This window comes from Protobothrops mucrosquamatus, unplaced genomic scaffold, assembly GCF_001527695.2.
Source record: "Protobothrops mucrosquamatus isolate PMUCROS unplaced genomic scaffold, P.Mucros_1.0 scaffold1126, whole genome shotgun sequence".
NCBI classification, from domain to species: Eukaryota; Metazoa; Chordata; class Lepidosauria; order Squamata; family Viperidae; genus Protobothrops; species Protobothrops mucrosquamatus.
Genome location: NW_015387344.1, coordinates 405,565 through 457,633, shown reverse-complemented (window position 1 = coordinate 457,633; position 52,069 = coordinate 405,565). Strand labels below are relative to the sequence as shown.

The 52,069-nt window shown below is 41.9% G+C and overlaps 1 protein-coding gene across 1 annotated transcript; it reads left to right on the top strand.

Annotated features, from left to right (window-relative positions):
• The first annotated feature begins 14,090 nt into the window (after positions 1-14,090).
• Positions 14,091-40,715, top strand: LOC107291418 (cytochrome P450 2B4-like). The gene is made up of 9 exons (XM_015820413.1): positions 14,091-14,258; positions 28,779-28,941; positions 29,790-29,939; positions 30,505-30,665; positions 31,909-32,085; positions 33,564-33,705; positions 36,888-37,075; positions 39,269-39,410; positions 40,537-40,715. The coding sequence occupies exons 1-9, from the start codon at positions 14,091-14,093 to the stop codon at positions 40,713-40,715; spliced, it is 1,470 nt and encodes a 489-aa protein (XP_015675899.1).
• The last annotated feature ends 11,354 nt before the right edge of the window (positions 40,716-52,069 follow it).

Here is a 52,069-nt window from a genome sequence, read left to right as displayed (position 1 = left end):
TAAGAAAGCTTGAGTCCTTCTTAAGGACTCATTTAGTTCATTCAGTGACTATTTGAAATTACAACATCACTGAAAAAAGTGACTTATGACCATGTGATCAAAATTTGGATGCTTGCCAACTGGTTCATATCTATGATGGTTGTAGTGTCCCAGCGATCATGTTTTGTGACTTCTGACAAGTAAAATCAATGGGGAAGCCAACAATTGGGTCAAGAAAGATTGTAAAATTCCCTTAACAACTGTCTTACTTAGCAACAGAAATTTTGGGCCCAATTGTGGTCATAGGTCGAGGACTACCTGTATATCCATGTCCCCTCTCAAGCACCTTTTCTGTTCTGGATCTGAATAGTTATGCATTGTTATCACTGTTCCTTTGATAGATTAGAGCAGGGGTGTCAAACTGCCATCCCGCGGGCTGGTTGCATCATGCGGAGGCCGCGCCCACCTCAACTCCAGCAATGCAAAAAAAAAATCGCGATACGTCGTGACATGTCACGTGATGCAGTGGGTTTGACACCCGTGGATTAGAGGTTCCCAACTGGAGGAGGAAATTTATGCTGGTAATATTTGTCTGCCAGACCAAAGGACTGATCTCTGTGGTAGTGCAGTGGTTAGAATGCAGTACTGCAGGCTAATTCTGCTGATTGCTGACTACTGTTTGACAGTTCGATCCTGACCAGCTCAAGGTTGACTCAGCCTTCCATCCTTCCAAGGTTGGAAAAATGAGGACCCAGATTGTTGGGGGCAACAGGCTGGCTCTGTACACCACTTAGAGAGGGCTGTAAAGCACTGTGAAGTGGTATATAAGTCTAATCATGCTATTGCTATTCTTATTAGAGTCATTGGACGACTAAGAGTTGCACAGAATTTGTGTATGGAAATATTAGTGAGGTGTTTTTTTTCCTATCTAGTCCCAATCACAAATTCTTGAACAATTGGGCTTTTTCGAATTAAGCTAATCTGTCAGTTCAAAATTGTACCTGGCATGCTCTTCTTGATTTCAGAGAATCCAAATTATAAAAACTTTGGAAAACTAGTCAAGAATGCATAATGATGTTTCTCAAAGGCTCTTCGTGAGTTGATTCAAGACAGCTTCTGGAAGTGAAATCTTTTGGAAAAGGTAAAGCTTTTTTCCTCCCAGTTTTTGTTGGTTGTTACTTCACTTTTTGCCCAACAAAAAAAAGAAATGGATATTACATTCTAAAATGTAAATCTTACTCCCCTAGCCTCCAAGACCACTACTACTATCATCCTCATCCTCCTCCTCATCCTCCTCCTCCTCCTCCTCCTCCTCCGATATCTTCTGCAAGTTTCATAGAGATATAAGAAGAGAGATAAGCCAACTCAGTTGGCTAAAGTCAGCAATTTCTCACAGGACTAAAGTATGTATGATGTCGTTGTGGCTTTTTTTCTGGTAGCACGTGGACACCTATTTGTCATCAGTGTGGGAAAGTGTAGAATTTTAGATTTAGGGATAACCCGCAATGCAATCTAAGTATTATTTCACCCTGCTGTGTTGTTTAAACATGTGGAAACATGACCTTATCTTACTATCAGATGAAATAGCACTTATGATGTTTGTTGTCTGCCTTCATCACTGTAGATGAAAAAAACACACAACTAAATCACTTCAAGGAATGACAAAGAGATAATATTTATATTATTAGCATTCAGCTGTTTCTGAAAGACCAGATGCAAGAGACCACTTGTGCTATAAATTTTAATATGGAGCAGAAGACAGGTTATCATAATAGCATGAATGTAGCCACCTGTAGCCTTGACCCCTGAATTTTTTGGCTTGATTGAGTTGCCAAAATCAGTTTTAATTACAAAATAAGTGTATGAAATTCTTATGTCTCTCTGTTTATCTTATTCGTTTATTTACATTTCCAGTGCAATAAAACAAATAGAATACATAAAGCGCAGATATACTAAACTTGAATATTAGTAGAGCAATGAAAGGGAAGTACAACAGATATTAAAACCATAACAATTTCTAAAAAACTGGCAAACATTTAGTTTCCCATGTTGGAGCCTGTAGAAGGAGGCTGGTCACCTCTTGATAATTTCTAATAATCAGATTTATGAGTGCCGAATACCATAAATTAGATTAGCAATATATGAAGACTGAATTGACTGACAAGTCCCCTTCTGACATGGGATGACTAGTCTATTTATTTATTGTCTAAGTAATAGATAGTGCATCTCTTTAAGGCAAGAAGAAAAACCTCTTATGAGGAACATGTAAGATGTTATAAAAATATCTAGGGGTTGTCCATTCTGAATCTGCATTTTGGAAATCTGCATGAAATGTTGAAAGTACATCAGATGGTTGAAGAAGAAAAAAGGGCTTTGGAAGAATATCTAAAGAACAGTGAAGAAGATGCAGTGAAGTTATTATACCAGGAAGGCTTATTGAGTACAGGAAAGATCAAACTGGCTTACAAGAATGATGAACAGAAAAGAGATACAGGATGACAAAATATTACATGGCCAGTAAATTAAAAAATAGCAGAATTTTTAAAAGATTTGTCCACGATGGGATGAGATCTCCTGCTTTGAGCAAGGGGTTGGACAGAAGTCCTCCAAGTCCCTTCCAGCTGTAGGATTCTATGATTCTAAGACCTGGCAAAGGCTAAGAGCAGGAAAGTTGAAGAAAGAGACCCAAGTGCTAATTCTGACTGCACAAGACAAAGCCTTAAGAACAAACACATGTAAAGCCAGAATTGAGAAGACAGCAACGGACAAGCAAGGACCACCTCATATCTGAAGAAGCAGTGGACCACGTGGTGTAGCTGCTGCAAGACGTTTGCACAGACTGACTAAAAGCAACGGGATGACAAAGTAGCAGCAATCGTGCATCGAAAGATCTGCAAGGTATACCATTTGTGTGTCCGAAAGAACTGGTGGGACCATAAAATAGGGAAAGTAATTGAAAATGAAAAAGTGCTCTGGGGCTTTAGAATTCGAACGGACAGGCAACTTGCCACATAATACTCAAAGCTTAACAATTGTCGATAAGAAAGACAAAAAATTCTGGATAGGGGATGTGGCAGTACCTGCGAGCAGCTGAGAGAAACAACTGGAGAAGATAACAAAATATAAAGACCGGCAAATAGAAGTAGAATGACTGGCAAAAGAAAACAAAGGTAGTAGCAACAGAAATAGGAGACTTGGGTGTAATCCCAAAACAACTGGAGTACCACTTGAACACTATCAACATTAACAAAATCACCACCAGTCAATTGCAAAAGGCAGCTTTTCTCGAAATAGCTTCCATTCTGCGACGTTACCTCTAACACCATAAAATGTCAACTTCTGCCTATCCTGATTTGGGGATTTACATGGGTTCTTGGGAAGGACTTGATAGGTGGACAAAAATGCCAAATCCAGTTAGAGCAGTGATGGCGAACCTTTTAGAGACCGAGTGCCCAAAAACTGGCTCCGCCCCTGCTCCACCCCCTGCCCTGCCCCTGCTCCACTCCTGCCCTGCCCCCACTCTGCCTCACCCTGCCTGCCCAAAGGGCCACTCACCGCCTCCAGGGCCCGCCGCAGATCGCCCAGGCAGCCCAGCAGCGCCATGGCGGCCACGCCCTCTGCCCACCCCCCCGCAACATCAACTGTGCGCGTTGGCGCGTGAGGGTAGAATCTTGTGTACGCTGCTTGGCTGCCATGTTTTTGGCTGCGGTGCTCCGTGTGGGCCACGCTCAGGGGAGACTCTCCTCCATGGAGGCTGCTAGTGAGGAGGGGGTCGCGGGTGGAGGCAAGGCTAGGGCAATGGCACGTGTGCCCATAGAGAGGGCTCTGAGTGCCGCCTCTGGCACCCGTGCCATAGGTTCGCCACCACTGAGTTAGAGCATCTGGCTGACAGTGCAGCAAAACCCAATAAGAATAATAGATTCTAGTTACAGGAAACAGGATTCCAATTTAATGTTAAAAAGACTTTCTAACAGTAAAGAGTAAAACATGTTACTCAGAGAGCTACTGGTAGTAGACTGCCCTTCCCTGGATATCTTCAGGTAGAGGGTCAGCAGCCATTGGTCTGAGAAGCATTAATGTTTGTTCCTTGCGTGAAGGCAGGGTTGAATTCAACTCAGTATGAACCCCAATATTAGTACTTTAATAACCGCTAGTTATTCGGATCCTGGATCTTGTCTCAGTGTCTTTATTAGATAGCTCACTTTTGCTAATGAGAAGTTGTTTAGTCAGGAATTGAATAGATAAAATATGAGCATGTAAATCCACAAATCAGTTTCTAAATATAACATAGACAAATGCTAACCTTTGAGTAAAAACTTGATGCTTTTTTCTATTTAAATTTGTACCAAAGAAAGTTTAGATGTCTTTTTTATTTTTCTTAATTTTTCTACTTTTCTTACTTTTTCTCTCCTTTTTCTTTTTGCACCTCTATTTTCCTTTTTTCTTGGAAGTTTTTTTTCTTTTTCAATTCTTTTTTGCTTGCTCAGAGTGTCTGGGATGTTACACATCCTCTTCACAACCTGTTTTCCTTGTTACCTTCTGGGAGGAGGCTCCGTGGTATCTGAAGTAGAACATACAGATTCAGTCACAGCTTTGTTCCATACAGTATTAACCAGTGGTGGGATTCAGCCGGTTCGCACCACTTTGGCAGAACCGGTAGCTAATTTTTTGTTGCCCAGGCCCAGAATGGACTTCCAGAAGCGGCATCCACGCAGAGAACCTGTTTTTCACATATTTGAATCCCACCACTGGTATTAACCTTGTGAACTCTAAAGCTTCCTCCTTCCGTTATGTATTCAAGATGGACAGTGATTAATATTTATATGTTACTTATATATAAGGGTGTGGGTCTATACATATGTTGTATATAGTATGTTTTAAATGTGTGTTATATATGTTTACACTTTGAGAGGAAGCAACTAAATTTCATTTTTAATGTGTGCCATTGTGCCCACAGAAAAAAAAATGACAATAAAGGTTATCGAATCTAATCTTATTTATCTTGCATTTTAAAAAAATATATACAGAATGTGAAACATGACCACGTCATGGATATTCTCACAAAAGGGCTGTCAAGTGCAGGGGGGGAAGTCTTAGCCCCCTAGTCATGAACCACCAATAAAAACAGCGATGAGTGCTTCCTGACACTTCATTTGGCATCTAGCGTTCTCTTTCCTTCCAGCCTATTTTTCCCCCTGGAGTGGGGAGAGGTTTCAAATAAATCTCTATTCTATAGTGATATTTGTGATATGTGAAAACCAGATAGATTTGCATAAATAAACACTATGCTAGACACTGATATTCAGGGGAGATCATTGAAATGAGATTTTGAGTGTTTTTTAAACCTTCAAGAGTATTCCATTTTAATTTTGGGAAACCTTTGAGGCAGGTTTGGGAATAATATATATAATTCCATCAAACAGGTTCAGCGAGTCTATTGTTCCTGACATATCAGGAACATATCAGCCATTTTGGATCTAATTCTCACTAACAGAGATGAAATGATAGAAGGTGTTGAAGCCACAAGAACCTTGGGAGGAAGTGATCATGCAGTATTGGAATTCAACATTATGGAAGCACGAGCAATAGAACACAGTCAAACTAGAGTCTTGGTCTTCAAGAGAGCTAATTTCAATAAACTTAGAGAGGGCTTGGGAAGGATTACAACGATGAGGATCCTCAAGGGGAAAACAACTCAAGAAGCTTGGGAAATTTTGAAAAGTGAGATAATAAAAGCCCAGTCCAGCACAATACCAACAAAGAGGAAAAATAACAGCTCTCAAAAGAAACCAGCATGGCTGCATAAAGAACTCTCTGATAAATTGAAAGATAAAAAGGACAAGTATAGAAAGTGGAAAGAGGGGCACATAACTAAATCAGAATATCAACAAATAGCCCAAGCCTGCAAAGATGAAGTGAGGAAAGCTAAGGCTCAAAATAAAGTAAGGCTTGCGACTAAAGTCAAAAATAACAAAAAAAGCTTCTTTCAACATGTAAAAAACAAGAAAAAAGTGAAGGAAATGATTGGTCCATTAGTGGGCGAAAGTGGCAAGAAGGTGACAAGCAACAGGGAGAAAGCAGAACTATTTAACTCATTTTTTGCATCTGTCTTTACAGAAACGTAAAAAACAGACCAACCTACCAAAAACAGTGCCATAAAAAACAGAATAGAAATGCAAGTTAAGATAGGCAAGAAAACGGTAAGTGAGCACCTGTCCAGCCTAGACAAGTTCAAATCACCAGGACCAGATGGATTACACCCCAGGGTTCTCAAGGAACTGGCAAATGTGATCTCAGAACCATTGAACTATATTTTTCAAAGATCCTGGAGCACTGGGGAACTACCGGAGGACTGGAAAAGAGCTGATGTAGTTCCCATCTTCAAAAAAGGAAAAAAAATGGATCCAGGAAATTACAGCCTATCAGCCTGACCTCAATACCTGGGAAGATTCTGGAAAAGATAATCAAACAACGAATCAGCGAACATCTAGAGGCAAACAAAGTCATTACTAAAAGCCAACATGGGTTTGTCAAAAGCAGATCATGCCAGACAAATCTTATTGCATTCTTTAACCAAGTGACAAAATTAGTGGATCAGAGGAATGCTGTGGATATAATTTACTTGGACTTCAGTAAGGCATTTGATAAAGTAGATCACAACCTACTACTTAATAAGATAGAAAAATGTGGGTTAGACAGCATCACCACCAGATGGATCCGTAGCTGGCTGACTGGCCGTACTCAGCGTGTGATCCTCAATGGAACCACATCTACATGGAGGGAAATGTGTAGTGGGATGCCCCAGGGCTCTGTTCTGGGCCCAGTGCTCTTCAACATCTTCATCAACTATTTGGACGAGGGGATAGATGGGGAAATCATCTAATTTGCAGATGACACCAAGCTGGCAGGAATAGCCAACACTCCAGAAGACAGGCTTAGGATACAGGAGGATCTTGACAGACCTGAACACTGGGCGCTATCTAACAAAATGAAATTCAAAGGTGAAAAAGTAAGGTTCTACATTTAGGCAAGAAAAACCAAATGTACAGGTATAGTATAGGGGGTACCTTCCTCAATAGTAGTAACTGAGAGGGACCTTGGAGTCCTAGTGGACAATCACTTAAATATGAGCCAGCCGTGTGCTGCAGCTGCCAAAAAGGCCAACACAGTGCTGGGCTGCATTAACAGAGGGATAGAATCAAGATCACGTGAAGTATTAATACCACTTTACAATGCCTTAGTAAGGCCACACGTGGAATACTGCATCCAGTTTTGGTCACCACAATGTAAAAAAGATGTTGAGACTCTAGAAAGAATACATAGAAGAGTAACAAAGATGATTAGGGGACTGGAGGCCAAAGCATATAAGGAAAGGCTGCTGGAATTGGGTATGTCTAGTTTAACAAAGAGAAGGACGATGGGGGACATAATAGCAGTGTTCCANTTATTATTATTATTATTATTATTATTATTATTATTATTATTATTATTATTATTATTATTATTATTATTATTATTATTATTGGAACTTTTTCCCCATTGTCGGCAATGGGGTGGGTGCAGTTTCCTTGTTTGACACCCCTGAGCTATAAGTTACCACTTTGTTGTTTGTATGTACACTGAGAGCTTATGCACCAGAGACAAATTCCTTGTGTGTCCAATCACATTTGGCCAATAATGAATATTCTATTCTGTTCTATTCTGTTCTGTTTTATTCCATTCCATTCCATTCCATTCTCTCCATCTCTGCCTGATATTTTTATTATTTTTATATTATTATTATTATTATTATTATTACTATTATTATTATTATTATTATTATTATTATTATTATTATTATTATTATTATTATTATTATTATTATTATTATTATTATTATTATTATTATTACAGGGGTATTATTATGTTCTTACCTTAAGGGCAAAACAACACAATTCAAATCAGCCAACTCTCTGGAGGTAACCATGTTAATTATACAAAGTGACAAAGTAGGCAGCATCACAATAAAACCAACCATAAAAACATTCTACAAGACTGTAAGGTAGCCATTGCCTCCTCCACATATTTGAAGTCTTTTTTTTTTGACAGAATGCTAAACCTCAGTCCAAATAATAATCTATCTGGCAATTCCAGATAGGAGAAGTCCCCCAGCTCACCCCCCATCCTTCTTTCAGTTTGGGACCTCTCAGCTACTCCATTTTTGGAAATGATACCACTGATATCCCAAAAGTGCAGTTCAAGAGGCAACTGGACTTTCTTGGTTTTTTTTCCTCGAAAACCAAGAAAGTCTCTTGAACAGCACCTTTGGGACAACCATGTCCTGGATGCCTAAGAATCTCCATAGACATTTAGACCTCTGATAGATCACAGACATGGAAAACATCTATCCTTGTGACCTTCTAGCTGGGTGGCCTTGTAGCTAAATCTGTCATCAAAGGAACCTTCATACTCCCCAAAAGCTTTGTACCACATTAAGAAGAATAATTGGGGGACGTTATTCTCACTGGCAGTGATGTTCAGTGGGAGGGTTGATGGTAGGAAAGCAAAGCCAGGGGAATCCACTACAGATGGTCCTCAACTTACGACCACAATTGAGCCCCAAAATTTAGGATGCTAAATGAGAAATTTGTTATGTGAGTTTTGCCCCATTTTACGACTTTTCTTGCCACATCTGTTAAGTGAATCACTGTAGTTGTTAAATTAGTAACACCGTTGTTAAGTGAATCTAGCTTCTCTGTTGACTGTGCTGGTTGGAAGGTCACAAAAGGTAATCACATGATCCCAGGACATTACAACCATCGTAAATATGAACCAGTTGTCAAGTATCCGAATGTAAATCACATGACCATGGCGATACTGCATTGGTCATAAGTGTGAAGAATGGTCATAGGTCACTTTTTTCAGTGCAGTTGTAACTTTGAATGGTCACTAAATGAACTGTTGTAAGTCAAGGACTACCTGTAATTGTTTTGCTTAACTGGCATTTTTCTTACAACATCTAGTTACAAGTTCTAAGACAGTACCAGGTTCAGAGAAAAAGAGTTATTGTAGTTACCATAGATATGATATGATATCTTGTATTATGCAACAGACAAAATTGTGAAAGTCTGCAAATTATTAGGCAATAATCATTCTTTTAATTAAGAAGTAGTCATTATCTTTGGAAACAATGTGGAGCTGGTTGGGAAATTTACTGACCTATAAATCATGAGAGATTGCAACCCATTTCATCAGTTGCACAGTATATTTTGGAATCAGAGGAAGAAATTAGGAGGAGAAAATGGGTTGAATGTGTTCCCCACCGTGAGTTATTTGTAAAAATAATAAAGGTGGGATACGCATAAATACAGGTAATCCTTGTCTTACAACAGACCATTTAGTGACCATTCAAAGTTATAATGGCACTGAAAAAAGTGATTTATGACCATTTTTCACACTAATAGTTGCTGCAGCATCCCCATAGTCACATGATCAAAATTCAGATGCTTGGCAACTGGCTCATAGTTATGATGTTTATAATGTCCTGGATCCTGTGATCACCTTTTGCAATCCTTTGACAGGCAAAGTCAATGGGGAAGCCAAATTCACTTAACAACCATGTTGATAACAACTGCAGTGATTCACTTAACAACTGTGTCGAGAAAGGTTGTAAAATAGGGCAAAATTCACTTAACAATTGTCTCACTTAGCAACAGAAATTTTGGGCTCAGTTGTGGTCCCAAATCATGGATAACCTGTACCGACAAAATTTGTGTAAAAGTGTTAAATTTTTCTTTAAGCTCTTGTTTTAGTTCATTACAGTGGCTTGAAATGAAATTATTTTTTATTATGCAGGCGCCCATTAACTTACATAATGCTAAATAGTTTAGCTTCATTAATCCTTATTAAAAGTCTTTCATCCTATCCAGTCTGATACCTATGGAATTTGCATTATTGTTTCACTGTTGATTGAGGGCTGAGGGATTATGATCATATGATGGTATTTATAATCTCAGGAATTTTTATTGTTGCTATTATGCTAGGAGCCGGCTCAATTATTTTTGACAAATATGACATGCAACTGATTTCAAGCAATTCATATTTACATAAAGTACAAATATAAATAAAATAAGTCAAGGACTACCTGTACCTATATATATATTATATATATATATGTAAATTTCACTGTTAACATTTGTTCTTCTTGGACCCCTGCAACCAACTCACATTGATGTCATTCCATGGATTGATTAAGCAGGCCATTTTTTACATTTACAAAAAGGGGGGCTATATAGTGGTTAATGTATTGGGCTGGCACTGGGGAAACCCAGGTTCAGGACCCCCTTTGCCACAAAAATTTATTAAATGACAAGGACCCAGTCCCTCTCAACTCAGCAGGCTTGTCGTGTTTAGGAAAAATTGGACAGCCCCAGGCAGAAGGCCTTCCATCCTGAAAGAGTTTGTGGGGTATGTTTCTTTTATTATATTTGCTAGCCTTGTTAAGAAAATCTTAAGTCATCAGGAGAAGCTTAACATGACAGCCCCTTTGGAAAATGTTCTACCCAGTGACCTTGCGTAAGCACAACAGCTTTGGAATAAAGGCTGGCTGATTTGTTCAATGAAGGGTACTCCATTAAACAAGGTGGGAATAAATCAAATTGCACATTTGATTGTTATTGCCAGAGGGGTGGGGGTTTATTACTTTTTTATTGCTTTTGTATTGGGTTTTTATCTTTGTAAGCTGCTTCGAGTCACTGATGGTGAGTTGGGCAGCCACATATATTTTCACAAACAAACAAACAAACAAATTCTTCTACCCTCATTGAAAATCTTCTGTTTGTATCGGCACTCTTAAATATCCATAAAAACTCTGGGGTTAGGGATAAGTAGAAAGTGGGCCAATTTTGGGAAAGAACAGTGAACCAGTAAAAGTAGTGATTACAGGTAGCCCTCAACTTACAACCATTCATTTAGTGACCGAAGTTACCTCAGCACCGAAAAAAGTGACTTAGGATCATTTTTCACACGTAACGACCGCTGCAATCTCCCCACAGTCACATGATCAAAATTGGGACGCTTGGCAACCTTTTGACAAGCAAAGTCAATGAGGAAGCCTGCTTCACTCAACAACCGTGTTACCAGCTTAACAACTGCAGTGATTTGCTTAACAACCGTGGCAATAAAAGTTGTAAAATGGGGCAAAACTCACTTAACAACTGTCTTGCTCAGCAACATAAATTTTGGGGACAATTGTGGTAGTAAGTTGAGTAAAAAATGTTGCAGGTGGCTTCAGGGTGGGGATCCAAATTCAAGATGGATGTTCATTTTGCCTGCCCAACTCTGAACACTGAGGATATAGGAACACACACAGAGCAATATGATTTCAGCTCCATTCCTCACAGGCCACAGCCGATGGGTTGTGTGGTCCAGATGGGCTAGATCTCCACTCCTACTGATCCTTATCCATGTTTTCCAAGAAACAAAGAATTGCTGCTTTTATCTTGCTTTTATCTTGTGCAGGAGAGCCTTATAAGTAGTTCAAGACTATCTGTAGAAAGCCAACTGGGCAGCTTTGGGCCAGTCCTTTTCTCTCTCAGCCCAACCCACCTCACAGGGTGGTTGTGGAGAAAATTGGAGGAGGAAGATGTGTTGAATATGTTTGCAGCCTTGGGTTGTTTGTAAAAATAATAAAGGCAGGATACAAATAAATAAAATAAAAAGATAAAATAAAATGATAAAATAAAACAATTCTTTCAGTACCATATTCTCCAAGCTTTGATTGGTTTTCCACCTTTCCCAACCTTCTGCTGTCCCGTCTCTTAATCTGCTGTGGTTTTTCATTGGCCATTCTTAAAATGGACAATTAAACCCAGGGCTCCTAATGGGGAATCCAATGGGCCGTTGCTTCCGTGGCTTCTGTGGCCAAGCATACATCTGGCTAATCTTGGCTTGTCTCAGAAGCCAAGCAGGATCTGCTTTGGAGAAGAATGAGACTACCAGTGTTGCTGGCCAGCATAAGAAGTTATAAAAATATATTTAAATATGACCCTAATCATAGCATTGAAACTTGCATGTTAATACATGCCAGTAACCGAGAATAGAACTCTCAAAGGCCACTTAATTTATGATTTTTTGTGCCTCAGATGTTGGTTTTCTGTTTGTGGAGCTAAAACAGGTGAACAAGGAGTCAGATTCAAGGCCACCTTTCGATATAAAAAACTCTCTGAATTATTTTAGGATAGTCACTGTCTTTCTCAGAGTTGCTTTTGTGGAGATAAAATAAAAGGAGATACCCATGGAAGTCTCCTTGAACCCTTAAAGGAAATGTTGGATATAAAGCTAAGCAACCAGCGGCTTGCCAAATCAGAAAATGGCTGCCATGATGAGGGACTTGCCTAGTCAGAAAATGGCTGCCATGATGAGAAACTTGTCTAGTCAGAAAATGGTTGCCATGATGAGGGATTTCCTAGTCAGAAAATGGCTGCCATGATGAGGGATTTGCCTAGTCAGAAAATGGTTGCCATGATGAGTGACCTCCTAGTCAGAAAATGGTTGCCATGATGAGGGACTTGCCTAGTCAGAAAATGGCTGCCATGATATGGGGCTTATCTGTCACAAAGCAGAGAAAGCAAATAAATAAGGGTGTTCTTCATCATCTCTGTTCCAGGATGCATTTTACAAGAGACTTGGGCAGTGAGCTGAATGCTCAGTGCAGTTATCCATGCCACCATTTTTTAGATGACCTCCAAGGTCCTTTCCAACTTTATGATGATGATGATGATGATGATGATGGTGATGATGATGATGTTACTAACTTATCAAGTTAGTAACATGGTTGTTAAGTGAATCTGGCTTCTCCAGTGACTTTTCTAGTCAGAAGGTCACAAAAGGTGATCAATGTTCCTGGGACACTGCAACAGTCATAAATACACACCAGTTGCCATGTGCCATGTTGGGGATGCTGCAAAAGTAGTAAGTTAAGTTAAAGCTACTTTTTTCAGTGCCATTGCAACTCCGAACGGTCATTAAGCAAATGGTTGTAAGTGGAGGACTGCTTGCATTGATTCCTGGTGAATACCTGGTCTAGTTCCTATGGTTCTTTTTGTCAGGATTTCAGAAGTGCTTTGCCCTTGCTTCCTTCTTAGGGCTGAGAAAGAAGGACTGGCTCAAGTTCACTCAACTGACTTTGTGCCTAAGGTGAAAGTAGAACTCAGAGCCTCTTGATTTCTAGCCAAATGCCTTAACTATTGATGCCTTACTTTGTAAGCCACCCAGAGTCGTTGGATATGAGATGGATGGCAGATAAATTTCATATATGCATAAACAAACAAACAAACAAACAAATAGCTTTTATACAAAACTCTCGTACGGAAACTAGGGGCATTCTTATAAATAAAGATACTTCTGGAGAATGATGCTTTGCAGCGGTTCAGCTTTCACCTTTATTTGCTCATTTTTACTCAACAAAATTAAAGGCAGTGAGGACAGTCTTGGGTATCAAATGCAGGTATCCACAGGCCCATTGATGCCTATCACCATGTATCTCTTTATCTCTGGCTTCTGTATAACAGACAATTTACGTTTAAACTTTTGTTCTTCCCTCTAGAGCAGTTTTTGTGTGACATGTTTAACCAGATCAGGTTGCACAGCAACCCAAGCTTGGTTGGTATTAACCTTGGTGAGATAATTTTGTGGTTTAGCAACTGGATTGTTTGTGTTGGTTTAGTGTATTATGTAAAGTGAGAAAATGGCTTAATTCTCTAATCTGGTCACACATTACGGTGAATGTAGTTGATGCCTCCATCCGGTGGGTCCTTGCAAACCAAAATTAATGATCACTGACCTGTTAGAAAAACTCAAGTGGAACTAATAGCTTCCTTATTTCCCACATCCCCTCTCCTTGAAAACAGTCACAGGACCCATTGCAATTAGGCTTGTATAAATCACACACACAAGACGAAAAGCACATTCCTATGCCGTAATTGTTTCTAGTGTATTGAGAGGATGCCAATCTACCTGCTTAATTATCACATATAAGCAGTTGGCATCTTCAGATGAAGCAAGCAACTATTTCAAGAGCACAAGCCTGAAAAGAAGCAAGAACAATATTTTGACTTTGGTATCAGTTAAAGATGGAAGTGAGCCACTTCCTGATGGCTACGGGAATATGCTTTCTGATAGTGCAGTTCATAATGCTTCTTTGGACACGGAGGAAATTCCCACCTGGACCCGTACCTTTGCCTCTCTTTGGAAGCCTCTGGAGAATTGGCTGGAAGATCCACCAGGATACCTTCATGAAGGTATTTTTCTAAATAATCCTCACAAGGCAGCGGGTATATTTGGACAAGCGTGGCAAAAACAACCAGGGCCCTGCAAGCAAGTATGATAAAAACTGGAAGCTGATGGATCTGTTGAGTCTGATGATTTGGAGAACATAATTGGAGTTTTTAGATAAATGAAGGGCTTTTGTAGGAGTGGTGGAGATTAAGATCCAGAGAAAGTTTAGGAGAAATTTCCCGAAGGTGTGAATTTTTTAAAGGGATGTCTTCTTTGGTTTCAAAGGCATTTGTGAGTTGATTGCAATAGCAAGGGGAGGGGGGTAGTAGGTGTCATTTCAGGACTCAGGATTTTATTTCCCTAGTCCATCATCTGCTTGTACACACATAATTAATATGTAAGTTTCTATTTGTTTATCATCACCTCAAAGCAGTAATCAAGAGTAACCAGAACTGATTGATAGATTAATAGTTTTTTTTAGCCCACAGTAATAACTATCTTCAAATGTATCTTCTTTTATGCCTTCTTTCTCAATGGCTGTGTTCACAGTAGTACATTACTGGTTGGATCACCCTTATACAAGATTATTTTGTTTGTTTTATCAGTACCTTTATCTTCCCTGTTCATTTGTTTGTTTGTTTATCTGTGCTGCTGAATATGGAGTGTCTTGAATCCCATTGTGGAGGACAGCCTTGAAAAATATATCTAGTAGCCATTAGGAAAATACAAACTTAGTCCAGAAAAACAGGAGAGGATGAGGCAAATTCTCAAGATCACCTTGCCTTGAGTCTCTTTGGAATAAAAGGGAATGAAGGAGAAACATGGTTAGGTTTTCTGTTATTATAGCTTATAGAATAGAAGTCTTTATTGGCCAAGTGCGACTGGATAGACAAGGAATTTGTCTCTGGTGCATAAGCTCTCAGTGTACATACAGTACAAGCGACAAGTAATAAATCATGATCATAATCATGAGAGGGACCTTGGAGTCCTAGTGGATGATCACTTGACTATGAGCCAGCAGTGTGCAGTAGCAGCCAAAAAAGCTAATACAATCCTTGGTGGCATAAACAGAGGCATAGAATCAAGATCACATGAGGTTTTAGTACCACTTTATAAAACCCTAATAAGATCACACCTGGAATTCTGCAGCCAATTTCGGTCACCATATCACAAAAAAGATGTTGAGACCTTGGAAAAAGTTCAGAGAAGAGCAACTAAAATGATCAAAGGCCTGGAGACTAAAACATATGAAGAACGGCTGCAGGACTTGGGTTTGGCTAGTCTAAACAAAAGAAGAAACAGAGACCACATGATAGCAGTATTCCAGTATTTGAGGGGCTGCCACAAAGAAGAGCGTGTTGAACTATTCTCCAAAGCACCAGAGGGCAGGACAAGAAACAATGGTTGGAAACTGACCAAAGAGAGAAGCAACCTGGAATGAAGGAGAAACTTCCTGACAGTGAGGACAATTAACCAGTGGAACAGCTTGCCTTCAGAAATCGTGGGCACTCCATCACCAGAGATTTTTAAGAAGAGACTAGACAGTCACTTGTCTGAAATGGTAGAGGTTCTCCTGCTCGAGCATGGGGCTGGACTAGAAGACTTCCAAGGTCATTTCCAGCACTATTCTATTCTATTATATTCGTAAAATACAATCATCATAAATCATAAGACACAGCACTCAGTGATAGACATAGGATACTAATCAATCAACATAATATGATACTAAATAAAAGCAATCAACACAAATCATGAGACGCAAACAACAAAGTTATAGTCATAAGAAGCTAAGGAAGTACGTAATAGGAAAGATGAGAAGGATAATAGTAATACAGCCCTACTACCATGTTTTCCCCAAAATAAGCCCAGGCTCATTAGGGCTTATTTTTGGAAAGTGTCTTATTTTTTTCTATGGCCTACATACGGGATGAGCCTCCTACAACGGTCAAGCTGACCCTGGGCGAGCCGGATTGCTTACAGGGAGAGGCTGCACGTTGCTGGAGGACGACTCCAAAAGGTGTGCATGGATCCCTGCAGCTCCTGGAGGCTCTGAGCACTGCTTTTCATGCCACTTGGCACCCCACCCCACCCCAGCCAGGCTGATCTGGTGGACGGGATTGCCTTCCGTCTTCCCCACCGCTGCATGGGCAGCTGACACTGCTCTCCTGATAGGTGGCATGACGATTGGACGGTGGCCATGCTGCGAATGGGGATAGACCATCCCCCCAAAGTGCCACCGAAAACAGGCAAACGTGCACACAGACATGGTGCCAAAAACAGTGTCGCGAAAAACAGTGCTCGGAGCCTCCAGGAGCTGCAGGGATCCACACATGCCCTTTTTGCGTCTCTGTTTTTGGTGCTGCATCTGTGTGTGCATTTGTATCCTGTGTGTATCCTTCTCGCTGTTTTGGGTGGCACTTTGGGGGGATGGTCTATCCCCATTCGCAGCGTGGCCGCTGTCCAATTGCCGCGCTGCCTCTCAATGCAGTGGCGGGGAAGACGGAAGGCAATACTGCCCACCAGATCAGCCTGGTGGGAGTGGGGTGGGAAACCGAATGGCATGAAAAGCAATGCTCGGAGCCTCCTGGAGCTGGGATCCATGTGCGCCCTTTGCAGTCATTCTCCTGCAATGCGCAGCCTCTCCCTGTAAGCAATCCGGCTCGCCTAGGGTCAAGTTAGCCATTGTGGGAGGCTCGTCCCGCATGTGCAGCAGAGCTGGAGGATGGGGACGGGCCATACCTCCTGCGACGGCCAACCTGACCCCGGGCAAGCCAAATTGCTTCAGCAACGAGGTGCCTGGCCTAAGGTTTCCATTGCCCATGCTTCCTGAAGCTGATGGGAACTGTGGCCCACCGCAGCTGAACAGTTTAACCAAGCTGCAAAAATGAATTTGCAGCAGTGGCACCGGCAGCAGGTAAAGCAGGGGGAGGCACGCCATCTGGCCTGCCAAAAAACCTACGTTGGGACAGAGTAAGTGGGATCTTAAGTAGGGCTAACTTTTGGGGGTAGGGCTTATATTAGCCCAAACCCCCCAAAATAAGCTAAGTTTTATTTTATGGCTAGGTCATATTTTTGGGGAAACATGGTAAGTAGTTTGACATCCCAGGGCGTAAGACAGTGTTGTGGGAATTAGTTGTTTAGCAGAGTGATAGCTTGGGGGGGGACTGTCTTTGTTTCTGGTTGTTTTGGTGTGCAATGTCCTATAGCGTCGTCTTGAGGGAAGAAGTTGGAAGAAGTTTATGTCCAGGATGTAAGGGTTCTGTAGATATTTTCTTAGCCCTCTTTCTGGCTCGTGCAGTATGCAGGTCCATGGTGGCGAACCTACGGCACGTGTGCCACAGGTGGCATGGAGAGCCCTCTCTGTGGGCACATGCACCATCACCCCAGTCCTAGGCCTTCAACTGGGTTTTATAAAACCTTTTCACTTTAGGCCTCCGCCACTGTGTGCAAAAAAAAAAAAAAAGGTTCAATCAATCAATTTCAACTTCTCGCGGAAAAAAAAAAAAGATCTCACAAAGTTGGAATTGCAAGCCATGCCCACCCAATGGGCCACGCCCACCCAATGGGCCACACCCACCCGGCTCCTGACGATACATAAGTGGGTTTTGGGTTGCAGTTTGGGCACTCGGTCTCTAAAAGGTTCGCCATCACTGATGTAGGTCTTCAATAGAAGGCAGGCTGGTTGCAATTGTTTTTTCTGCAGTCCTAACTATCCGTTGAAGTCTGTACGTGTTCCTGTTTGGTTGCTGTGCCAAACCAGAGAGTTATAGAGGTGTAAATGACAGATTCAACAATTACTTTGTAGAACTGTATCAGCAGCTCCTTGGGCAGTCTGAGCTTTCTGAGTTGGCGCAGGAAGAACATTCTTTGCTGTGCTTTTTTGATGACATTTTTGATGTTGGGTGTCCATTTTAAGTCGTGCGATATAGAACCTAGAAACCTGAAGGCCTCTATTGTTGATACTGTGTTTTCTAGTATTGTAAGAGGTGATAGAATAGGTGGGCTTCTCCTAAAATCTATCATCTCTACAGTTTTGAGTGTGTTCACTTCAAGATTGTTCCAGCCATGCCACAGGGCCAGTTGTTCAATTTCCTGTCTATATGCAGATTCTTCATCATCTCGAATGAGACCAATGACTATGTATCATCTGCAAACTTTAACAGAGGGATCCTTTGAGATGCAGTCGTTGGTGTAGAGAGAAAAGAGTAAGGGAGGGAGCACAAGGGAGAGGAGAAAATGGGCATTGAGAAAAATGTCTGGTGTGAGATGCTGAATAGAAATGGGGGCCAAAGCTTATATTATATTTTATTCTTGGTTGATCCCACAATAATAGTTGTTTTTTTTGTATTTGCAAAAGCAGATATACATTATATGCTGCCAAGTTAGTTTGAGAGAAACAAAAAAAGTGTTCCTTTTATTATTCTGAATTGCCCATCAAATTAAATTAAAATTAAATAAAATATTTAATATTTAAATATTTATATAAAATTAAATGTTAAATACGTACATGGCTGAGAGGTGAGAGACCAAAGATAGCACAGATGCTGATTCTGGACGTAATCTCTGCCAGAGCAAAGCTGAAGTCAGCTCAACTCAAACAGGGAGAGAGGTCTGGTTGCAAGCATTAAATTCACACAAAATGTTTAGCCAGGTCAAGTGACGATGAAGGAGAAATGCATTAGCATAATAAGCTAGACTTAGTTAATTCCTATGGTTTAGAATTTTGCCAGGCAGACCATTTGATTACAGGTAGTTCTCAACTTACAACCATTCATTAAGTGACTATTCAAAGCTACAATGGCGACTTATGACCGTTTTTCTCACTTACGACCATCGCAGCATCCCTGTGGTCATTGCTAGCTGTATTTTGCTAGCTGTTGGTCATTGCTAGCTGTATTTTGACAGGTAATATTTTCACTAGAAAGCCCACGCAAGTAGTTAATTGGGAAATGTGATTTATGACATACTGCACGGGTGGGAAGTTTCACTTGCAACTTTGTAACTTTGTGTTTGTCCAGGTGGATGTTGTTTATAAGAGATTCCCAGTTCTTTCCTCACCACTTTCTTCTTCCTTGCAATCTCTCCATTTCAGTTGGCTGCCATTTGGGGACATGGACATGGTAGATGTGACTTTTCAAGAGGCAAGGCTAGGGTTGAAGCCCTCAATGGCTGTGGAACCTGTTTGCTCAACCAAAGTTAGGCTCTTTCTCAATCCTGACATTTACCAACAGATCTCCTGACCGCACCTCTCATATTTTGCAAACTGCCTTTGTGATGAATGCGTTGATGAACAGAGTTATCATCAGACATTGTCTATCTGTACACCTCCCAAGGTCACTCGAGTTTCTAAATACAGGTAGTATCATGATTCCGATAGATGAGACCAGTAAAATGAACTTTAAGGCAAAAAGGTTTCCTTAAAGAACGTATTTATTTGGCTATATAATATCGGCACGTTCAAAAGTAAACCCAATACTGAAACTCCCCCCCCCCCAGGTTACAAAGTTGCAAGTGAAACTTCCCATCCCTGTAGTATGTCATAAATCACATTTCCCAATTAACTACTTGTGTGGGCTTTCTAGTGAAAATATCTGCCAAAATACAGGTAGCAACGACCTTGGTTCCCACAGAACCAGTGGTGGGGTTCAGCCAGTTTGTACCGGTTCAGGAGAACCGGTAGCTAAATTTACCTGAATTCGGAGAACCAGCTGGCTTCTGGAAGTCCAGTCTAGGCCTCAGAGGCCTCCCAGTCCTAGAACGGCCTACTGGAAATGCATGGATACCATTTCTGGAAGTCCGTTCTAGGCATCAGAGGCCTGGAGGAGGCCTCGCAGGCCTAGAACAGCCCACTGGAACTGCATGATGCCACTTCCGGAGGTCCATTCTAGGCATCGGAAGCCCAGGCCTGCATCACATAATAGAACAGGTTGTTCAGGTATTTGAATCCCACCACTGCACAGAACAATGTATTGTTATGGCTAAGACAAGAACGCTCATTTCCCTCCTCCCAAATCAGTGGCAACCGAAAACAAAATGAAAATGGCTTCAGCTGATTTCATTGCAGAGTTGACATTCAGATCCTCTAGTCTAGAAGAAAGAGAAATCCTGCAATTTAGAAAGAATTAAAATTAGGAGTCTCCCCAAGGCATATTTGGATGTTTATCAAAAAACCTGCGTATCAACCTTTCAGCTTTTATATCAGTACTTTTCACTCAAGTGGCCTCTGATAAGGGATATCCCTTCCATTGCTCTACTTTATTATTATAGATTTATTATATTACAGAATAGAGCTGGAAGGGACCTTGGAGGTCTTGTAGTCCAGCCCCCTGCTTAAGCAGGAGAATCTACACTGCCTCAGACAGGTTATTGTCTAGTCCAGGGGTGTCAAACTGCCGGTCCGCAGGCCGGACACGTCCCACGGAAGCTGCGCCCATCCCATTGCTGGCAATGGCAAAACAGTCCCAATACATTGCACAATATCACGTGATGTCGCGAGTTTGACATGTCTGGTCTAGTCTCTCCTCTCTCTCTTTTTTAAAGAAGTTTTATTGATTTTTTTATTTTTACAACCAGGTGCTTGAAAAACAACGTGGTGACAGAAACTCCCTCTCTATTCCCTCAAATAATATAATATATTCAAATTAATGTATTTTTCAATAAAGTTCAATCAATCAAAACAATTATCAATAACATTTCATCTATATAAATCCAAATCCTGTATTGAGCTTTACTATTTACAATTGCCATATTCCAATTTGGTTTAGATAAACATATTATTAACATTTCAGGTGTCTCTCCTTTCCCTTTTTCCTTAACATAATCAGTAACTCATTTATTAATATCATTTCTTCTTTTATCAAAAATCCCTCTTATTCTCCTTGCATTACAAAATAGCTATCCTTCCTAAAAACAAGAATATTACTCCAAAAATACATTTCTACTCTATTTTAAATCTATAATCTATCAATCAATCAATATCTATGTGACTGTCTAGTCTCTTCTTAAAGATCTCCTGTGATGGGGTGCCCACAATTTCTGGGGGTAAGCTGTTCCACTGGTTGATTGTCCTCACTGTCAGGAAGTTTCTCTTTAAATCCAGGTTGCTTCTCTCCTTGATCAGTTTCCAACCATTGTTTCTTGTCCTTCCCTCTGGTGCTTTGGTGAACAACCTGACCCTTTCTGCCTTGTGGCAGCCCCTCAGATACTGGAACACTGCTATCAGGTCTCCCCTATTTTTGCTTTTCTTTAGACTAGCCAAACCCAAGTCCCGCAGCTGTTCTTCATATGTTTTAGCCTCCAGGCCTTTGATCATCTTAGTTGCTCTTCTCTTAATTTTTTCTAAACTCTCAACATCTTTTTTGTGATATGGTGACCAAAATTGGCTGCAGTATTCCAGGTGTGGTCTTACTAGGGCTTTGTAAAGCGATACTAGTACTTTGCATGATCTTGAATCTATGCCTCTGTTTATACAACCCAGGATTGTATTAGCTTTTTTGGCTGCTGCTGCACATTGCTGGCTCATAGTCAAGTGATAGTCCACCAGGACTCCAAGGTCCCTCTTACAGTTACTGTTTTTAAGCCAGGTCTCGCCCAATCTCTATTCATGCCTTTGGTTTTTCCTGCCTAAGTGTAGGACTTTGCTTTTCTCCACATTGAAACTCATTTTGTTGGATAGGGCCCATTGTTCAAGTTTGTCAAGATCTTTTTGGATCCTGAGTTTGTCTTCTGGGGTGTTGGCTATTCCTGACAGTTTAGTGTCATCTGCAAATTTGATGAGTTCCCCTTCAATTCCCTCATCTAAGTCATTTATGAAGATGTGGAAGAATACTGGGCCTAAGACAGAACCTTGTGGTACTCCACTGCTTACTTCTCTCCATGTGGATGTAGTGCCATTGAGGATTACTCATTGAGTATGGTTTGTCAGCTAGTTACAGATCCATCTGGTGGTGATGTTGTCTATTACAGGGCTTTTTAACCTTTTCACCGATTGTACCACTTTTAGGATATGGCAATATTCGAGTACCACCTAGCAAGGTCTGAAAAACTTGATGACCAAAAAAAAAAAGAAAGAAAAGAAAAAAAGTGATAAAGTACAGGTAGTCCTCGACTTACAACAATTTGCTTAGTGACTGTTCAAAGTTACAATGGCACTGAAGTGACTTATGGACATTTTTCACACTTATGACCGTTGCAGCATCCCCAGGGTCATTGATTTATATTTGGATGCTTGGCAACTGATTCATATTTATGATGGTCACAGTGTCCCAGGGTCATGTGATCCCCTTTTGCAACCTTTTGACAAGCAAAGTCAATGGCAGGGCTGCTGGTGGCCAAGTGCTAAGGCGGGACTTCCTTCAGACCCTCCCTCTGTTTCATTCCAATCTCCCTCCTTCCTTTCTTCCTTTCTGTTTCCCTCCCTCCTTCCCTCCCTCCCTCCCTCTTTCTCATTCCCATCTCCTTCCTTCTGAAGGAAGAATTTGAAACCCCCCCACCCCATATTTTCCCTCTTCCATATATTTATCAAACAAGAAAAAGCCTCCAGAGACAGAAAAGACAAGCAGATGAGGGAACTAGCTTAAAAAGACACATTCCCCTTTAAGAATTAGCTACTGGCTAGAAAGGAAAGTTAAGGAGCCGGCAGCTGACAGTTAAGAAAAAACAAAAACAAAAACAAATGTAGCAAAAACAAAAACAAATGTAGCTGCTAAGGCAGCCTCCCCAAATGGCTCCATTCATAAGTAAACGAATGCTACAGGCAAAATCCATTCAGGACAAAAAATACTTCAAAATCACTTGCAGCAAAATTTACAGCTAACAACAGCAGAGCAATAGAATTAGAACCCAAAATCCAACATGGGACATCAGCCATCAGCCACCATATAAATGGCCAAACACTCCTTAAGAACACAAAGCCCACACTGCACAAATCCCAGAACTTCAAACTCACAAAATTACATAAGAATCCTTCCACTCTCCCGGTTTGTTGTTCAGCTGATCTGGAACCAAACTGCTGAAATGGCACTTCACTTGTGCCAATAAACATCTCCTCTCAAGTAGCCAGAGCAGCTGGCTTCCTCTTGCCTATTTCAAAGGGCGGCGTTTCTTTTTTTTTTTTTTCTCTTAACGGTATAGCCTCCCGGCTGGAAAGCAAGCCCCCGGCTTTTTCTTCCAACACTTCCTTCCTCCTTCCTCCTTTCCGTTTCCCTCCATCCCTCCTGCTCTCTACCTCCCTCTTTCTCATTGCCATCTCCTTCCTCCCTCCGTGCCTCACCTCCAGCCGATGCTGCCTTTCTTCATTCCTCGTGGAGGGTGACCACTCCCCTGCTGCGTTTCTTGACTGTTTGTCGCTGCTATCTGTGTGCGCGCCCGGCATGGATAGCTGCTACAAAGTTGTAGATCAGCTCCTGGCCAGACTGTTTGATCTCCTCTCATCTCTCCCCCCACTTCTTTTCCCTTCGGCGCAGTTCCAGCTGACTCCTCTTCCTCCCAAGGCTGTGTCTTTTTTTTCTCTCCCTCTCCTGCCCAAACTGCCTCCTTTTATAGCCTCTCCTCTCTCCGCCGCCTTCCTCCTTCTTTCTCTTCTGGGTAAGCTGGAAGTACTGATCCTGGGGCTTTTGCCTTACCCCAGCCGCTCTGCAGCTCCTGAGGATTCTCTCATGGTAAGTCCTGCATTGCACTGCTTTGGCTCGCTCCCTCCCCCGCTATACTTAGCTAGCCTGGGCAGGACCGCGTACCACCTGCCAGGTGCCAATGTACCACCGGTGGTACGCATACCACTGGTTGAAAAGCCCTGATCTATTCCACCTTTTTCTAGCTTGGCAATTAGTAGGTTGTGGTCTACTTTGTCAAATGCCTTACTGAAATCTAAGTATACTACGTCCACTGCGTTTCTCTGGTCTACTACTTTATCAAAGAATGAGATAAGATTGGTTTGGCACGATCAGTTTTTAACTGGCTACTAGTTATGACTTTGTTTGCTTCTAGTTGTTTGCAGATCTGTTTTTTGATTATCTTTTCTAGGATCTTCCCAGGTATTGATGTTAAGCTGATTGGTCTGTAGTTTCCTGGCTCTGTTTTTTTCCCTTTCTTGAAGATGGGGACCACATCAGCCCTTTTCCAATCCTCGGGTATTTCCCTGGTGCTCCAGGATTTGTGAAAGATGTGGTGCAGCGGTTCTAAAATAACATCTGCCAGCTCTTTCAGAACTCTGGGATGTAATCTGTTGGGTCCCCGTGATTTCTACTCGTCTAGGTCGTGTAGGAGTTCTCTTACCATTTTCTTGCTTATTTTAATTTTTGTTTCTAGTGTGTCTTTTGCAGTGGTTTTTTTTTTTTTTGGTATGTTAGGGTATAGTTTCTTTTTGCGTGAAGACTGAGTTAAGCAGCTCTGCTTTCTCCTTGTTGCCTGTTATTTCCTTGCCATCTTCTCTCTTTAGTGGGCCTACAGTTTCCTTGACTTTTTTCTTGTTAATATGTTGGAAGAAACTTTTTTTTTGTTGTCCTTGATTTCTGTTGTCCTTGATTTCTGTTGTTCTGAGCCTTTGCTTTCCTGACTTCTTCTTTGCATCGTTTTATTTCATAACGAGTCTCTCCTTCTACTACAAGAGGACTGTTTGGGAGGAGGTCTTAAAGATGACTCCCTGAAAGACTTTCATAGACTGCCTTGAAAAACTGGGTGGATTCTTCCCAAAAGGCGAGGGAGCTTCAGTTCTCACTCGATAAAACGCTTCCCTTAGATCCAATTTGGTAAAAAATCTTTCCTCTGGCTAAATGGGCTAACATGCCCTTCATTAAGGGAAGGGGTACATATTCTCCACACTGACACCATTTAATCCTTTAAAATCAATGCACAATCACAGCAATCCATCATTTTTTTTTCTTTGAACAGTATAGGGGCAGCTACTTGGGATTCTGCTGGCTGAATGAATCCTCTAGCCGGGTTCTTGTCAATGTATCATGGGTTGCCATTTATCCAGCCAGGCAAGCCCCAAAATTACAGCCTCAATCATCTTTGGAACCACCACAAAACAGATAAACTCCCAATGCTCCCCTAGTTCTAGGCTCACTGGTTCGGTTAAGTTAGTTGCTGGGGCCCCACCTATCAGGGATCCGTCCGCCTGCTCGAATCTCATGGGTGTGGGCAATAACGTGGCCCGAATGCCTAACTTAAGCACTGTGGGGAGGTTGATTAAGCATCCGGTGCAGCCAGAGTCAATTAAAACATGTAAATCCATTTGCGCTCCTGTCTTAGGGACTAGGAGCGTCACAGAAAACGCAAAAGGTGGGACCCTCTGACTCACCATCGGGTTGTCGTCTCCTTTGTTATCACTGTCGCAAGGAGCAGGCGAAGGCAAGATCTCAGTCAGGACCTTGGTTTTCTCTTGTAAAGGGGAGATGATCTGCACAGCTTTCTCTTGGCTGATCCAATTTGACCATTCACGCATTGGTGGGGATCCCCTCTTAGGTTTAGCTGAAGCAACCGGTGCACTCTTAGGAACTGGACAGTCTGCTGCTCGGTGCCCTGGTTGACCACATCTGAAGCACTTGATTGGAGGTCGTGCAGGTGTTCTAGGGACTCCGGTGATTGCAACAGGTAGGGTTCGTTGTTGAGCCTGACGCCTCCCCTGGTCTGGTTTTGGTCTGGCTCCTGGCATAGGAGGGTTTTTTTTGTAGCGGTTCAGCTTGATGTCCAGGTTTATAGCCAGATGGTACCATTCGTGTAGCACAGGGGTAGTCAACCTTGGCTCTTTTATGACTCGTGGACTTCAAGTCCACGAGTCATAAAAGAGCCAAGGTTGACTACCCCTGGTGTAGCAGATTAGGGACTCCCCTCTAAGTGCACGCTTGGTATAAATTATGATCCAATCTGGCCTTAAAATGGTGGACCAGGGACCGTTCTGGCCACTGCTGGATTCGGCTGGCCACCCTCCTGAATTCCCTTTTGCCGGTCGGCCTCTCTGCTTTATTTTATTTTTTTTAAATAATATTTTATTAGTTTTCTAATTTTACAATCAAACATTTAAAAAGCAATGAGGTGACTGGGTTAATCAATAATGCAATAACATACACAGATCTTTTGCACAAATCTTAAGTTACAACATCAGATATTTCCTCTCTTTTCCCCTTAATATCTACTTTCTTACATTAGGCTAATACAGTTCTTATTATTATCAACGAAGTAAAACCATCTGATATGCAGGTTCTGAGGTTTTGCTTGATAAAAAATACAGGAAACCAGAAGTTGCCTTCAAGAGTTACGTGTTTATTCAGCTGAGCAAATACGGGCTTCTCTAAAGAGAGAGAAAAGCCCCAAATATCGAAAAAGCCTTATTTTTATACCTGCTTTGATTACATAAGCTATTCACCCAGCAAAGCTGACACACATAGGATAAAGACTTCGCCCTTTAAGGCTGGCACACTGTAGATAAGAAGGAAGAAAGCAGAAGTAGCTAATATGTTCCCTTTTTGTGGTTTGGGTGTTTCGCCAAGGCACCATATGTTCCCGGACATTGGGAACATTGGGTTAGGACATTGGGTGTTTTCCTTGCTGTCCTTTCATGACCTTGCATCCAGGATTCTGCAAGTGGCCGGAGAGAGCAGGGCTATCTGCACGTATTCACAATTGCTACTGTCCCCTACTGGTCATCACATCTTTGTTACATTTATCAATAATTTTTAGCTTATACATATCTTAATTGTGTTTGCATTCATATACAATCAATGTCCTGTTATTGCTTTTTCCCCAAGCTTTAATTTCCCATCAATATTCAAATTAACATTTGGTATTTATAATTTCCAAGCATTAGGTAACCAAAGTTTCCCTTATCTCAACTTCTACCTTCCCCTTTTTATAACAAAATCTAATATTCTAAACACACATCTTATCAATTTGCATATAATCTTGTTCTGTTTTCTAAAAGTTATCTATTTTCCACCATATTAAACCAAAAGTCTATTAGTCTTATTACACATCTTACCTATTCAATTATAATGTTACTTTATTTTCTAAAAAATATCTATTTTCTACCATATTCAACCCTCTAATCAGTAATATGAACTCTCCTCTAATAAATCAAAACCCTGGTTTCTTTCAGCCTCACTCTGGCTTTCTTCCTTTGCCAACTAACCTTCCATGTCAGTACTTTTGAATCATCAGTTCTTCCTCTTGTCAGCGCTGTAACATTGGATGTTCCTGCTCTGACAACTGATGGAAATTGCAGCCATTTTTACTTTGCTTTTAACATGCTTTTTCTTCTGTTTAGAAGTCGTGATGGGTCGGACACGACTTTGCAATTAACAACAACTGGAGGCGCTTATCGTGTAACTTCGAACAAGCATTAAGTGAACGCTCATAACTCAGGGATTACCTAGTATGACAGTGGTGGCGAACCTATGGCACGGGTGCCAGAGGCGGCACTCAGAGCCCTCTCTGTGGGCATGCGTGCCATCGCCCCAGTCCTAGGCCTTCAGCTGGGTTTTATAAAATCTTTTTGCTTTAGACCTCTGCCACCATGTACAAAAAGAAGGTTCAATCAATCAATCAATTTCAACTTCTCGCAGGAAAAAAAAAGATCTTGCAAAGTTGGAATTGATTGATTGAACTTTTTAGTCCCACCCAGTCTGCTGTTACCACCGCAGCCATGCCCACCCAATGGGCCACACCCACCCGGCACCCGATGATGCATAAGTGGGTTTTGGGTTGCAGTTTGGGCACTCGGTCTCTAAAAGGTTCGCCATCACTGTAGTATGAGATATAAATAAATAAAGTAAATAAAAATTCTTACTCCTGCTAAAATTCCAAATAGAGAAGTGTGTTTTACCTTTAAGTACCAACACTGTTTTGGCATCTGCAGCATTGTCAGCTATTATTATATTATTACTATTATGACATTTGGCAAATACACACACAAACACCGACAGCCAGTCTTCTGCAAACTAAAATGCTTTGGCACTTCTTGCTCTCAGGTATTGCTGATGGTATGTAGAAAAAGAAAGGAATCAAGTTTCCAAGACATTATTTGAAGAGATTAAAGGTCAAGATTATTAAAAGTAAAAGAAGGAATATAAATTTACTTTATTTGATCAATACTAAAATAAGTAGGTTTTATTTCTGCAACCTCTAATGGACTTTTGTAGACCAGGACTGAATGATTAGGTTTTAAGGATTTATTTATAGACATGTGTTATGAATGAAGGGTTTGTTTGTTGTATTTTAAGGTAAAGCAATAAATTATTAAAACTTTTTATACTTGTTAGATGAAAGGATAAGTTACTTCTTTATATCTCTTTTTCTTGCTTTGTTATATTCTTATTTTTTTCCTCAATTTTACAATATTTCATTCTTTTTTTAAATTTTCTACCTTTTTATTTTTTTCTCTCTATTCTTTTATTTTTATTTGTATTAATTTCCTCTGTAATACTTAATACATTAGTTTTAAACAAAGAAATTAACAACCACAGATATCTGAAATGCCACAATAACATAACATAATCACATAACGTTTATCTCTTTTCTTGCCCTGACTTTGCTGACCCCATATACAGCTTACAGACACTTATGGGGACATCTTCACCTTTTGGATAGGACACAAACCGGTGATTGTGTTAACTGGATTCAGAGCTATGAAAAGTGGATTAATTGAACAGTCCGAAGCACTGTGTGGGCGACCAATATTTCCTTTTTTAAAAATTCTGGAAAATGGAAAGGGTAAGTTGACAGAAAATTCGTGTGTGTTCCTTTCAGTCATTTTATTTTGGGATAGATCTTTATTTTTATTGCCACCAAGCTAACACAAGAGTGACTTTATGTGAATGTTTAATGATAGTTGGTGAAAGATTAAGGTAGGCTGAGTTCAATGGTTTGGGGAGATAGGGATTTTGATGATGGATAGGTCAAAGAGCTTTGGAATCCAGATCTCAGATCTTGCTTTAAACCAGCCATCGCTGAGATCCATTATGATGTTGTACTTAAAGCATTTGAAAAGGACCTGGGAGATCCAGGTTTTCACCTACCCTCAGCCACTGAATCTCACTGGGTGATTTTGGGCCAATCACTCTCTGTCCAACCTATCTTACATGCTTGTTGCTATGGGAAAAAATGGAGGAGACGGTGTGACGTACGCCACAGGTCCCCAACCTTTGGGGTACCAGGGACCGGCTCCGTGGAGAGAGGTTTTTCCGTGGACCAGAAGGGGAGTGGTTTTGTGTGCTGCTTGCATCCCGCGGATGGGGCTTTGCTTGTTTGTGCGGACCAGTTGCTGGCATGCTATGGCCCGGTACTGGTCCATAGACCGGGGGTTGGGGACCCCTGATGTACACAACCATATTTCTCTCAGAGCTGAAGAAGCTTCTTGGATGAGAAGCAAAATGTATTCAAAAGAAAAACAAGAAAGTCCACTTGCCTAGTGAAAAAGCATCTTTGGGATAACTCTAACCTGGATGACTGAGAATCTCCATAGAGACAACCATATTTCCAGAATGTAAGATGGAATATGTCTCTAATAAAAAAAACAATACATTGTAGTAAAGCGCATTAATGGTTCTTATTTGTTGTAGGCATTACGTTTTCCAATGGAAAAATTTGGAAGAAGCAGAGACAGTTTGGAAATTCTACCCTCCAGAAATTGGGACAAATGAAAAAGGGGTTGGAACATCATATACAAGAGGAGGCTTGTCAGCTTGTGAAGACTTTTGCCCAGTCCAAGGGTATGTAGCTGAGGGCTGAAAGGTTAGGGAGGTAATGTCAGACCTGCCACGACTTAAACTTCTAAGTAAAAACGATCCTTGGCTCCATGCATTGGAAAAGGTATAGTTTTATTAGAAGTCTATCGCAGTCAAGCATAGCCAATACTGAGAATTGCATGCCAAAACCCCCAAATTAACTGCCTCCCATTGCTGATTCTCCCATAACCAATCAGGTTCAGGCAATATGTTTTCCAAACAATCAATTCAAATGTCGGTTGATATGCAGCTGCCTTCTTCTCCCAGCCGGGTGACCTTGAAGCAGCATCTCGGGGAGATACGGCAGTTACTTTCATTTTCCCCAAGCACACCCTCCCTCATTCATCCTTCCCAGAGTTCATGGCAAACTGTCAACACATGGCAGCGAAGCACAAGCAGCTGTAAAGTGGCAGCTGACAGGCAGTCTTTCTCTGGCTGACCTCTCTACTGTTTCTTTATTTAGCAATGGCAGGCATTTTGCTTTACAGACTATTCTTTCCTTCTACCAGCTTTGTTGTGTTTGTAACAGATTGTTAATTTCTGGGTACAGGTCAACCGTTGGATCCTTTCCCACCCATCATGCATTCAGCCTCCAAAATAATCCACACAGCAGTTTTTGGACAAGCCCTTCTCACAGAGGATGACGCTTTCCAAAAGCTTGTTGAACAGATAAATAATATTACAAAATGCAGAGGCACTTTTGGAGAGATGGTAAGTAAAAAAAAAAGTAAATAAAAGCTTTTCTTTCCTATTACTGCCTTATAATTTCCTGGAATACTTTATTGATCTACCTTGCCCAATGCTATCTCTATAAACAGATATAAATATGTCTTACAATGCAGAGGGAAAATCACACAGAATACAGAATAACAGAGTTGGAAGGGATCTTGGAGGTCTTCTAGTCCAACCCCTTCCTCATTCAGGAGACCCTATAGAATTTTAGATAAATGGCTATCCAGTCTCTTCTTAAAAGCCCCCAGTGTCGGAGCACCCACAACTTCTGAAGGCAAGCAGTTCCACTGGTTTATTGTTCTAACTGTGGGGAAATTTCTCCTTAATTCTATATTGCTTCTCTCCTTGATTAATTTCCATCTGTTGCTTCTTGACCTGCCTTCAGGCGCTTTGGAGAATAGCTTGATCCCTTTCTTCTTTGAGGCAGCCTGTCAGATATTGGAACACTGATATCATGTCACCCCTGGTCCTTTTTTCACTAGACTAGACATATCCAATTCCTTTCTTCATGTGTTTTAGCCTTCAACCCCCACCCCATCCCAAATCATCTTTGTTGCTCTTCTCTGCACTCTTTCCAAAGTCTCAACATCTTTTTTATATTGTGGTGATCAAAATTGGATGCAGTATTCCAAGTGTGATCCTACTAAGGCCTTATAAAAGCGGTAATATTTATCATGGTGTTGGGTGATGAATAACAGAGTTGGAAGGAAAATAATAATAATAATAATAATAATAATAATAATAATAATAATAATAATAATAATAATAATAATAATAATAATAATAATAATAGTAATAATAATAATAATAATAATAATAATAATATTGGAAGAGATCTTTGAGGTCATCAAGTCCAACCCCCTGCCTCAGGCAGGAAACCCTACACCATTTCGGACAAATGGCTGTCCAGTCTCTTCTCAAAAACTTCCAGTGTTGGAGCACCCACCACTTCTGGAGGCAGGCTGTTCCACTGGTTAATTGTTCTAACTCTGTTCTAACTCCACTGGTTAATTGTTCTAACTCTGTGCTTGGTTTATTTGCTTGTAGATGTTTTATCTGAAATGTTTCAGATAAAACATCTACAAGCAAATAATGTTTCAGATAAAACATCTACAAGCAAATAAACCAAGCACAGAGAGCACCACATGGTGGCTTATATATTACATATCCAAGCTATCAAGGTGACTGATAATTATAATTAATATTGTTTCTCTTCCTCCAGATATATAACATCTTCCCTTCATTTGTGAAATACCTCCCTGGGCCTCACAAGAAGGCGGTTTCCTCCTGTGAATTTATGATTTCTTATATCAAGCAGAAAATGAGAAACTCTAAGACTTCTCAGGCATCTCATGAACCACAAAGCTTTGTTGACTTCTATTTAGCTCACATGGATGAAGTAAGTTTCCAGGTTTTAATGTGCAAAACCTTCTTTGACCTGCCTAGTTTTTGATTCACCAAGCTCCAAACATCGACTGCTAGGTACATTAGCCCAGTAGGACAGGGATACAAAAGCTCTTTCCAATGTAGGAACAGAAAGAGCGGGATAAAACCCAACATTTGGCTAAACATAATTTCGGTGTAAGCCAAACCGAACTGAATTACCGGTAAATACAGTTAAAATGTATATGGCCCATCCCAAAGGCGCTTGTCAACGCTGCTAATATTGAATATTCTTGCTTTGACAAAATATGCAGAACTGTCTGGTACTTTTAGAGTTAATTCAGATGAGAATGAGGGAGGAGAGAAAAGCCTGCGAAAGGGAATGGAAGAGAACCTTTGCCCTTCAAACTAATTGGAGAATGTAAATCATGACAGCAAAATAAGGGAGGGGAAATGCTAGCAAAAATAACTGCTCGGGGGGTGGAGATTTCAGATCTTAGCATCCCTTTCATCATGCCGTGCCGACATTTTGTCACACGAATAAAAAGACTTTTTAGGATAAAATGCCTGGAAGTTCTTTGAAGTGTTTCATTAGTCAGAACCTTGACAGCGCTTTTCCAAAAGGAAACTGGGCTTTCTTGTTTTTTTTCCCCCTGGAAAATGTTTCACTTCTTCACTTGTCCCTGGCCAATTCAAAGTGCATAGTGGCACATCCCAGCAGCAAATCTGCGCACTGAAGGGTAGGCCTCTGCCTTCCCATTGGGTGCAGTCTTGCTGGCTTGGCTTGCCAATCAATCAGAATAGAGCTGGAAGGGACCTTGGAGGTCTTCTAGTCCAATCCCTTCCTCAAGCAGGAGATCTGACAACCTTTCAGATATGTGGCTGTCCAGTCTGTTCTTAAAAACCTCCAGTGATGAAGCACCCACAACTTCTGGTGGCAAGCTGTTCCACTGGTTAATTGTCCTCACTGTTAGGAAGTTTCTCCTGAATTCCAGGTCGCTCCTCTCCTTGATTAGTTTCCATCCATTGTTTCTTGTCCTGCCTTCTGGTGCTTTGGGAAATAAGTTGACCCCGTCTTCTTTGTGGAAACGGGAAAGATTGGGGTGGAGTGGATTGGGGTGGAGTGTTGTTCCCCCCGGCAAGAAGCAGAATAAGGTGGAAGAGGAGGAGCATTGACACTGGGTCCTCATTTTACCGACCTCAGAAGGATGGAAGGCTGAGTCAACCCTGAGCCGGTGAGAATCGAACTGCTGGCAGTCGGCAGAATTAGCTCGCAGTACTTCATTTGAACCACTGCGCCCACCACGGCTCGGGGATAATTGTCCCATTCTGCATGCAGATAGGACACAATAGAGCTATGGAAACTCCTGTTCCTCATCTTGTGGATAAACTTGGAGTATAATACAGTGGCAATGCAGTGCAGTGGTTGGAATGAAGGCTCCATAACTCTGAATATCTTGGACTTCGGTTTTGCTTTGTTCATCTGATCCATAGGAGAAAGCGGACTCCACATCGCCTTTTCATGAAGACAATTTGGTTCAAGTTATCGTCGACTTGTTCCTCGGAGGCACAGACACAATAGCTGTCACCCTTTCTTGGACTCTGTTTTTTATGGGGGTTCACCCCAACATTCAAGGTGAGAAAAGCTTGTGGTGAGAATTCTAGTCTCTCCTCCCTTCTTTTCAACGTCTACCTTTAGATCTTCCAATTCTGGAGTGCACAAGGGAGGCTGTTGAGATTCTGTCCCAGTGCCTGGAGGCCATGTGGATTTGAAGGGGGAGAAGTTGTTGTGCCTATTAGGCAAGGACCTCCTGCTTCTGCCATGCCATGAAGTGGCCTCCACGTCAACTCTTCTGCCCATTTATCTTCTCCCCATCTCTGCTTTTTTGACCGCTCTGGGTTCTGCCACACCTGCCGCCTCCAGCTGACCTTCCCAAAGGGCCGAGCTGGGTACATTTCATCATCAGTGGGAGGAAGAAGACGCGAAGGTCAAATGGGGTCAGCAGGGGTGGCAAAGTGCAGGATGGCAGGGTGGCAGGACTGGTGGAAAGCAGAGTGGCAGGATCAGCGGTGCACAGGGCAGTGGGGTGCAGGGTGGAGCAGCAGAGCCAGTAGGATGCAGGAGGGCAAGGCAGCACAGGTGATGGTGGTGCAGGGTGAGCCAAAAGGCCAGAGACAGAAGGAGATGGGCAGGATAGAAATTGAAGTGCACAGAGGTAGTCCTCAACTTATGACAATTGAGCCCAAAATTTATGTTGCTAAGTGAGATAGTTGTTAAGTGAATGGTGCCCCATGTTATGACTTTTCTTGCCATAGTTGTTAAGTGAATCACTGCAGTTGTTAAATTAGTAACAAGGTGGTTAAGTGAATCTGGCTTCCCCACTGACTTTGCTTGTCAGAAGATCGTAAAAGGGGATCACATGACCCCGGGGGGGAGGGACACTGTAGCCGTCATAAATATGAACCAGTTGCTAAACGGCTGAGTTTTGATCACATGACCCTGGGGATGCTGCAACAGGTGTTAGGGTGAAAAACGGTAATGACTCACTTTTTTCAGTGATGCTGTAACTTCACACGGTCACTAAATGAACTGCTGTAAGCTGAGGTCTACCTGTACTGCGGTCGTAAATGTAGGTGGGCTGCCAAGTGCTCAAATATTTGATCACATGACTGCAGGGGCACTGCAATGGCCACAACATCAAGGACTGGGCATGAATCCCATTGGTTCAATGCTGTTGTAACTTCAAATCATTGCTGAATGAATGGTAATAATCAGTGCTTTTTTGTAAAAAAAAAAAAAAAAAAAGGTGCCAGAAGTCACACACGCCATACAACCCGCCTTGCCTACCCTACAAGGTTTACCTTTGTGGTTGAAAAAAAACCCCCTTCAGTTTTTAGTGTATCTGAAAGACTAGGATTTTGTTCAAGGTAAGTTAATACTATTAATGTTATCATGCACTGTGTGGCTTTAAATTACAAGAAGGCATTTTATTAATCTTTCGGGACATTTACCACTGGTGTATCCATTTAGTTTAATGAGTGGAAATGTCAGCTTTCTACGTGGAGTGAAATTGGCCCAATAAAACAAAATTTGGTTGCTTGTAAAAGATTGAATTATTTTTAAGAAGTTGTCAAACAAGGTGGAAAAATTTACATTTGGAGTTTAATATGGATATTGACTTGAAACAAATGAAAGTTGAAACTTTGTCAGTGAACAGATTACTTTTAATTTACCTTTAAGCTAAACCCAATTGAATAAATAGATCTGATTAAACCTCATACTGTAGTCTACCTTTATACATCTGACCAGTACATAATTAATATATATTATTATTAATAATAAAACCTCCGAATCACAAGACATTAGCTTTATTCTTATTCTTCCCCTCTGCAGTTTGAATATAAAGTTTAAAAGACTAAAAAGAGATTGTCGTAGACATCCCAGCCTTTGAACGACCCAAGGAACCGAGACGGCAAAGTTTCGCTGTCGGGCAAGCTTCCACGCCAGCCGCCCTTCTTTCCTCTCGCTTCACCTCTTTTTAATCTCACACACACACCACCTTTTGTAGGGGAAGGCAAAAGGCTCACTCACCCTCTTGTGAAAGATGGCCTCCTTGTTTATGTGTCTCCTACTGCCACCATCGGCTTCCACACCACATGTCCGACCCAGCCAATCAAGCCACGCTCTGGCTGTGGTGCTCCAGTGCTTCATGGCTCCTCCTGGAGGAGGTAGACAGCGCCAGAGAGGACCCCGCTCGCACCGTACCACCAGCGGGACATTTTCAAAAACAAACGAGGATAGGAAGGGAAACAATAGGAAAAGTAGGCAAGTCTGGAAAATCCATCAAGAAAAGATGCCGGAACTCCGTTCCGGTGTGTTCTATGACAAAAAAGCCCTGATAATAATAATAATAATAATGGAACAACAAAATAACAGAGTTGGAGGTGACCTTGGAGGCCTTCTAGTGACTAGTCTAGGGGTAGGCAACCTGGGCTCTTTTATGACTCGTGGACTTCAACTCCCAGAATTCCTGAGCCAGCATGGGGGAACTATGGCCCCCTCATGACTCATGGACTTCAACTCCCAGAATTCCTGAGCCAGCATGGCTCAGCTTGGAAACCTCTCCCTTTCCCCTCAGCATGGCTGGCTCAGGAATTCTGGGAGTTGAAGTCCAACAATAACAATAACAATAACAATAACAATAACAATAACAATAACAATAACAATAACAATAACAATAACAATAACAATAACAATAACAATAACAATAACAAAACAATAACAAAGTTGGAAGGGACCTTGGAAGTCATCTAGTCCAACCCCCTGCTCAAGTAGGAAACCCTATAACATTTCAGACAAATGGCTGTCCAGTCTCTTCTTAAAAACCTCCAGTATTGGAGCACCCACAACTTCTGGAGTCAAGTCGTTCCACTAATTAATTGTTCTTATTGTCAGGAAATTTCTCCTTAGTTCCAGGTTGGTTTTCTCCTTGATTAGTTTCCATCCATTGCTTCTTGTCCTACCTTCAGGTGCTTTGGAGAATAAGTTGACCCCCTCTTCTTTGTGGCAGCCCCTCAACTATTGGAAGACTGCTATCCTGTCACCCGGAGTTGGTTGTTAAGCAAAGACTACCTCTATTCTATTCCATTTATCTAAGTATTCATAATAGCACTAATTTTCCCTTTAGTTATAGCTCTTACACAATTAGCTAGTAATTTAACCCGAGCTTTAACTAAGTTGAGACTGAATTTCTTGAGCTTTCCCTATAGAGGTTATTTTCTTGCTTGTCAAACAGAATGCATTTGTTTTATTCTTAGAGAAAGTACAGAAGGAGATCGAAAATGCACTGGATCCCCACCAAGTAATCTGTTTTGAAGATCGGAAGAAGCTGCCTTATTCCTATGCCGTCATTCACGAAACCCAGCGTCTCAGCAGTGTCGTATTTTTCACTGTCTTTAGATTGTGCACAATAGATACGACCTTACTTGATGCTTATATTACAAAGGTACAGAATAATAGTACAGCAATGCAAAAAAAAACAAAAACCCAAACCCCTACATTGTCAGCCAAAGCAATAGAAAACTGTCTGTCTGTGTGTGTGTGGGGGGGCAGCATTAGCAACACACACCTTCCCCAAGTGCACTTCATCTTTTGTGCAGCACAGTTTTTCAAGAGAGCACTAAGCCCAGGCTTAAAAACAAAAACAAGAAAACAGGACCAGTGTTGTTTTGAATCCATGTCATAATGGGCTCAGATAAGAGCTGGTAAATTCTATGGACAATATGGGCAGATATCCCTGTAAGGGCCAGCTACCAGCTCTTCACTTCAGCCCAGGCCAAAATGGAAGGGGAGGTCATAAGTGCAGGAAGTGGCCAATAAGAGGGGATCTCAAGCTTTTCCTGGGTCAGTAATGAAGGGGCCAGTGAATCATGCCAGGTCGCACCCTTGGTGAAAGTCCCGTTGGCCAAAAATAAAAAGGAAAAACACTTCTTTGAAACTAGAATGGCTAAGGACAGCTTTAAAGACCTGGTGGTGCAGTGGTTAGAATGTGGTATTGCAGGCTAATTCTCCTGACTGCCAGGAGTTCGATCCTGACCAGCTCAAGGTTGACTCAGCCTTCCATCCTTCCCAGGTCAGTAAAATGAGGCCCCAGATTGTTGGGGTCAATAGGCTGATATTTGTAAACTGCTTAGAGAGACCTGCAAAGCACTGTGAAGCGGTATATAAGTCTAAGTGCTATCAAGTGCCTCAGCCATGGGCATCCTGAGGCGGAATGGGACAAATCACCAGAGCCAACTCGTTGTGGCAACTCACCCTGGCCAAGTCACTGCAGGACAACTTGCTGTGGGACAATTTAACAATTCGATTTAATTATTTAAAATAAATAAAAAAAATATTTTAATTTTTGTCATTCACATTTCATTTTGTCCTTCCTTTTGCATCCTTTCTTTGATGATCCTATTCCACCATTTTTTTTTTATATTAGTGGTGAGTTTGCCACGGCAAGTTAGCCGCGGCAAGTTGATTGTGGTGAGTTGGCTGGGATGAGTTGCCAGTTACACTTGGTTTTGTTTACTTGTGGCTTAGTGTGCAGTGCAAACCCTACCTATTGGGTAAAATGCAAGTCATAATAATAATAATAATAATAATAATAATAATAATAATAATAATAATAATAATAATAATAATGATAAAGTTGGAAGGGACCTTGGAGGTCATCTAGTCCAACCCCCTGCTCAGGCAGGAAACCCTATACCATTTCGGACAAATGGCTGTCCAGTTTCTTGTTAAAAACTTCCAGTGTTGGCGCATTCACCGCTTCTGGAGGCAGGTTGTTCCATTGGTTAATTGTAATAACTGTCAGGAAGTTTCTCCTTAGTTCTAAGTTGCTTCTCTCCTTGATCAGTTTCCATCCGTTGCTTCTTGTCCTGCCTTCAGGCGCCTTGGAGAATAGCTTGCCTCCCTCTTCTTTGTGGCAGCCCCTGAGATATTGGAACACTGCTGTCATGTCCCCCCTCGTCCTTCTCTTCGTTAAACTAGACATACCCAATTCCAGCAACCGTTCCTTATATGTTTTAGCCTCCAGTCCCCTAATCATCTTTGTTGCTCTTCTCTGTACTCTTTCTAGAGTCTCAACATCTTTTTTACATCATGGTGACCAAAACTGGATGCAGTATTCCAAGTGTGGCCTTACCAAGGCCTTGTAAAGTGGTATTAATACTTCACGTGATCTTGATTCTATCCCTCTGTTAATGCAGCCTAGCACTGTGTTGGCCTTTTTGGCAGCTGCAGCACACTGCTGGCTCATATTTAAGTGATTGTCCACTAGGACTTCGAGATCCCTCTCACAGTTACTGCTATTGAGCAAGGTACCTCCTATACTATACCTGTACATTTGGTTTTTCTTGCCTAAATGTAGAACCTTACTTTTTTCATGTATAACTCAGAAAAAGAGCCACCTTGATATAGTGGTTAAGACTGTGACTTGTAGTCATGCCTCGGGCATGAAGCAGTTGGGTGACTTTGGGCCAGTCCCTTTTTCTCAGCCCCAGGAAAGAAGCAATGGCAAACCACACACACACACACACACACACACACACACACACACAGGAAATAAAGTAACTGGATCATGAGGCTTAGCAGTCTTTGAGAAAACAGCAGTTATGAAATAAGAGTTTCCTCTTTTCTCCTTTTGTAGGATAGCCTGGTGTTCCCTGATCTCTGCTCTGTTCTGCTTGATCCCAAATGCTGGGAGACACCGCAGAAGTTCAACCCTAGCCACTTTTTGGATAAAGATGACAAATTTGTATTCAGAGAAGAATTCTTTACCTTTGGGGCAGGTAAATACGCTGACAATATAACTGGCCTATCTTCAAACGTTAGCAATAGCTTTGAGCCATGGTTTTGGCGCTTGGCTGACCCTTAGTTTTTTGCAAAGTTTCCGTAATGGATTTCTAAAGCTAAAAGCTTTAATGGCCATGAGTTCACTTAATGACCACAGTGATTTACTTACTTAACGACTGCCGCAAAAGTCCTTAAATGGGGTCGGTCATATGACCAACCCATTTTAGGAGCAGCATGACATACAATTATAATGGACTGGCTTCACGCCAAGGATAAATGGTATTGCATGGAACTTTTCCCAATTATTTTTTTTTACCCGCTCATTCCGTGACTGGGAACAGAGTTTCCCTAGCGTTCTGACCACTGGTGGCGCAGTGGTTAGAATGTAGTATTGCAGGCTAATTCTGCTGACTGCCAGCAGTTCGATCCTGACCGGCTCAAGGTTGACTCAGCCTTCCATCCTTCCGAGGTCGGTAAAATGAGGACCCAGTGTCAACGCTGCTAATATCGGATGTTTTTGCATTGACAACAGATGGAAAAGTAGCCATCTTTTACCTTTTGCTTTTAGAGTTAAACGATTCTGGGAGGGGGGATGTGAACAAGAGTTCAGCTAGACCTAACAACACTAAACCTAGCGTGAGAATCAAGATTATTGTAACCACAGCTGATAAGGAATTGGCAGGCTGGAGAACTGGAGAGGAAGCCCACACTTCAAGCTAATTGGGGAATGTGATTTATGACAGTTAATTGGAGGAGGGAATTGTGTTTTGATACTATGTGCTCAGGGGAGGGAATTCAGTTTTTGGCTTCGATTATGCAGTGCCGATACTATGCTACTCAAAATAAAGATTCTTTAAGGTAAACAATGCCTCGAAGTTCTTTTGAAGAGTTTCATCTGTTGGAACCATGACACCCAGATTGTTGGGGGTGGCAAGAAGCTTACTCTGTAAACCGTTTAGAGTTTGCTGTCAAGCACTGTGAAGTGTTATATAAGTGCTATTACTCCTGCTAAGTGCTATTTTAAAAATGCTTGCCAATCTGCATCTAGGTTATAACTCCAATCGGCTTTGATAATGGTTCAAGTCATCTCCTGAACATCTTTCTCTCTCTTTTTTTTTTTAGGGTGCCGTGAATGCATGGGGAAGACTTTGGCTCAGATGGAGCTCTTTGTTTTCTTTACCAACCTTATGAAAACATTTGCCTTCCAGCATCCAGAAGGACTAAAAGAACTTAACATGGAGCATGTATTAGGGGCTGGGCCGCAACTTGCCCCGTTGAAGATCTGTGCAGTTTCTCGTTAATCTCCAGTGCCCTGGCAGAGCTTAATTTTGTGGCTTAATTTCATTAGTTACTCTTCAGGTCTGCTTTCCATAGTTTTGCTCAGTGATACATATTTCTATGAAGTCTTCACATGTACATTACCATATTTATCTAAAACAAAGGACTAAGAATTGAAGATGATTCCTCCAAATAGGAAGAGTAGGCTAGAAAAATAGCAAGAACTGGAAACAACACGGTTCCAACGAAGGAGAATATTTGTAGCTGAGGGTTGAAATGAGGAGTCCTTGGTGCTCTCTGAGCTTGGGCAGGTCAGCCCAAAAGGGAAAAAGTCTCCAGCGCTTCTCCACCAGTATTCAGCACTCAGATCAGCATAGATTAGCTCCAAGGTCACCTTCAGACCAACAATCAAGTAAGCAGTGCCCCAATCAAAAAACTGCCACAGAGCCATTAGTAAACAGCTCAACTGAAGAATCCCTAAGACTGCCCCCCATCCACCCAGACAGGCAAGACACCAGAATATAAACTCAGCAAACTTCACTCCTTACTAGCACTGATGATGTTCCCTAGACAGGGTCATGAAATGTCCGCAGGAAAACAAGCAAGCTCAGAGAGCACCAAGGACCACCCCCCTCAAAACACAGTCTATTAGGGAACACTTGAGATTGTTGGTGTTGTACTGACTTCCAGGCTGCCTGGCATTATCCCTACCTGTGTCGCTGGATTCTGTTGCTGAGCTGGCAATAGACTCCCTTAGTCTGTTGGCGCTCAGGTTTTGGCAGCATAAAATCTGGTGCCTCCTCTTTCAAGACGGGAGCGATACACCCTATATTCAAGAGGCTGTCCTTTGACCAAGCAATTTTAGATAACCTCTGCCCTGTCTCCAATCTTTATTTTTTTGGGGGAAATATTATTGAAAAAGGGGTCAGTCCAGTGGTGGGATTCAAGTATGTGAACAACTGGTTCTCTGCGTGGATGCCACTTCCGGAAGTCCACTCTGGGCCTGGGCAACAAAAAATTAGCTACCGGTTCTGCCGAAGTGGTGCGAACCGGCTGAATCCCACCACTGGGTCAATCTACAGCTACAAAGCACCCTTTAAGCTGATTATCCACTCCCATTTCGGTCAGGTTTCAGGCTGCATTTAGTACAGAAAGTTGCACTTATAGAGGGCCTGTGGTGGACCTAGGATGGAAGTGGGTGCATCCACCTTTAGTTTTTAATCTTGGTTATGTTTTTGTGACGTAACCCACTTTTTTGTGTAGTGACCCACTTTATTTGGGGAATGTATGTTTGATGTATTATACAGATACAGAAACACGGTTTTATTCAATAATCGGTTTCAATGTGGTGTGTGAAATCAGCTAAAAGATCATTAGGTTATGGGTTATAGGTTTTGTTTTCTTGTTATCTGCCTTGCCTTGAGGACATTGTAAACTTCTCCGGCTGTATTGAAATTGCCTTTAGCCAGAGGCAGCTGAAAGGAACGTGTGTGTGTTTGTGTGCTTCGGCTGAACTCTTGCCAGCATATGTGGGAGCTTTTGGGGAACATTGGCAGTGATTAAAGGACTGTTTCTCTTGCCAGCCGACTGCTTTGCCTCCGTTCGGGGCCCAGGGTCATCACATTGGTCTACTTCCAGATGCCTGCTTTATAGGCTGTATACGCTTGTCATATAACTCCTGGCTATAAAAAAAACCCAATGTCTCTCCAATGTTAGCTTACACTTTGATAATGTTAGCAGTGGCTAATGAAAGCTTAGTGCATAATAAAATTCTCTGTCCCGGAGATCAGTATGTCGTTTTTATGGGGCTCGGATTTTTAGAGTAGTCTTTGTATTTCAAAAACTTTCTACTTTTGTGCATATCATTTTGCAGCAGGTATTATATATAAAAACAATCTTTCCTAATTCTCTTTAGTTATCTATCGGTTAAAGTTCTGGTTTCAACTGAATATTAATCTTCAAAATTCTTTATATCACTGTTATGTATTTGAACCCAACATTTTCAGGATTTCTTGCAAGCCCACCAGGCATGATAAAATGACCCTTTCATGTTTTCCACATTTCCACCATAAAGTTGAAGCACCTTTACATATTCTAGATAATTTTTCTGGAAGCATTTACCAATAGCACATCATTTTATAAGAAGTTCTCTTTTAAATTATAATGTCAGGTTCTGGTTTTTTTCAGCCATATATTTTCCCATTGTTCCACCAGCATATTAATCCCACAGTGCTTAACCCCTTTAATCATACATTCTTTCACTTGTCCCTTTTTTCAGGTTGTCAGAGAAGTTTATATATTTTAGCCATTGGACTGGTTATCATTTGTAGAGATCATTCTTTTCCCCACCTGAATTGCATAACGTTTTGATTCTGCCATTGATTTGATCCTGAAGCAGAATTTTAGACAACGACCAGAACATTTTCTTTATTTGTTATTCATATTACACCACACCTTTTTAATCAGGTCAACAATGAAGGTGACTTACAACCTTTGAATCCAAAATATAGGTAGTCCTCGACTTACAACAGTTCATTTGGTGTCTATTCGAAGTTACAACGGCACTGAAAGAGGTGACTTACAATCATTTTTCACACCTACAACCTTTGCAGCATCCCCGTGGTCACATGATCCAAATTCAGATGCTTGGCAACTGACTCATATTTATGACGGTTGCAGTGTCCCCGGGGTTGCGACCTTCTGACAAGCAAAGTCAATGGGGAGACCCAGATTCACTTAACAACCGTGTTACTAACTTAACAACTGCAGTGCTTCACTTAACAGCTGTCACACTTAGCAACAAAAATTTTGGGCTCAATTGTGGTCGTAAGTCAAGGACTACCTGTAATGTAGTTCAGCAGGGAAACAAAGACACTCCAAAAGGGGCAGATGCCCACTGAAGGCTGCAATGGAGCAGAAACCCCCCATTTGAAATCTGCTGAATAAGAACGTAGACCGGTTGTTTCTCAACCTTGGCAGCTTTAAGATGCGTGGACCTCAACTCCCAGAATTCCCTTAGCCGTCAATCCCAGCTGTGGAATTCTGGGAACTGAAGTCTACGCCTCTTAAAGCCTCCAAGGTTGACATACAGCAATTCACACCCTTAAAGAGAAGCAATGGGAACTCAACATGGTATAGAGCAGGGGTAGGCAACCTCGGCTCTTTTATGACTCGCGGACTGCAACTCCCAGAATTCCTGAGCCAGCAGGGCTCAGCTTGGAAACCTCTCCCTTTCCCCTCAGCATGGCTGGCTCCAGGAATTCTGGGAGTTGAAGTCCACGAGTCATAAAAGAGCCAAGGTTACCTACCCCTGGTGTAGAGTTTAGCACCAAAGAAATGGAGTGACTATGAAATCATATTGTAGCGATATAGAGTAGAATATTATGATTAGCTTTTATTAACTACTCATGTTGTATGATGCCACCCAGAATCACTGTGTATAACTCGGGTGGTTATATAAATTTGTTAAATAAACAAACAAATACGATTGTGGTGAAATAGGACTTTGAAGCTATAATGTAGGCATAGAGGCTAATATATAAAACAATAACTCAATGTAAGTTTAGCATTAAGAACATTTTATTTAGGAGTAAGATATTAAGGTAACTGGAGAGTCAGTTTGACGAAGTGATTAAGGCATCAGGTTACTGAAACTGGGACACCATGAGTTTTAGTCCTACCTTAGGCATAAAGCCTGCTGGATGACCTTGGGTCAATCATTTACTCTCCGCCCTAGGAAGGAGGGAATGGAAACCACTTCTGAAGGACCTTTGCCAAGAAAACTGCAGGGACTTGTTCAGGATGTCTCAGAGAATTGGACGCGATTGAACCAAAGGGGGGGGGAAGAATAATTAGATAAAATGAAGACAGCAGGATTAATGCATAGATATAGACGGCATGCTAGCAATAATATATATGTTTATGTAATAATAAAATCACAGTCTCACAGTTTAATAAAATTTCCTTGTTTAAAATGAAAAGTCTCCGCCAGCCACAGCGGGGAGAGTCTTACTGGATAGAAATGCCAGACCAAGGTGTGGTTTCACTCTATTGGGTGATTTCATTCTGTTTTTTGTTTCTGTTTCATTCCTTGAAGAATACGGTACCAATAAAATATTACAGCAAGCAGCCATCTTTGTTCTGTTTTCCTTCTTTCCTCTTTGTGCAGGATTTTGGGTGAAAGACAGAAACGTACAGCAATCAGAAAAAAAAAATGGGGTACTCAAGAGATGGGGAGAAGGGTGGAGCCAGGCCGCTCAGCTGTTTGGCGGCTTCATAGGACAGATAGGACCATCCCCGGCATCTCCCCAGGCATCGTCCCCGCTTCCAGCCTCTGCCAGGGTTTCCTGGGCCAAACACTGTCTGGCGGCCTCCCAAACGTTCGGCATTCGATGTTGTTACCGTCAGCTGTTTGGCAGTGGTACTGGTTTCCTGGTTTCCCAGGGGATTGTTGCCTCCCTCCCCCCTCCCGTTCATGTCGAGCCCACAGGGCTTGACAGTTTACCTCTTCCGGGCAATAGGAGAGGAGCGGGCCGATCGCCTTCCCGGCAGCCGGGACTCCAGCGCATCTTCCCGGCCAGCAGGGCCAACAGTCGCACCAGCTGGGGATTGCAGGGGCTCTGCTCCCTCGGGACTGCAGCTTGCGGGAGGGCTGGCCTGCTCAGAGGAGGCTCCGGCGGGATGGTCCCGGGGGGGATCCCTGGGCTGCCCTGCACGGCTCCCCAGCCATGTGTGCCTCGGATGGGGCCAGCCCGGGAAAGGGACTTCCTGGCCACACTTCTCCCAGGGGGTGGGGCGTCCAGGCGCAGGGCGAATCAGGAGCCCCGAGAGAGAGAGAGGGGGGGAAAGCAAAGCGCAAGTGCTTCTCTCTGTCTCTCTCTCTCTCTCTCTGCAAATGGCAGAGGAGGACTGGAGCCACAGAAGAAGGCTGAAAGAGCCACATGTGGCTCCAGAGCCGCGGGTTGCCAACCCGTGGTATAGGGTCTCCTGCCTTGAGTAGGGGGTTGGACTAGAAGATCTCCAAGTTCCCTTCTAACTCTTATTCTGTTATTCCAAGTAACTCAGATTGCCCTGGGCAGGTTCATAATCAGGAAGTATAAAAGATCTCAGTTTAGAACATGTTACATTTTGGAATTAGACTATCTCAAAGCTATTCACTACTGCTGACCCATTGACGCATCTTAATCTCAAAGTTGAGAATTAGGAGTCTTTAAATGTAAAGGTCAATTTACTAGAAGTTGATAACAGGGAGGGGAATAAAGAGCTGCAGAAGTTATTTAAAATAATAGCTCGGACATCCATGGATCAGGGCATTCAAAAACGGGCTGGTCCTGATTTCAAGAGGTGCATAAGTAGGACAGAATATAGAAGGGTGTGGCAGCAAAGACTTCAAAACAGCGAACATCTTTGAAGGAAGCAAAGTGTCCTCAAAGAAAAGCATACCAAGCACAAGTCCAACGATAGATGATCAGGCTGGAGAGTGAGAAGGCAGGAGGATGTTGAAGTTACTGTTCCTTCTGATGCTTTGGATTCCACACCGGATTCTTTCCTATCTGAAACAGATCTGGTCACGCAAACGCTACCCACCAGGGCCTTTCCCACTTCCTGTGATCGGAAGTATGTGGCGGCTGCTGGGGACTGGCATTTCAGAGACGACGTTCACAAAGGTACACCTTTTTGCGTCATTTTATCCAATGAGAAGCAAGGGGATGTCAGAAAGCAGCTTGAGTCTTTTGTTTTGACCCCCCAAAAGTTGTTGGGGTAGGTGGGCGAGAAAGAGTGATTGGGACAAGTCACTTGTTGAATGTCCAAAGCTGTGCGTCACGTACAGTAGGTCTTTCTGCTCCTAATTAAGTATCTTAACCATTACACTACATGGCTTCTCAACAATAGTGAGAATAAAAAAAATCCCAGGTGGATCCAGTTGAACGCTACTTAACACTTAGGGAACCACTTGGAAAGCATAATTTTGTCTCTTCTGAAGCAGGACCAATTCAAGGGCTCCCTTTTAATGTATTACCCAGGAGCTGTGTTCACAGAATGCCCAGAGCCTGCTTAACAATTGTGCATTTAAACAATGTGGTAGAGCAGACTTTAACATGACAAAAGACAGTAAAAAGTAAGCTGGTGCCTTAAGTTGTGTGAATGCATCTATTGTGCTTTATATTAAGGGAATTTATGAGAACCTGGCAATTATTACTGTTTTCATAGTTTATTGCTCACTAGGTTTTTTTTGTTGTTGTTGCTGTGGGTTTATTTCCGTATACCCAGGTCAGTGGGCTCCAAAATTGCAGAGAGGCAACACACCTACAAGTACTCAAAGGCCAGTACTCATTGTTTACTATACCACTCTTCTCCGATTCTAATGCAACTGCTGTCCCTCCACTACCTCTCTTCATGAGTTCTACTTCTGGAGAACAATAACTCTTCTAGAAGGAGTACAGAGAAGAGCAACAAAGATGATTAGGGGACTGGAGGCTAAAACATACAAGGAACAGTTGCTGGAATTGCGTATGTCTAGTTTAATGAAGAGGGGGGACATGATGACAGTCTTCCAATATTGGAGGGGCTGCCCCAAAGAAGAAGGAGTCAAGCTGTTCTCTAAAGCCCCTGAAGGCAGGACAAGCAGCAATGGATGGAAACTAATCAAAGAGAGAAGCAACCTAGAACTAAGGAGAAATTTCCTAACAGTTAGAACAATTACTCAGTGGAACAACTGCCTCTGGAAGTTGTGAATGCTCCAACACTGGAGGTTTTAAGAAGAGGCTGGACAGCCATTTGTCTGAAACCATATAGAGTTTCCTGCCTGAGCAGGGGGTTGGACTAGATGACCTCCAAGGTCCCTTCCAACTGTATTATTATTACTATTACTACTACTACTACTACTACTACTACAACAACAACAACAACAACAACAACAACAACAATAATAATAATAATAATAATAATAATAATAATCTCACAAATGAAAGCAAATGTACTTGTCCCAGGAGAATGTTGCAGGAACCAATATGGGTGGGTCACTGGGACCAGACGTTTAATCTTTTGAGCTTTCGGACTTGTGCTGGAGCCCATCCTTGGAGAACTTCTCTCTCGCCAGAATGTGTGCTTTGAATTATTCCGTATGTAGTATTTATATGGTGCCAAGTTGTATGTGCTTTTTAGTTGTTGATTGGGATCTTGATTAAGTTGTTACCTGTTGTTTCCTTGTGCTGCCAAGTCCTGGGCTCCTAAGTACATGATAAGCTGGTGGTAAATCAGCAGTCCTGTTGACTGACAAGGAAGGGCATTTCCCAGGCTGTTTTTGTAGCTGCTCTGCCAACAATTTTAGTATCTCCCAAAATTGAATGTATGTCCTTGTTCATTGCAATGTGAGGCTACCAATGAGTTCAGATCTCCTCATCTGACTGCTTGCTTGTGTTCTTTCAATCTGGTGGTTAGCACACAGCATGCATTGTGATGAAAGAGAAGTTCCTTGAGGATGGGGTCCAGCATGAATCTGAAAAATACCTGGGAAAAGATAATGAAAAAACAGATCTGCGAACAACTAGAAGCAAACAAAGTTATAACTAGTAGCCAGCACGATTTTGTTAAAAACAGGTCATGCCAAACCAATGTTATTTCATTCTTTGATAAAGTGACTAAACTAGTAGACCAGCGAAATGCTGTGGATGTAGTATACTTAGATTTCAGTAAGGCATTTGATAAAGTAGACCACAACCTACTCCTTGGTAAGCTAGAACAATTTGGAATAGACAACATCACCACCAGATGGATTTGTAGCTGGCTGGCAAACTGTACTCAACCAGTAGTCCTCAATGGCACTACATTCACATGGAGAGAAGTAAAAAAGGTTATGTCTTAGGCCCAGTAATCTTCAGTATCTTCATAAATGACGTAGATGAGGGAATTGAAGGGGAACTCATCAAATTTGCAGATGACACTAAACTGGCAAGAGTATCCAACACTCCAGAAGACAAACTCAGGATCCAAAAAGATCTTGACAAACTTGAACAATGGGCCCTATCCAACAAAATGAATTTCAACGTGGAGAAAAGCAAAGTTTTACATTTAAGAAGGAAAAAGTCAAAGGTACAAATACAGACTGGGCGAGACCTGGCTCAACAACAGTAACTGTGAGAGGGACCTTGGAGTTCTACTGGATGATTACTTGACTATGAGCCAGCAGTGTGCAGCAACAGCCAAAAAAAGCTAATACAATCCTGGGTTGCACAAACAGAGGCATAGAATCAAGATCACGCGAAGTATTAGTACTGCTTTATAAAACCCTAGTAAGACCACACCTGGAATACTGAAGCCAATTTTGGTCACCATATCACAAAAAAGATGTTGATAGTTTGGGGAAAAAAATCAGAGAAGAGCAACTAAGATGATCCAAGGTCTGGAGACTAAAATATACGAAGAACGGCCTTGGGTTTGGCTAGTCTAAAGAAAAGAAGAAATAGGGGAGACATGATAGCAGTATTCTAATATTTGAGGGGCTCCCACAAAGAAGAGAGGGTCACATTATTCTCCAAAGCACCAGGGAGCAGAACAAGAAACAATGGTTGGAAACTGATCAAAGAGAGAAGCCACCTGGAATTAAGGAGAAACTTCCTGACAGTGAGGACAATTAACCAGTGGAACAGCTTGCCTCCAGAAATCGTGGGTGCTCCATCACTGGAAATTTTTAAGAAGAGACTAGACAATCACCTGTCTGAGATAGTATAGGTTCTCCTGCTTGAGCAGGGGGCTGGACTAGAAGACCTCCAAGGTCCCTTCCAGATTCTATTCTATTCTATTCCATTCCATTCCCCCAGATTGGATCCTGCAATAACTCTTCTACTTGCCTTAGGCTGCATCAGGCTGCTTTAGTTTCCCAAACAATGCAACCCACCTTTCCTCTCACCCCCACACCAACACCATCACGTCCACAAGCATTTTGTTTCCATTGATTTAAGTCAAAACTCATCCCTCACAAAAATGCTCTTGTCAGGAATGCAGTAGAAAGTTCAACTAAACATTGATTTATTTTCCTTTTTCCTTTGTCCGTTCCCATAAACATCCTTTCGTGCTTTAAAAGACCTCTTTTGTAAAGGAAAGTTATCCAACTCACTCTTCTGGTTTGTTATTTGCATGTCCCTTTTAATAATTAAGATCAACTCCAACTTCTGAATGTTTGTTCTCTTTATCATACAACCAGGATTATCAGATTACTGCCTCTCAAGATGATCCTCTGTGGTTAATGGTTTTGTGTAATTCATCTGCTCCTCCATAGAAAGGAGGGGAACAAAGAAACAAAGGTTACCTTTGCACAACACAATGAATTAGGATAAGCAAACCCGTCAAGCTATATTTGTAAAACATTGCACCATGATAGCATCACCTGCCGGGCCAGAGTGGAGAAGTTCTGAACAACTGGGTATCTTCAGCATACTGATGTCGCCATACGCCATTCTGATGAATGACCTCACCCAGAGGTTTCATGTAAATTTTAAGAGGAGAGGAGAGACACCCATGCTTGAGTGAGGTTGAGGGGTCCAGAACCCTACCTCTTTCTTTCCACCAACACTACTGGCCATAGAGAAAGGAGAACCACTGCAAAACCATGGTCCCACTTCCAGCCCCTGAAGCTGCTTCAGGAGAATACCAAGGTCCATGGTATCAAAGAAGCTGGTTTGGAAGAATACCATGGTCCATGGTATCAAAGAAGCTGGTTCTGGAGAATATCCTGGTCCATGGTATTAAAGAAGCTGGTTCCAGAGGATACCAAGGTCCATGGTATCAAAGAAGCTGGTTTGGAAGAATACCATGGTCCATGGTATCAGAGAAGCTGGTTCCAGAGAATACCCTGGTCTATGGTATCAAAGAAGCTGGTTCTGGAGAATACCCTGGTCCATGGTATTAAAGAAGCTGGTTCCAGAGGATACCCTGGTCTATGGTATCAAAGAAGCTGGTTCCAGAGAATACCCTGGTCCATGGTATCAAAGAAGCTGGTTCAGGAGAATACCCTGGTCCATGGTATCAAAGAAGCTGGTTCCAGAGAATACCCTGGTCCATGGTATCAAAGAAGCTGGTTCAGGAGAATACCCTGGTCCATGGTATCAAAAAAGCTGGTTCCGGAGAATACCCTGGTCCATGGTATCAAAGAAGCTGGTTCCGGAGAATACCCTGGTCCATGGTATCAAAGAAGCTGGTTCAGGAGAATACCCTGGTCCATGGTATTAAAGAAGCTGGTTCCAGAGATATCCTGGTCCATGGTATTAAAGAAGCTGGTTCCAGAGGATAACCTGGTCTATGGTATCAAAGAAGCTGGTTCCGGAGAATACCCTGGTCCATGGTATCAAAGAAGCTGGTTCCAGAGAATACCCTGGTCCATGGTATCAAAGAAGCTGGTTCCGGAGAATACCCTGGTCCATGGTATCAAAGAAGCTGCCCTTTTTTGTTATTCAGACCATTTTTTTTGTTTCTTTGTTAAAAAAGAACTTCACCTCCAACTCCATAGCGTCCAACTATATGTTGTTCAAAAGAGGAGACTGTATCTGTTCTTCCACTACTTCACAGATAACTAGAATTCATCCACAAGCCGTTTCATTTTTGGCAGCTAATGCTCCTTAAAAACCAAGAAAAGGACATCCCAAAAGTGTTTTTCCAAAAGGCAACTGGATTTTCCTGAGGTTTTTTTTTTTTTTTGCTTGAAAAAGTTTCACTTCTTATCCAAAAAACTTCAGTTCAGTTCAGATGCTTCTTGGATGAGAAGCGAAACGTTTTCAAGGGGAAAAAAAAACCCCAAGAAAGTCCAATTGCCTTTTGAAAAGCACCTTTGGGATAACCAGGACCTGGATGACTGAGAATCTCCATAGACAAGAAAAGGATATTTCCACTTTCATCTCTAAAAATACTTCCACAGCCCACCAATTCTGAAACATACCATCGTCAGTCCCAACATTTCACCTTTTTCTAGGCGGCCATTTCACTAATAGTTTATTATTGCTGCTGCTGCTGCTATCGTGTTCCCCTGAAAATAAGACTGGGTCTTATTTTTTTTTGCCTCCAAAAGAGGCACTAGGTCTTATTTTTGGGGTAGACCTTACCTCACCTCCAGCACCGACAGCTGGTCCACTTCTTCTGGGGCCAAAGTTCTGCAGCTGCATTCAGGCCTGCATTTTGCAGTCAGGCCTTTCCAGAAGGCCTACACAGCCGAGTACTGAGCTATGGATTGAATCCATAACTTGATGCTTGGTTGCTGAGGTCTTGCAGAACCGAGCTATGGATTGAAGCCATAGCTCGGTTCTTGGCTGCAGAGGCCTTCCGGAAAGGCCTGTGACTGAGAAATGCAGGCCTGGCTGCAGAAGAGGCCTCAGAAGAAGAGGTGGAC

Coding starts and splice junctions, on each gene's coding strand:
- LOC107291418 (XM_015820413.1), top strand. CDS start 14,091: ATGGAAGTGAGCCACTTCCTGATGGCTACGGGAATATGCTTTCTGATA. Junction 14,259..28,778: donor ACCAGGATACCTTCATGAAG/GTATTTTTCTAA, acceptor CCCCATATACAG/CTTACAGACACTTATGGGGA. Junction 37,076..39,268: donor TTGATGCTTATATTACAAAG/GTACAGAATAAT, acceptor CTCCTTTTGTAG/GATAGCCTGGTGTTCCCTGA.